At 52.7% G+C, this 60,948-nt stretch overlaps 4 protein-coding genes across 7 annotated transcripts; 1 reads left to right on the top strand and 3 right to left on the bottom strand.

Moving 5' to 3' along the window:
* The first annotated feature begins 2,117 nt into the window (after positions 1-2,117).
* Positions 2,118-11,699, top strand: SGCA (sarcoglycan alpha). 2 transcript variants are annotated; one of them, XM_027517809.1, is made up of 11 exons: positions 2,118-2,321; positions 2,815-2,873; positions 3,712-3,834; positions 3,939-4,093; positions 4,269-4,341; positions 4,672-4,870; positions 5,302-5,464; positions 6,427-6,635; positions 6,836-6,862; positions 11,068-11,260; positions 11,527-11,699. In XM_027517809.1, exons 2-10 carry the CDS (start codon positions 2,837-2,839, stop codon positions 11,246-11,248), a joined length of 1,167 nt encoding a protein of 388 aa, XP_027373610.1. In that variant the 5' UTR covers positions 2,118-2,321; positions 2,815-2,836; the 3' UTR covers positions 11,249-11,260; positions 11,527-11,699. The 2 variants fall into 2 exon arrangements, with proteins under 2 accessions (XP_027373610.1, XP_027373609.1); XM_027517808.1 differs by lacking the exon at positions 2,118-2,321 and having other exon boundaries at positions 2,367-2,873.
* Positions 7,443-16,478, bottom strand: LOC113877585 (spermatid-specific linker histone H1-like protein). 3 transcript variants are annotated; one of them, XR_003506771.1, is made up of 6 exons: positions 16,373-16,478; positions 15,525-15,668; positions 11,970-15,080; positions 11,683-11,843; positions 9,458-9,519; positions 8,080-8,206 (listed from the first exon to the last, which is right to left on the bottom strand). XR_003506771.1 is itself a non-coding variant. In XM_027517810.1 (2 exons), exon 2 carries the CDS (start codon positions 8,053-8,055, stop codon positions 7,528-7,530), a length of 528 nt encoding a protein of 175 aa, XP_027373611.1. In that variant the 5' UTR covers positions 8,056-9,519; positions 11,683-11,771; the 3' UTR covers positions 7,443-7,527. The 3 variants fall into 3 exon arrangements, 2 of the variants coding, with proteins under 2 accessions (XP_027373611.1, XP_027373612.1); XM_027517810.1 differs by lacking the exons at positions 11,970-15,080; positions 15,525-15,668; positions 16,373-16,478 and having other exon boundaries at positions 7,443-9,519; positions 11,683-11,771; XM_027517811.1 differs by lacking the exons at positions 11,683-11,843; positions 11,970-15,080; positions 15,525-15,668; positions 16,373-16,478 and having other exon boundaries at positions 7,443-8,206; positions 9,458-10,943.
* Positions 16,479-18,994: 2,516 nt separating this feature from the next.
* On the bottom strand, positions 18,995-36,982 carry COL1A1 (collagen type I alpha 1 chain). Its single transcript, XM_027519506.1, has 51 exons — positions 36,710-36,982; positions 35,027-35,221; positions 34,845-34,879; positions 34,699-34,734; positions 34,508-34,609; positions 33,598-33,666; positions 33,336-33,380; positions 33,132-33,185; positions 32,897-32,950; positions 32,338-32,391; positions 32,167-32,220; positions 31,781-31,834; positions 31,649-31,693; positions 31,479-31,532; positions 31,325-31,369; positions 31,104-31,157; positions 30,754-30,852; positions 30,623-30,667; positions 30,428-30,526; positions 30,246-30,299; positions 29,973-30,080; positions 29,841-29,894; positions 29,464-29,562; positions 29,211-29,264; positions 29,026-29,124; positions 28,367-28,420; positions 28,123-28,176; positions 27,965-28,018; positions 27,813-27,866; positions 27,332-27,376; positions 27,142-27,240; positions 26,767-26,874; positions 26,091-26,198; positions 25,828-25,881; positions 25,566-25,619; positions 25,238-25,345; positions 25,098-25,151; positions 24,926-24,979; positions 24,626-24,787; positions 24,429-24,536; positions 24,176-24,283; positions 24,018-24,071; positions 23,818-23,925; positions 23,219-23,272; positions 22,993-23,100; positions 22,604-22,657; positions 22,218-22,325; positions 21,498-21,780; positions 21,198-21,388; positions 20,666-20,908; positions 18,995-20,550 (listed from the first exon to the last, which is right to left on the bottom strand). Exons 1-51 carry the CDS (start codon positions 36,810-36,812, stop codon positions 20,404-20,406), a joined length of 4,392 nt encoding a protein of 1,463 aa, XP_027375307.1. The 5' UTR covers positions 36,813-36,982; the 3' UTR covers positions 18,995-20,403.
* A 17,881-nt stretch (positions 36,983-54,863) lies between these two features.
* Positions 54,864-55,253, bottom strand: LOC113878432 (histone H2B type 1-like). Its single transcript, XM_027519505.1, has one exon. The coding sequence runs from the start codon at positions 55,242-55,244 to the stop codon at positions 54,864-54,866; it is 381 nt and encodes a 126-aa protein (XP_027375306.1). The 5' UTR covers positions 55,245-55,253.
* Between the last annotated feature and the right edge of the window lie 5,695 nt (positions 55,254-60,948).

Genomic DNA, 60,948 nt, shown 5'->3' with positions numbered 1-60,948 from the left:
TTTTTTCTATATTCTGTCCTTTGGCAGTGATTTCCACCATTCTGCCCTCCAGGTCATTTATTTGTTCTTCTGCTTCAGTTATTCTGCTATTGATTCCTTCCAGTGTATTATTCATCTCTGCTTGTTTGTTCTTTCATCCTTCTAGGTCTTTGGTAAACATTTCTGGCATCTTCTCAATCTTTGCTTCCATTTTTTCCTGAGATCCTCGATCATCTCCTTTATCTTTATTTAGTCTGGATTGTTTTTCTGGAAGGTTGCCTATCTCCACTTCATTCAGTTGTTTTTCTGGAATTTATCTTGTCCCTTCATCTAGGACATAACTTTCTTCTTTTTAATTGAGATTAACTTTCTATAACATGGTTTGTTTTAGCTGCGGTGAGACTGTGCTTCTTCTTGTTTCTTCTGTCTGCCCTCTCATGGATGAGGCTGAGGCTTGTATAAGCTTCCTGATGGGAGGGACTAGCAGTGGGAAAAACTGCTCTGGTGGGCAGGGCCTTGCCCAGTAAAGTTTAATCCAATTATCTGCTGATGGGTAGGGTTGCAATCCCTCCCTGGTAGTTGCTTGGCCTGAGGTGACCTAGCTCTCCGGTCTGTGGGCTCTATGGTAGGGTTAATGGCAAACCCAGGAGGGTTTACGCCAAGAGGGACCGTCCAGTGCCCCCGTCCCTGTGGCGAGCCCCTGCCAGCCCACGCCTCCACAGGAGGCCCTCCAACACCAGCAGCTAGTTTTCCTTCCGTCTCTTGTGGGGTCGCTGCTCCTCTCCTCTGGGTCTTGGTGCGTGCAAGATTTTGTTTGTGCCTCCAAGACTGGAGTCTCTGTTTCCCTCAGTCCTCTGGAAGGCCTGTAATCGAATCCCACTGGCCCTCAAGGCCAGATTCCCTGGGGATTCCCAGTCCCTTAGTCGGATCCCCAGGCTGGGAAGCCTGATGTGGGGTTCAGAACCTTCACAGTATTGCAGGAACTTCTTTGGTATTATTGTTCTCCAATCTGTGGGTCACCCACCTGGCGGGTATGGGATTTGATTTGATCGTGATCGTGCCCTTCCTACCATCTTGCCGTGGCTTCTTCTTTGTCTTTGCATGTGAGTTATCTTCTTTTGGGTCCCAGCGTCCTCCTGTCAATGGTTGTTCAACAGCTAATTGCAATTTTGGTGCTCTTGCAGGAGGAGATGAGCGCACATCCTTCTACTCTGCCATCTTGAAGTGGATGCATGGCTATGTTTTTAAAAAGTCATAATCTTTCAAAAATTCCTCTTGAAAAATTGACAGAGGAAATTAATTGGGAAGTATATACATGAAATGAGATCGGCCATGGGTTGACCATGGTTGAAGCTTGGTGATAGATATAAGGAGGTTCATTATATTATTCTGGATACTTTAGTTTTATTTAAAATTTTCCAAAATAGTTTTAAAGATCTTGTGATCATCCTCACTACCCCTAGGCCTCAAAGGACAGAGGTGCTGAATATTATAGCAGCAGATTGCAATCTGGACAGCCCTGAGGTGGGGAAGTCCTCTGTGGGCCAGTGGAGACTTTCAGGGCACTTTCAGCTGGCTCCTGGCCCAGTCCCTGGTTCCCCTGGTTTTGGAAAAGAGAGAAGGATCAATAAGAAAGGCTGGCCTCAGTTAGCCTGGTGGCACTGGGTTCGGGCAATGCCACCTTAAGAAAACTGAGGGCTGGGACAACTTAAGACAATTGGGTGGCTCTAAAAATAGTAGGAGAAGCTGCAGCCAGGAAGGGAGGGAATCACATGTTGCCACTGAGGGGCTGAGGCCCGGGCAACTGGCCAGGTTCTGGCACCTCTGCCTGCTCCCCCAGAGCTCTCTGACTTTCTTCTGCTTCTTTTCTTTCTCTTGCCCTTCATCTCTGAGAAGGCAGAGAGGTGCCAGAGTGACTCTGAAACGTACCCTGCCCGGTCTGACAGCCTGAGTGGACGCTCATTTTGGAATCTGTGGCTATCCTGGGACAGGGGAACGGTCATGTGGGAGAGATGGACGGGACCAGGACTGGGTTAAGCTGCCCATGGGTCACCCCAGTCTGCAGGCCCACACCCTCCCCCTCAGGCTAACCCAGGGAAGATCCCAGATGTCCTTGCCTGGGGCATCTGCTTTCGGGTTCGGTGGCAACCCCCTCTGTCTCAAGGGCCAGAAAGAAACCTCACACATGTCCAGGGATGCAAAGATCATAAGATCCCATTCCACCCACAATGCTGTGTGGTTGGGTTGTGCACAGGGACAAAGGGAGCCCCGCTCAGCCTGGGGCAGGATGGAGGACAGAAAGGCTTCAGAGAGGAGGGGGTGCCTGTGCTGCGTCTTGAAAAGTAAGTGGAAGTTTGCTGGTAGGATGAGGGCAGAAAGGGAACTCAGGCAGAAGGAACAGTTTACACAGAGGGGTATAGACAGAGTGAGGTGGGGCGGAAGCCTGTGGTTGTATGTGTGTGTGTGTGTGTGTGTGTGTGTGTGTGTGTGGTGGGGGGTAGTGAAGACAGGCAAGGATTCTAGATAGCATGGCCAGGTACAGGCAGGGCCTGAAGCCCATCAGCTGCTGGGGAGCTCAGGGCAACGGTAGTCATTAGGGTTTTAAGAGGGGAATCAAGGCAGTTAGGTTGGTGATCTAGAAAACACACTCTGGGCTCTGGAAGGGGATGATTGGAGGGATCTTGTCATGTGAAGACCGGGTCCACCCCAGATTTAGCGCCTGCTCCGGGTGGGGATGGGGAGGGCCCTGTTGGCTGAAGCCGGGCCCAGCTGCTCTGGGACACCTGCCCGTGCCTTTCCCTGCCTCCTCCCCGCTCCTGTCTCTGTCACTCACAGGCAGGGCCAGGCTGGGGCAGCCATGGCAGCAGCGCTAATCTGGATCTCTCTCCTTGTGGGTAAGTTGGGGTCTTCTTCAGGGGAGAGGCCCAGGTTGAGGTAGTGAGAAGTTCCTCAGGGAAGGGGTTGGTTGTTGGGGTGAGGCAGGGGCCAGAAGGACTTTGGGGTATAAATTCTACAGTCAGTGGGGCTCTAGGAAACTGGGGCTGGGAGTTGAGGTGTCGGGGGGCGGAGCTGGGAACTCTGAGAGGGGGTGTCAGGCTGGGCCTTAACCACACAGGCCCGGAGCGCTGGGGCCCTTAATGAGCTGGCTGGGCTGGCTTCTTTCTGGGTCCAGGCTAAATTTGGCCCTGGGAAGGTGTGAGGGCTGCTGGGGCAGATCCTCTCTCTGCGCCTCCAGGCTCAGGCTTCCCTTTGCTCAGCTCCTAGTGGTCTCTGGTGTGGACCCTGTTCCCCCTGCATTTTAAGGGAGGCCCTAGAGTGGCTACCTGCCTCCTCCAAGGGGTCCTTCCCTCTCCCTCTCTTCTTCCCTTCCTCTCTAGCCTCCCAGATAGTCAGCTTGGAATTCTTTTCTGAGTGCCCTTACACACAAACGCCCCCCACACCCTTCTCAGCCAGACATTAATCCTCGCCCATTGTGACTCTCACTGGGCCTAAAATGAGGAGTGAGGGGCTTCCATGAATCCAAACCAAACTAAGGTCTGGGTCTCATCACTGATAGTGTATGGCACAGTCAGGGCCCCACCCGCCCTTCCTGGGAGCCAGCAAAGCTGTCCCTCTCCTCTCACACATTTCTCTGGTCTCTCAGGGCCACCAAGGAGTGGGTGGAAAGGGGACTTTATTCCCCGGCTGGGACTGAGACTGGGCCGTTGTGTTTGGGGTCGTGTTTCCCCACAGGTCTCCTGGAAGGGTTGGGGGGCACCGAGGCCCAGCAGACCACCCTGCACCCACTTGTGGGCCGCGTCTTTGTACACACCCTGGACCACGAAAGCTTCCTGCAGCGTCCTGAGCACGTCTTCTGTGAGAGGGGCCTGAGGGGCACTGGGGTGGGCTGGGGGGTGCCTGCCCCAGGGCTGGGGAAGGCTGCTGTCGTGTCTCCAATCCCCTCTCCTCCCTTCCGCCAGCTGTCTCAGCCCCCATCCCTATCACCTACCACGCCCACCTCCAGGGACACCCAGACCTGCCTCGGTGGCTCCGCTATACCCAGCGCAGCCCCTACCAGCCTGGCTTCCTCTATGGCACTGCCACCCCAGAAGATCGTGGACACCAGATCATTGAGGTACCAGCAGGGGCCCCAGCTGGCTGTGTTGCATGCAGCAGGGACCCGGAGTTCACTCATTTGCATGAATTTCGTGCCTCTAATGTGGTGCGCTCCTCAGTCTCCTCTCACCAGGCCCAGCTGCACCACGTTTCTCTCCCAACCCAACCTCTTAGCCCCCTACCCCATCCTCCAGGTCACAGCGTACAATCGGGACAGCTTCAACACTACGCAGCAGATGCTGGTGCTGTTGATTGGGGACCCAGAAGGTACCACAGCCCTGTCCCATCCCTACCCCACCATGCCAGTCTTGGGGGAATCTCCCCTGGAAGGGGTTGTAGAAGCAACTAGTGGGGGGCAGGACACCCTGAAAACACCGGAGTTGTGTTCTTGGCTGCTCTGCTGACAGGCGAGTCGTTGAGGCTGTGGGTGTCGGGGAAGGGTGTTTGAGGCCTGTGATATAGGCAGAAGAAGGTATTAGGCAGAAGGAAGGGAGCTGAAGGGTTATGGGGAGGAGCTTAGACGGGGGGAGGCTTGGGAAGGATCCATTCGGGGCTGGGGGCTGGGTACAGTCTGAGGCGCCCACCTGGTCCTCCCAGGCCCCCTGCTGCCATATCAGGCTGAGTTCCTGGTGCGCAGCCATGATGTGGAGGAAGTGCTGCCCTCAATACCTGCCAGCCGTTTCCTCACAGCCTTGGGGGGGCTCTGGGAGCCAGCGGAACTACAGCTGGTCAACATCACCTCTGCCTTGGACCGTGGGGGCCGAGTCCCCCTTCCTATTGAGGGCCGCAAGGAAGGGTAGGTATGCAGCCCAGGAGGGCTTCCTGGAGGAGGGAGCCACTTGCCTTTTGTCTAGGTGGTGGGCATAGAACATGGGTCTCCCTAACTTCCAAGTAGGGCTTTATCCATTGTCTTTCATGCTCACCATGCCCATCTTTACCTCCCAGCATCATGTCACACTGTCCACTTCCTTCTGGTCATTCCATCTTCCCCTTGCCCTTCCAGGGCCCAACCCCTAGTAACTCTGAACTTTGCACTTCCTGGTGTCCATTAGGACACGAAAAATTTATCCATTAAAAGATATCGCCGGGAGGACAAGGTCCCCAGAAGACTGGGGTGCTCTGTATACTCTCACCACAACCCCAGATCTCAGGGTGGCCATGACCCCCAAATCTCCAGTGCTCAGTGGCACCCTCAGTCATCTAACAGTGGTTTCTATCTGGGCCCAGGGTATACATCAAGGTGGGCTCTGCTTCACCCTTCTCCACCTGCCTGAAGATGGTGGTGTCCCCCGACAGCCACGCTCGCTGTGCCCAGGGCCAGCCTCCACTACTGTCCTGCTATGACACCTTGGCACCTCACTTCCGGGTTGACTGGTGCAATGTGTCTTTGGTGAGGAGGGCTCTGGGAGTGGGGGCGGGACAGGGTCCCCATCACGGTCTCCTCCATCCTCACCTTCCTAGCCCCTCTCTGTTACTCCAGTTATCTCTACTGTCTCCCTCTGTCTCCCTCTCTCTCTCTCTCTCTCTCTCTCTCTCTCTCTCTCTCTCACACACACACACACACACACGCACGCACGCACGCACGCACGCACACCACTGATGTTTTACCTTCTCCCACAAGAGGGCAATAGAGTCCATAATCCAGACAATGGGATCTCCAGCTTCTGGAGCCCCAGCTGTGCCCAACTCAACAGCTGCAACAGTCACTCCCAGGAATGGTGCCAAACTTCTTTCTCCACCTAGGGTTTCTGTGTGACAGCTCCGTTTCCTTTACTTTCCTCTAAGGTGTCACTTAGCAAATTATCTTGCAACATGGAATAGATAGCTCACCCCCATGTTATAAACCAAAGATGCTCACTTCTGCTCTTTGGGATATGGAGCTGAGGTGTCTAGGGTCCCTAGAGATCCTGTTCCCAGGGCTAGGAACCCTTCCTGTGGCTTGACCAATAGCGCAGCCGGAAACTGGTAATCAATATTCTTGAGCACTTGCTATGGATAAGGCACTATGCAATCCGTGTGTTTTATCCTTGCAACCACCTGGGAGACAGGTACCACTATTAGCATCCCAATTTTACAGATGGGGAAATCGAGGCACCTAGAGGTAAATCATCGCAACGCAGTTTTCTGAAACAGGATTCAAACCTGAGGACTTTAACACTGTATGGCTCTGCCTCTCCTAGAATTTTGTTCCTGGTTTCTAGACCAATGCTTGTCCTACTCGATCACATGAGCTGGGAGAGGCAAAGCAGGAGGAATCCCTGCATTTTCATGGAGTAGAACTCCTGCTCCGTGCCCTGGGGGTCTCTGTGTCTAGCCATCCACTCCTGGATCAACCCTCGGCTTCCTGAGCAGGTGGACAAGTCAGTGCCAGAGCCTGCAGACGAGGCACCTGCTCCAGGTGACGGGATCCTGGAGCACGACCCGTTCTTCTGCCCACCCACCGAGGCCACAAACCGAGACTTCCTGACCGACGCACTCGTCACCCTCCTGGTGCCCCTTCTGGTGGCCCTGCTGCTGACCCTGCTGCTGGCCTATGTTATGTGCTGCCGGCGGGAGGGACGGTGAGTATGGGGGCAGAGGGCAGGGAGGGCACCAAGGCCGGTGTTCACATTGTAGACTCCTTGTGGCACCTGTGCTGCCCGGGGACCCAGATCCCTCCAAGAGTGGACTCCTCAGCCAGGAAAAGAGCAGGGGCCCCTTGCATGGCCTGTACCAGGAGGTTTGTGGATAATAGCTAATCCCCTCCCTTGTGTTTCCACAGGCTGAAGAGAGACCTGGCCACCTCTGAGTGAGTAGGAGAAGTCTGGGGGCTGGGTGGGAGCCCCCCTGGACTATTAAGCTGGACCCTCCAACCTCCATGGGCAGCAGAAAAATCCCAGATAATGGGGTCACACTTAGTCTGTGCTCTCCAATCCTGGGCTGGCTGGGGGCTGGATCCCACCTATCCTGGCTTGGCTTTCTCATTTTCTGGTCTCTATGGAAGAGTCTAATGTGGGACAGGAGAGGGGATCTAGCCAGGTTTTAGGGATCTGCTGCCACCTTCGGAGAAAGGGTTTGGGAAGCAACTTACAAGGCTTCCAGTGTGTGCACCAGCACACACACACACACACACGTCACTGTGAGTTCAGACACTTAGGTTCCAGGCTCTGCTCTGCTGCATAAGTACTGTGATGGGCTCAGTTTCTTCACCTACAAGATAATGCGGTTGGACTAGCTAATATCTGGATGCTTTCAATTTCTCCAGCCCTTCCCAAATCTTAACCGCATTTGACCAGGTTTCCCCCACCCCTGGCCTTACCTTTCCTGTGTGCCCCCAGACCTCTTCCTCTCCCACTCCCTTGAACCCCAAAGATTCCAGGAGGCAGGTGTGAAATAAGTTAGGCTCCTTTTATTCTCACTGCTCTGAGCCTATGGTGGGCCTGGCACCCCTGCCTGCTTGCCCAACCTTCCTGATTAACTGCGGCGGCATTTGGCCGCCCTGCGAACCCCCTTGATGGGTCGCTTGTGCCCCGGTTTGGAGCCCACGAGCAACTGGCGCTGCACAGGCCGGCGCTGCCCACGCTGGCGCTGGCGCCGCTGCCGCCGTCTCTTGGCCTTGAGCTTAAACTTGGAGGCGTGATTCTTGCCCATGAGGAAGGAGCCTGTGGCCCCCTTGCCTGTCACCTGCTTGAGCATGCCCTTGTCCACCAGCCCCTGGAGCACTCGCTTGAAGCGCCAGGCATTGCGGGTCATGTTGTAGCCCCTGGTGGCAACAGCCTTCTTCAGGGCGGCCAGGGACACGCGGTTGCCTGCCCCCTTGTCTGCCACGAACCCCAGGATCACCTTGGATATGCTGGGCTTCCTGCGGGAATTGGGGCTGGTGCGGCGCCGAGTCTCGCTCTTGCCTGGGAGTCCAGAGGAGCTGGCCTGCCGGCCTGCCCCCAGGGCAGTGTTGGAGGCCAAGGGCCCAGATGGGGGTGGCAGCGAAGTGTCTTTCTGCATCTCTTCCTGGGGTGGGTGAAGGGAACTGGGTGCAAGGACCTCCAGGATGACGGCTAGAAGTCTCTCCTGGGTTGCTCCTCGGTGTGGGAGGTGCGCCCCAGTTCCTGGTTCCCTCAGAGGCTTCCTGTAGGGCTCTGGCCCAAGCCTTGCCCTGGGTGGCCAGAAAGAGGACCGAGGATGATCACCTACGCTGGCCTTGGCAGACTTGTGCCTGAGGTGCAGGGGGCGGTAAGCTTATCTCTGTAGTGACCTCAGGGGGACATTGTGAGGCCACCAGAATCCGGTGAGGTCACAGTGGACCCACTGTTTCCCCTAGGTGGGGCAGAGGGGAGATACCACAGAGTGTGGGCATCTGGCATGTCAGGTAGCCTGGGAAGAAGGGCTGTGGCTGAGTGAGTCAGGCGGATGGACCCATGTGGCGTGTATTGCTCACCAGCTGATTTTAGGGTCCCCAAGACCCCAGTTTTAAACCCACCATTTTGACCCCACCATCTGAATTCATTGGGTTGAAGAACACAAAACTTTTTAGAATCAGTATTATACCTACATTTTTGAATTTTTATGGGGAATAAATTTCCCAGTGTGAACAGAAATGTAATTCCTTGATCTATCTAACTCAATTTAATTCCTTGATCAACTTTTTTTAAGAGTAATAAGGATTTCCTTCTTTTCTGTTTTCATGTTTATTTAGTAGATTTTTTTCCCCTATTGGGAACAGTGATTTTCTATGTAAGTTTTGGATTTTCCTCCTCAATTTTTTTTGGCCTGTGCCAAATTTGACCAATTTTATCTTCTGCCATTGAGAATATTCTCTTCTGACCAGTTACTTTCCACCATGTCTAGCTTTCCTGGGTCAGTTTTCTAGCTCTGCTGAGGTCAGGAAAATATGCTTCCTCCATCAGTTTTGAGTCAATAACCAGTTGTACCATGTGTGTGTGTGATATTAGTCCTTGCTGGTGTGGATTTTGTGTTGATTTATTTCTACAAAGTCCAATTTTATTCATTTTTCTTTTTGCTTGTTTGAGGAAATTGAAATCATCCAAAATAGTGAATCTGCTGCCTGTTTTTTACCTGCATCAGATTTTATTGGTCAGAACATCCTCCAGCCCAACGACCCTCTCCTGTGAGCTGTGTGCCAGAGGCAGGGGCTCAAGGGGCTGTGTGTGTGTGTGTGTGTGTGTGTGTGTGTGTATGCCTGCCTGTTCATTTTTCTGCCCAAGTGCTGATGTGGAAAGATTGTGGGGGAGGGCGCTATGGCTCTGACTTCTGCTCCTTCTCTGGAAAACATGTCCCTGGACCATTTTTCCACCTGTGTGTGTTGCCAGAGTAATGAGACCCAGATGTGGGGCTAGGGGTGGGGAGGGGGCCATCGGCTGAGGCCTCCCCTACCCGAGATTATTACCTGCCTGGCTGCCTCCACTTCCACACTCTTCTTGCTCCCTTCCGGTCTCAGCCTCCCTTCGCCTGGGAATGGAAAATTGTGTTTTGGACAACTCTGCTTGCCAAATTCCAGACTCAATAGCTCATTTTGACCCTCCCCTCGCCTTCAGAGGGTGGCTCCACCTCCTTCCGCTGGCCAGAAAGTGCTTGGTTCTATTCTCCCTGGGGAGGAGACTGGCCCATTCAGCAGGAAGCTAGAAAATCTTTCCTTTAGTCTTTCTCAGACTCCAGCTGGAGTCTGTGTCCACTACTTGGGGATATAGATGGGAAACATTTCCCCCTCCCAGATCTGATCAGTAATCCAGCGGTAAGAAGGATGGCTTCCACCCTGCCTGCGGCCCCCACCCCTTTAAGAAAAGCAGTTCTTATTGTCTGTCTGACCCGGCAACCAGGGAGTCTGTGAAAAGCCCACAAGTGTGGGTGGGTTCATGCCAAAGGGCTTGGAAATGTCCTTCTACTGGAGGCCAAGTTCATCAGTGGACCTACTGTAATAATACCAGTGATAAAAATAGCAACAGAAGACTCCCTATAATAATAGCTATCTTTGGCTGCATCCTGACCCATACATGTAAATGTTTTTCTTACATTAATTCATTTAATTCATATAGCAGCTTTATTACAGTTGAGGAAATGGTGGCAGAGACGTCAAATAACTCACACAGGGTAACACAACCAGTAAGTAGGGGAACTCACATTCAGGCCCAAAGCAAGTCCTCATGCGTAACCACTGTGCTACCCTACTCAAAATGAATTAAAGTTGCTCCCGGACAGCAGAAAACAAGCCCGTGAGAATGTCAGACGACAAGGAGGCTCAGCCTTCCTAGAGGAAACTGGATCTAGAGCTCAGGAGGGCCTTGCTAATGGGTGTGGCGGTCAGTTCATTCAGCCCCTCCTAGGGTTTCCAGCCCGGTGAGGGTGGAGCCTGGTTCCGGCCTCAAGGAGACCAGGTCTCAGACACAGACAGGAAGTAAGACTTAGCATCTGAGCTAAGCAATGCTGGGGGCAGTGTGGGGCAGGGTGGGAGAGGGTCAAGGTTTGAGGATCCAAAACAAAAGCAGTCAAACTCCACCAGGAAAAGAACTTGGGCAAAAGCTAGGAAAAGGTGGAGGAGGTAGGTTTGCCAGACTAAAATGAGGATGATGGGGAAGGGAGAGAGCATTAGAAACGGAAACTGCTGGAAGGGACCCAGGGGACCATCAGAATATAGAAACCATATAGAGCCCAGCAAACAGTGGCCTCTGAAAATCCATGCCACTGTGGGCATCTAGTCATGTCTTAGTATCTCAGGAACTCTTACCATAGGCCAGGCAATTTTCTGAATGCCCAACCTGTATTTTCTCATTTAAACTCCATAACAATCCTAGGAAGTAGGTTCTTTTATTATCCTCATTTTACGGTTGAGGAAACTGAAGCACAGAGGGGTTAAGCAACGCGCAAAGGATACACAGGTTTGAACCCAGGATGTCTGCACCCAGAGCCTGTGCCTCAGTCACTGGATACTGAGCTTGCACGGAAGAACGTCCGGTTTATCCTCCTCCCCTCATCGTGTGTGTCTCCCTCCTGTGCCCCTAGCATCCAGATGGTCCACCACCGCACCATTCGTGGGAACACAGAGGAGCTGCGACAGATGGCATCTAGCCGAGAGGTGCCCAGGCCACTCTCTACCCTGCCTATGTTCAATGTGCACACAGGCGAGCGGCTGCCCCCGCAAGTGGACAGCGCTCAGGTGCCCCTCATACTCGACCAGCACTGAGGGCCAGCCCAGGTGGGTCCAGCTGGGCAGTGCCAGCCTCTTTCTGGGAATAATGCGGCTTCCATCTCAAGGCTGTCTCAGGGCGTTGGGGGATGGGAAGGGGCACACAAACCTGTCTGCCCCCCAGGGTAGCGGTGGGACGGTGGTTCGCAGTGCCAGCGGTGTGGCCCCAGTGCCAAGCATTCAGAGTCCAAGGGTCAGGGTGGGGAAAGCGGGAGAACTGGGGCCTGGTTCTCACAGACTCCCACTCTCTCTTCTCTTTGCTGCTCCCGTTCCAGCCCTGGCCTTGGCCTCCCTTCTCTCCCCACTCACAGAGCAGCCATGACCATGACCACATCCTTCTTCCCGACTCCAGTTCTTGGCCCTCTGGACCCCAAGCTTGGAGGATGGCGTGGGGCGAGGGTGTCTGGGATCAGAACCCCCAGAATAAATACCTGCCGCTCTGCTCGTCGATTGCTGTGCTTTTGTCTCCGAAGCCTCCTTCCCAGTCCTCACTGCTTCTGCTTCCCTTTCTGCCTTGTGGATGCCCTCAGAGGTAACCTGGGGCTGCCGCCTGACTTCAGGACTCTTCGCATTTTTACATTTCTCAAATTCTCTGTAAGTAAGAGGGAAGGACCTGCATATGCAGCCTTAATATTGATCCTCACATGAACCCAATAGTGAGGGACAATTGGATCATTATCCCCATTTAACAGACAAGGAGAGAGAGAGAGTGACTTACCCAAGGTCGCAGAGCAGGCAACTGGTGGAGCTTGGATTCAGATCTGTTGTGTTCACCTCTACCCTGCCTTTTGGAGGGCTGCGAGGTTCTGGAAGCAGGAGATCTGGGCTCTCACCCATTCAGATCCCCTGGAGGGAGGCCCCTTTGTAAGTCATAACCTAGATATGGAAAGGGGGTTAGGGTGCAGGACTCTTAATGCCCGGAATTAGTGACCCCTCTCGGTGGGCTCCTCAGGGACAGAGTCGAGGTCCACAGGACACTGCACAGCCTGGAGCCCTTGTTGAGCTTGATGTCACCAGTGTAGCTTGGTCCCCATGTGAGCCCTGGAGAGCATGGCTGACCAGGAAGCAGCCGCAGCTTGTTCTTCCCAGGTGGCTGTAAGCGAAGCAGGCCAGGTCCTCTCCTGCCCTGCCACCAGAGCCACAGCCAGTCTCCCCTTGGGAGAGCAGGCCAGAGACAGCCCCGGAGGGGACCCAGTTAAAGAGGGGGAAGGGGGGGGAAGGTCCTTTGGCTCAGGCCCCTGACCTTGGGGGCACCTCCGAGACAGTCCAGACAACGGGAAGCTCTGCCACTCTGAGACCTCTATACCCCTTTCTGAGGTCCTCACACTAGGCCTGGGCCCCATCTACTATCCTGGAGCTGATGCTCAATCACCCCTTCTCTGTGTGTGTGTGTGTGTGTGTGTGTATTGTATGTATGTGTGTATATATGTTATATGTGTGTGTGTGGTGTGTAGGGGGCAGGTGGGGGGGGCGCACCGGATTTTCCTCTCACCTGGAGGCGAGAGCCCAGCCTGGGGCTGAGGGGAAGCTGAACCAGCTGAGGCAGCCCCCGATGTAATAACGGTGCCCCAGGGCCACTGAGGAGGGCTGAGTTTCTGAACACCGCGTCCCACTTTTCAGAAATGTACAGGCAAAGGGGTCATGGGGGCCCCAAGTTGCTCCTGGACTCCCCTCTCCTTTCTCTCACTTTCCAGAATCCCCACCTTAAAAAAATATCCTGAGTTCATTCACTTCTCACAGCTTCCACGATGACTTTCCCAGGCCAGCTCCAGGATCTGGCTCCTGGACCCCCTCAGCAGCCTCCCTGTAGCCTCCCTGCCCCTTTTGTCTTACCTCCAGTACCAGTCAGGCCAGTTCTTTAAAAGGAAAAATCAAGGAGTTTTGCCCCTTTGCTGTCAACTCTCCATTGCCTTCTCGTGACAGCAAGGGGAAAACCCAACGTCTTGGCCAGGCTTAGAGACCCCATGTATGCCTCTGACCATATCATGCTAGCTCCCCATGCTTGCCCGCTCCAGCCACGCTGCCTCCTAACACACCCCTGTTTCGGTGCCCTCGCCCCTGTTCTTCCCTCTGTTGGGAGCCCCAGTCTCCTGTGTCCGCAGACCTTCCCCTTAGTGCACTCATTTTGGCCTCTGTGCAAATGACAGGTCTCTAGAGAGCCCTTTCCCCTGCTCAGAGAGCTCGCTCCACTCCTGGCTCCAGGTCCATAGGATGTGCCCTGTATGAGCACCTTCTTGGGGTCAGCTTTGGCCTTGGGGTAAACTTCAGGAGGGCAAGATTCTGTGCTCCCCCAGGGGCAGCGCCTGCACACAGCGGGCGCTCAGGAAAGTCAAGTGAAAGAATGTGTGAAGGGAAGCCACCAGGTCCAGCCGCTCAGAGTTCTTGAGTAGGTTGCTCCTCCTCTCTGGGCAAAGAGGGTGAGGTGAGCAAGGCTACTGCTAGAGCTTTTACCATTATCTTGTGGGTACCCCCCTTCCCTGCTGGCCACCCTACACCCATTGGTTAGTTAATCCCAGAAGCATCCGTGGAGGCAGGAAGAGGCCCCAAGCCTCCTGAATATATGTGCTCAATAAACTCAAGGGCTTTTTAGGTAACAACCCCCAATCACATGGACTCTGACTTTTCATTCACAAGTTCCTCCTTTCCCCGGGGCCCCTCATCTGGCTGAAACCTGGAGCTGCACAGAATCTGCTCAGATTGGAGCCTGCGGTTTGGGATGGTTCTTCCCTGCTCCCTGTCAGCTCTCCACCCCCATGAGGAGGAGGCCGCCCTCTCACCCTGGACCCACGCACTTTTCCTGTTCCGCCCAGATGGGAGAGTCTGAGACCAGCCCCATACTTCCCTCTGCCTTGGGATCTGGGTAGTGCCTCCCTCCCAGCTCAGCCATCAGGAGCACACGGGAGCCTGGCTGCTGGCCGAGGAGGAAGTGGCCCAGACACGACGGAGCGGGGGATAGCGTGACTGCGGAGGACAGCGAGCTGTGCCTGGACGCAGACGCACGTAAGCCCCACTGCCCTGGCACTCAGCACCCCTTTACATATGCTTGGAGGGGCAAGATTCCACCTGGCAGTCACACCTTAGGCCCTCCCCACCAAGGACAAATAACTGCTCCTCCCTGAGATTCCATCTCACTCCCTCCCTCATCTCCTCCAGCGTCATACCCACACTGCCCGCAGGACCCCATGTCTCCATCTTCATCCCAAACACAGCTCTCACGTATGACCTGACTCTAGATGGTTCCTCACCACCTCTCAAACTGGTGAGAGGACCCTCTGCCAGCCGTGAGGGCCCAGGAACCCCTAAGCTGGCCTCAGCCCCTGCGTGCACACTTCTTCCTTATTCTGGAGACATGTTCATATGTACACATGCATGCTCACATCTATGCCCATTTTATAGCGACTCCCTTGGTGTATCTGCTGCGATTTGGAGCCAGAGTGAGCAGGGTTCCAATCACGGTTCAATTTACTCACAGACATTAATCATAACTGTCCTGGGGGCTTTTGTGAGAGTTTGGGAGAACTAGGCAAGTGCCTGACATCTGGCAGCTCCCAAGAATGAAAACTTTATTACAAACAAGTACTCACATGATCACCCCAGAACCAGAGGTCTGTGAGGTCTCCTTGTCCCCTAAGAACCGAAAAGGCTCAATTTCCATTCTACTAAGAGTTCAAGCAGTGAATTGGGAAGGAGCCTGAAATTCACCTGCTCCTAGGCTCTGACCTGCTGTCCGTCCAATCCCGCTCTGTCTGCTAAGGCAGCTGCTGGCCACCTGTGGCCCCCGAACACTTGAAATGTGGCTTCCAAACTGAGATATGCTGCAGATGGACTCCTGAAATGATAATATTTGGGATATCCTGGGTTAAATAAAATATCTTATTAAAATTAACATTCTGTTTCTTTTTATATGTTTAATACGGCTGCTAGGAAATGAAAAAGTACACGTGTGGCTCACTTTTTACTTGTACTGGGCAGTGCTGGTTTCACGGTCCTACCTGTATCTCAAGTCCAGATTGACCCAAACCCAAACCAGAACTCAGCCACTTTCCAGAACACCTGCTCCCTCCAGGCCTCTGTGTGCATCAGTTTTCGGAAGCCTTGAGGAGAGGGAGCGGTTTGCCTCACAGCAGTGAAGTCACCTAGCATTGAATATGTGGTGGCGTTCTTGTTCTAAAATGTGCTCTGGTCTCCACCCTACCCTATCTTACTTTCCTCCACTGCTGTCTTATGCAGAGAAAATCCCAGTCTCTCCATCACCCTCGTGGCCCGGACTCACCTCCCTCCAGGCCTTGCCATGCACATCCCCTGCAAAGCACTGGATTCTCCGTGAGTGTAAGGGCCAGATCATCCTCCAAGACAAAAGCCTTCCTTCTTCCAGGGTTTTGCCTCCTGGTCCACAGACATCTCTCAGCTCTCACACCTGGAAGGGGATGCAGAGACACAGCTGCTGATCCTCAGCAGCCCTGGACTTCAGGATGGTGGCCTCCCTGCCCCCAGCTTCTTCTCACTCCCCCCATACTTCTCCCTGCTCTATCATCTCCCTGTCATCCTCATTACACAGACAAACTCTCCTATGCCTCAATCATGTCCATGCACACGTGCCCCATGTATGCAGAACCCCCCCACCCCCGCTGTCCCTCACACACCCACACTGGTGCAGGATCCCTTTGAACATCGAAGCATTTGGTTCTAGCTGAGTGCGTACTTTCTCATTCACCCAGGGATGACTGCGGGAGCCCACCTCACTCCCTCTCCTCCTGTGGGTCTTGCTTTCAGAGCCCCATACTTGCTCCAGAAGCCCCGCAATCAGCTCCACGTGGCCCTGTGGGTGCCTGGCCTGAGGGTCCCATGCTCAGCCGGGAAGCCCCTCTCAACATCACCCAGCTCTGTCTTAGAGGCACCTGGGGAACTCAGTGTTAAAAAGCCGGAAAGAAAAAGAGGGAAAATCTGCCACATTTTAGTTATAGAAAGTCCTGCCAGGAGATGGGTTCAAGCCACAAAAAGGCCCCAGGATTCTGAGAGAAAGCAAAAAGTGAAAAATCCAAAGGTAGCCTCCTCTTTCTAGAATCTTTGGTCTAGACTTGATTGAAAAATCAGTTGCAGGAACATGACCCATTCCCTTACCGAAAAGCAAAAGTGAGTCCATGGAGCAGCAGGCAGAAAGGGCCGAGGTGCCTCCACGTGTGCGGGCAGTGGGTCTCGGGGAGCGGCTCTGAACAGCTGTATTTAGGCAGCTGTGATGTCAGCAGAGAGGAGGGCTTGAATTTGGAATGTAATACAATGGCCCCTTTATCCCCCTCCCCTCCTGCCCGGCATACACACTGGAACCACAGTCTGGCTGTAACGCACGTGACACAGGCAGGACTTCACAGAGGGGCTCTGTCACCACCACAGCCCTGACCAGCGGCGGGTGTCACCTCGCATGCCCTCATGCATGCATATGCAGACTGCAAGCACACACACGTACCCACGTGTAGATCTGCGCACATGTAGTGAGAGGCATAGTCCCCCTGCTTCCGTAGAACTGTGTTGCTCAGCTCAGTAGCCGCAAGCCATAGGTAGCTATTAAAGTTAAATACAGTAAAATGAGAAGTGGAGTCCTTCGGCACACGTCCTCTTGTGAAGTGCTCCACACAGTGGCTAGCGGCTACCATATTGGTAGACAGAGAACGTGTTTCTCACGGCAGCAAGCCCAGGCCTAGAACCTCTCACTGCTAGTTGATCGCACGTGGATCTGCATGTGGTCTTCCTCTCACACTTGCTCACTCTTATTGGCAGTGATGCCCACACGCCACCCGCGCTCCTAAAAGGGCCACCTCTTGACCTCACCTTCTCTTTCTTTAGCCTCCCTGGCATCTATGCCCAGACCTGTGCCCAGCATTGCAGTACCTGGCCTCCAGCCTGCCTCGGCCAGCTCCACTTGACCTGGAGAGAATAACAGGGTGAGAACAGCACCGTACAACGGTGGCCAAAACGTCTGCTCTAAGGCTGAGCTGAATTCTGCAGACGTGGAGGGCTTTGGAAACTCAAGTCAAACTCTGCTTGAGTTGGGCAGGAGAATGAGGGGACAACAAGACATTTGAAATATAAGAAAGATTTGGAAGTTAAGAAGTGTGGTGCAACTGCTGGTGTGACAAGTGTGAGCAGGGGAGGAGACGGTGAGAATGAACAGGTGGGTAGTGATCAGGTAAAGCCTTGGATGCCAGGTTTGGGTTGATTCTGGATCCCCTGTGGGGGCAGATGGAGATGGGACCAAGATGGCCAAGGGCGCCAAGGAGCAGGAGGTCCAGGTGGATGGGCTGCTGAGGCTGGTGTCAGGCCTGCATCACCAGTTATGCACTGGATTGATCAGAGGATCATCTGGTAACTTGAGATAATTTGCATATTGAATAAACTTTTGTTCAAAGCCGCAATCTTTTGTCCTCTTGAGGCTAATTCTAGTACTCCACTATCCTGAAGGTGAGAGAAGTGCTAATGATGAATTATTAAAGGCCATAGTTAACCACCATGACTATTAATGACAGCCAAGGCGGACAATGGACTCTGAGGACTTGTCCACGTCTCTGTGGACCTGAAGGAGGGATGTGGGCCTTTCCTGCCCAAAGGTTTATGCCCTAAGACCTTGCACGGGGCAGGGTAGGGGGGTTTGTGGGATAGGGTAGCTTTAAACTTCTCCCCATCTCTAGGTCTCTGGGCGCCCGGTCTGCTTCAGAGTTCTAACTCCCTGGATCTGCTATGTCCCCACAAACTGCACACTGCTGTCCCTCTTCCCTGAGATTGGGGATCTGGCCAGATACCTTCCCTGTGGGGGCCTCAGGCTCTCAGGCCAGCAGGAGGGGCAGGCGGAGGGTGAGGGAAAGGGGAAGGAGGGGAAAAGAAGGAGGAAGAGGAAGCAAGAATTTTTAAAAATGAGAAGAACGGGCAGGAGGCAGGGGCTGGTCAAAATGAACTCCCCAGGCCAGGGGCCAAGTTCTAGGGACTTAGAAGGCTAAGGGAGATCTAGGACATGCCCACTGGTCAGGAAGGCCTATTGCCTTCTGGTAGCACCGGGAAAGGACCTGGACTGCAGCTCTCCAAGGCCCAGGGTTCTCCCTTTTCCTCCTGGGGAGCCCAGAAGAAGGAGCGGGAGGCACTCCTTCCTTTAGGTCTCCTCTGGCCCTGAGGGCAGCCTCAGCAACCCCTTCTCATTCAGTACTGCTGGATGTCCCCTTGGAGGAGCTCAGAGCGAGCAAGGAGGGAGAAGAGGCCAGGTGACTCTCTGCATTTGTCCAGAAAGACTCCCAGTTTCTCCTCCCTGCCCCACCTCCCTCCCACGACCATGGACCTCCCAGTGGCCACCTCCCTGCTGAGGAAGTGCTACCAAAGCCCCCAACCCTGCAGGATGCCCCCAGCAATGGAAGGGGGCAGAAAGAGTTAATGACACTGATGAGCATGGGCATGGGCCTGAGGTTTGGTCAGAGCAGGGCTGCACGGAGGTGTTTGCGTGTGGCTGCACAAAAGAGTTGCCTGTCTGGCACTGAAAGGGACAAGCGGGTATGGGAGACACACAAGGAAGATGGCAGGAGAAAACAGAAAGGGTACAGGCCTAGGAAAGGCAAGAGGGAGGGAGAGGGGCCGTCTAGGGTGCTAGAGGAGGAGGGGCAGGGAAGGGGCAGACACGGAAGGAGAAGAGCCCACCCACCTCCCTCCCCAGGTCTCCCCTCCCCCAGCTCCTAGGAAGGAAATTAGGAGGCCACTGCAGATAGATTTGGGTCATTTCCACATGCTTTATTCCAGCAATCAAAATAATTAAAAACATCTCAAATTATTATACACATACAAAATAGGTACAGAGTCTCTCGCTTCCTCCCACCCTTAGGGGGAAAAACTGCTTTGTGCTTTGGGAAATTGTGCTCTGAAACCCAGTGAGAGAGGATGCAGGACAGATTGAGAGAAAGGCCGTGAAAATGGGATGCAGCTCCAGAAGGGGAGAGGGTTTCAGAGGAGGGAGAGAGAGGTGGGGAGACAGAGGCAAGAGGCCTGAGGAGGCGAGAGGCGCCCAGGGGCATGAAGAGAGGGTGGAGAGTGAGTGACGCTGGAGGCGGCACTCTCTCCCACATTAAATAGCACCTTTAGAAAATTCACATGAGTCCCCATCCACAAGGAAAAAAAACAAAGAATAAAAAAAGACTTTGAACAAAAAGGAACATTTGCTGGCCTGAGGGGGGGGTGTGTTTCCACTTCCATAGCACCAGAGATTCCCTCCCCACCCCACCCCATCACAGAGATGTAGCACCTTTGATATAAAACGAGGACCCCCTTCCACACTGCCCCCCTCCCGCCCCCACGCAGTTGCCTCGGTGACACACAAAGGCAAGAACGAGGTAGTCTTTCAGCAATACAGTTACGCAAGGAGCAGAGCAGTCTCTCCCACCCAGCCAGGTCGCGCAGGGGGGATGTCGCGTTTCCCAAATCCGATGTTTCTGCTCTGTCTTGGCCCCTCCTGACTTTCCTCCAAACCTGGTGTTGAAGGGCCAGTGGTCCCCCTGGCATGCTCCCCTCAAAAAACAAAGAGGGAATGTTGCCGGGGCCACAGGGATGCCAGATGGTAAAGCTTCTTTGGCAGTCTGAGGACTCCAGGTCCCCCAGGGTTTGGAGGTTCTGGGTGAAGGAAGTGGGCTGGGAGTGTGGGGGCCACTTGGGTGTTTCAGCATTGCCTTTGATTGCTGGGCAGACAATGCATTGTTTCCTGTGTCTTTTGGGGAGACTTAGATTTGGGGACCAGTGGAGGGGAGGCCCTAAGAAGGCATGGAGAAAGGAGCAGAAAGGGCAGTGCTGGGGTGTCATAAGCCCAATGGGCAGAAAAGGACTTACCCCCACGTGGGTCTTCAAGCAAGTGGACCAAGCTTCCTTTTTTTAAAAAGTTATTTATTTATTCTTTTTTTTTTTTTGGTAAGGTTGAATGCACTTTTGGTTTTTGGTCATGTTCAGTTGGTCAAAGATAAAAACTAAGTTTGAGAGATGAATGCAAAGGAAAAAAATATTTTCCAAAGTCCATGTGAAATTGTCTCCCATTTTTTGGCTTTTCGGGGGTTTCAGTTTGGGTTGTTTGTCTGTTTCCAGAGTCAGGGGCAAGTGGGTTGGGTGGGAGGGAGCCAGGTTGGGGTGGAAGGAGTTTACAGGAAGCAGGCAGGGCCAACGTCGAAGCCGAATTCCTGGTCTGGGGCGCCAACGTCCAAGGGGGCCACATCGATGATGGGCAAGCGGGAGGTCTTGGTGGTTTTGTATTCGATCACTGTCTTGCCCCAGGCTCCGGTGTGACTCTGGGGTGAAGGGGAGACAGTGGGAGAGGGGCGTCACCAAGTGGCAGCGAGGGGGTGGGGGGACCGGGCCTGCCGGGAGAGCCAAAGGCCAGCACAGGGGCCCTGCTGGACTCACCGTGCAGCCATCGTAGGTGACGCTGTAGGTGAAGCGGCTGTTGCCCTCGGCCCGGATCTCGATCTCGTTGGAGCCCTGGAGGAGCAGGGCCTTCTTGAGGTTGCCAGTCTGCTGGTCCATGTAGGCCACGCTGTTCTTGCAGTGGTAGGTGATGTTCTGGGAGGCCTCGGTGGACATCAGGCGCAGGAAAGTCAGCTGGATGGCCACATCGGCAGGATCGGACCCCTGGCCGCCATACTCGAACTGTGGGAGTGGCAGAGCCAGGAGTGAATGGCTGTGTTTGAGCCCCCAGTCCTGGCCTCCCTCTCTGGAATCCTCCGAGGGCAACCCAGAGAACCCCACTTCCAGAGGTGGCAACCCCTGCCCCCCAGGCACCCTATGTCTGAGCCAGTATCAAGGTCCCCAGTCTCCTGTCTCCCAGCCCATCACACCTCGCAGAGGTCTGGTCCACCCAGGACCTACCCTCAGGCTCTTCTGAGCCCTGGGCCGACCCATGTCTGTTAAGACTGGCTACAAGGTCCAGCTCACGCACCTGGAATCCGCCGGTCATGCTCTCGCCGTACCAGACGTGCCTCTTTTCCTTGGGGTTCTTGCTGATATACCAGTTCTTCTGGGCCACGCTGGGCTGAGTGGGGTATACACAGGTCTCACCGGTTTCCATGTTGCAGAAGACCTTAATGGCATCCAGGTTGCAGCCTTGGTTGGGGTCAATCCAGTATTCTCCTGGGGTGGGGCAAAGTAAGATGGCATCAGGGGATGTATGGAATGATGGCCCCTCAGGGCTCAGCCCCATCACGGCAGGAGGGGGAAGCACAGCTGGGCCGGCCCTCACCGCTCTTCCAGTCAGAGTGGCACATCTTGAGGTCACGGCAGGTGCGGGCGGGGTTCTTGCGGCTGCCTTCAGGGCTCCGGATGTTCTCGATCTGCTGGCTCAGGCTCTTGAGGGTGGTGTCCACCTCGAGGTCACGGTCACGGACCACATTGGCATCATCAGCCCGGTAGTAGCGGCCACCATCGTGAGCCTTCTCTTGAGGTGGCTGGGGCAGGAAGCTCAAGTCGTAGCCGCCGCTGGGAGGACCTGGGGGACCAGGGGGTCCAGGAGGGCCGGGAGGACCCTGTGCAGAGAGGGAGGAGAGTGGGGATTACTGGGGCTCGGTGCTTTCAGGGCTGGGGGGCCATGGGCAGGAAGGGAGGAGAGCGGGGATTACTGGGGCTCGCTGCTTTCAGGGCTGGGGGGCCATGGGCAGGAAGGGAGGAGAGTGGGGATTACTGGGGCTCGCTGCTTTCAGGGCTGGGGGGCCATGGGCAGGAAGGGAGGAGAGCGGGGATTACTGGGGCTCGCTGCTTTCAGGGCTGGGGGGCCATGGGCAGGAAGGGAGGAGAGCGGGGATTACTGGGGCTCGCTGCTTTCAGGGCTGGGGGGCCATGGGCAGGAAGGGAGGAGAGCGGGGATTACTGGGGCTCGCTGCTTTCAGGGCTGGGGGGCCATGGGCAGGAAGGGAGGAGAGTGGGGATTACTGGGGCTCGCTGCTTTCAGGGCTGGGGGACTTACAGCAGGACCAGCATCACCAGTGCGACCTCGAGGCCCAGGGGGACCGATGGGGCCTGGGAGACCATTGAGTCCATCTTTGCCGGGAGAACCAGCAGAGCCAGGGGGACCCTGCAGGGAGGAAGCTGGTTGGAGAAACCCTTCCGGAAAGCAGGGGTCCACCCCAGCTCTGGCAGAGAAGCCCATCTCCCACTTTGCTTGGCTCAGACTCCCCAGCCTTCTTACGGCTTATTCCCACGGAAACTTTGTGGGAGGAAGTGGAGAGGGAGAGGCCAAAGGCCGCGTAAGGTTGTCCACAGACCCCATTCCTTTCTTTCCTCCCCTGCTCCAGACCCTTCTCCAGAGAAGCGAGGGGCCCAGGAAGAGCAGACAAACAGAAGATGACTCACGCGGGGACCAGCAGGACCAGAGGCTCCGGAAGGACCTTGCTCACCAGGAGAGCCCTGCAGGAGCGATGGGAAGGCAGTTCAGGCCAAGCGTAGGTCAGAGGCGGCCAGCAACAGCGCCCTGCCACCAACTGCGTCACGCTGGAAGCCTAGCCCCAGGGTGTCCATAGGCTGAGCCCCCTCCCACGATCCCGCTTTGTGCACTTCACCCTCCTGGAAACTACTTGGAAATGCCCACTGGTCTTCAGACCCCAGTTCCCACTAGCGAGAAGGACTGTCCAAAAAGGGAAACTAAGGAAAAGTGTCCTCCCCGTCACACAGCAGGGCTTGGGGAGATGACGAAAGAAGATGCAGTGTCAGCTAGGGGCTGGGGAGGGGCTGAGCATACTCACGGGAGGGCCGGGGGGACCCTGGAGACCAGAGAAGCCACGGTGACCCTTAATGCCTCTGTCGCCCTGTTCGCCTGTCTCACCCTTGTCACCACGGGGGCCTTGGGGTCCCTAGAAGAGCGAGGAGGACAGGCCGTCAGGTGAAAGTTCTGTTAGCACTGAGGGGGGTACAGTCCCCACCTGGACAAGGGTTCTGAGGATGATGTAAGGGCCAGAGCAGGGCACTTACAGCGGGGCCACGGGCACCAACGGGGCCAATGGGACCAGCAGGACCAGCAGGACCCTAGGGAGAGCAGAGAGAGCATTAGATCCTGGTCGGAGGAGCCCGGCTCAGGGCTGGAACAGCTTGAGCTACAGTTGAAATCTCCCCTTGGCTAAATCCCTTCACATCTGTTCCTACCATATCCATCCCTCCTGACTCCAGGTGAATCTTCAAGCAGACTCAGGCTTTGTGTAAGCTGAGTCGAGCACTTGGGAACAAACCCCCTTCCTTGGGGGAAACGGGGTACTGGCTGGGGAGGGGCCTTGAGGCTGTGCTGTGGCTCCATTTTTTTTTTCCCCTAATAAACATTCCAAACTGAGTTTGGAGCTGAGAAAAGTTTACAGCAGGGCCAAGCAAAGAGAATGGTGGTTGGGGGGGCGGTTCAGGTTCAAAAAATCCAAACTCCTATGGCTCAGTTTTTTCAGGGAGACCAAGGGCCAGACAGCTTGCAAGTCCTCCTCTCTTCCCCTGCCTAGGTGAAGTCAAGTGTCCACCTGCAGATCCCCCAGCAGGTCTGGAGAGTCCCTGGCCTGAGCAGAAGCAGCAAGCCAGGCCCAGCGACTTACGGTCTCACCACGATCACCGCTCTTGCCGGCAGGTCCGACAGGGCCGGGGGCACCGGGAGCGCCAGGAGCACCAGGAGGTCCAGCAGGGCCGGTCTCACCACGGTCACCCTGAGAGGAGAAAGGGAAACCCGGTGAGGCCCGGCTGAAGCGGCCCGGTGGGAGCGGCTGTGGGGCTGTGGTCCTGGGTGCAGCCGTCTCACCTTGGCGCCAGGAGAACCATCTCGTCCAGGGGATCCTTCAGCACCAGGAGCTCCCTGTGGGGGGCGGGGAGGTGAACATCAGCCAAGGAAAGGGAGCCTCAGGCCAAGGCCCAAATGGCCACAGTGAGGGCGCTGGCGTGGGGCTGGCAACCACGCACCTCACGTCCAGACTCGCCAGGGGGTCCAGCCAATCCAGGGGGGCCCATGGGACCAGGGGGGCCACGTTCACCACTTGCTCCAGAAGGACCTTGTTTGCCGGGTTCACCCTGAGGGAGAAGAAAGAGTCAGGCCAGAGATGGGGTGGGAGAGGGCCTGATGGTCCCCCACATTTGTCCTTGCTGACCCTACCACCCCCATCCTGCACCCTCCAAGTCCTGCAATGGTCCTGCCCCAAGGTGAGGGGGCACTCACAGAGGGGCCAGGAAGACCAGGGAAGCCTCTTTCTCCTCTCTGACCAGGCAGGCCGACCACACCACGCTGTCCAGCAATACCTTGAGGTCCAGGAGTGCCAGGAGCTCCCTGTGGTGGGGGCAGACGGGGGTGAGATGACTCCCAGTGGCCAGGGACGACGCCCCCCGACTCTGGACCCCTCTGGAGGGGGCACTTACAGCAGGTCCGTCAGCACCAGGGGCTCCTTTCTCACCAGCGGGGCCAGGGGGACCAGGGGGACCGACTTCACCGGGACGCCCAGCGGGGCCAGTCTCACCGCGGGGGCCTTTGCTGCCTTCTTTGCCAGCAGGGCCAGGAGGGCCAGGGGGTCCAGCATTTCCCTGGATGGGGAGAATTGCGACTGTCAGAGTCCAGCAGATTCTGGGGCATTCCTGAGGCCTCAGTCAGGCCCACCACACTCTTGACAGCCTATGTCCCACACCTTCCCAGACCAGTGGAGTCTCCACACGGACACTTACAGAGGGGCCGGGGGGACCGACTCGGCCAGCAGCACCTGGGAAACCAGTAGCACCCTGGAGAAGAGGACAAAGAAGCGATCAGAGGGAGAACAGCCCCTCACCTGGCCCAGCTGCCCCACCTCCGAATGCTGCCTGGGGGAAGCTTCAGTGGAGAGGCAGAGTGGGTACTCACAGGGGGACCAGCGCTGCCACGAGCACCTTTGGGTCCGGGAGCACCAACGTTACCCTGGAGGAGAACACAGAGGCATCAAGGCTGGGCCGATCCCGGGTCCAGCCTGCTGGCAGCTTGGGCCTAAACAGTGAGATACTCACAATGGGGCCGGGGGGTCCAGCGGGCCCAGCAGGGCCGGGGGGACCAGCGTCACCTTTAGCACCAGCATCACCAGGTTCGCCTTTAGCACCAGGTTGGCCATCAGCACCCTGGGGGAGGACGGAGCATGGTGAGTGGAGGAGAGGTCTGTGCTCACCCAGGAAGTCAGCCTAGAGGGCACCGGAACTCCAGGCAAGAAGACGCTTTCAATGGGAGGCAATCTCCCCTCCACCTGCCTCTAAACCCGGCCAACGCCTCTGTCCTCATCCAATCACCCAAGGCCCCAGGTCCTAGTCGGGGATGGAGGATAAACAGGATCTTGGTACTCACAGGGGGGCCAGCGAAGCCAGCAGGGCCGGGGGGACCAGGCTCACCACGGTCACCCTAGAAAAAAAGGAGGCGAGTGGAGAGAGGCCCTGATTCGGGGGAAGGCAGGTGGGGATGGACAGGAGGGTGGGGAAGAGGGCCTGAGGAGCACTGCCCAGGGACCAGAGCAAGCGGGAGCTAAGGTGAGAAGGGACAGGAAGAGGGCTGGGGGCAGCATGGAGAGAAGGGCCAGGTGCGGGCCCTTAACCAGGTCTTCTGTACTTACGGGGGCACCACGAGCTCCAGTGGGACCGGCTGGGCCACTAGGACCAGCTTCACCCTGAAAGGAAGGGACAAGAGGCTCAGGATCAGGGTGCCACACTGAATACTCCTGCCCGATGACCCCAGGAGAGTCCTCATCTCTCCTGGTCACCCCACCGTTGGGTGGCCAGGTTGGAGTGGCAAGAGCTGCCTCTGCAGCAGAGCCGTGCCCAGGCTCACGAGGGAAGCTCTGTGTTAGGGAAGAAGGTGAGAAGTGGGCCATCTCACCTTGTCACCAGGGGCACCAGCGGGGCCAGGAGGACCGATGGGACCAGTCAGACCACGGACGCCATCTTTGCCAGGAGCACCATCAGCACCTTTGGGACCAGCATCCCCCTAAAGACACAGGAAAGCCTGAGACTTCTGGCGTGGGGCAAGGAGGTGACCTTCAGCATCCTGCTTGTGTCTGGGACCCCTCCCCAGCTTATGTTTGCCCTGCCCCCACATGTGCAAAGAACACAAGATCTTTCAGGGGAAAGACGCCTTTGTGGGGATTCCCAGGAAAGACCTGGGTTCCATCCCTGGGTCAGAAAGATCCCCTGGAGAAGGAAATGGCAACCCACTCCAGTATTCTTGCCTGGGAAATCCCATGGATAGAGGACCCTGGTGAGCTACAGTCCAGGGGTTGGACAGAGTTGGACACGACTGAGCGACTAACACTTTAGGCTAAGAAGCTCCCAGATAAGGGATCCCTAGTCTAGGAGGCACCCACTACTGCTTGTCGCCATGGTAACACATGGGAAGGGAAGGGCCTGAACTATAGGTAGGTGATAACCAAGAGGCCAGAGAAGGAGGATTAAGAAGAGGAAAACACCCCAGGGAGCAGAAAGAAAGATGCTGAGGGATTCAAAGCAGAGAGAGATGGGAACTACACAAGGCTCGAGGGAGGGGGAGTTCAACTTACTCTGTCACCCTTAGGGCCTGGAAGACCAGCTGCACCTCGTTCACCAGGCATTCCTTGAAGGCCAGGGGCACCCTGGCTACCGGGGGCTCCAGGGGCACCAGCATCACCCTATGTGACAACCAATAAGGCTGGAGTGAGACTTGGGATCTCAGAACTAGGTCTAGGTCACAACTTTGAGCCTCCTCTTAGTTCCTCCCAGGCTTGGTCCTGAGGCCAAAGACAGGCACTAGGGCTCACAGCCCAGAACTTCAGGCTGCACACGGACCCTACCCTAGTCTTGTCCCTCCACCCCTCCCCAACATCTAGCTGGCTTTGGTCCCAGCCAGGCAGCCCCCACCACTGAAGGGTGAGACCCAGTCCCCGTGCTGCCCTTACCTTAGCACCATCGTTGCCAGGGGCACCATTGGCCCCACGGGGACCTGCAGGACCGGGCGGCCCTTGCACACCACGCTCGCCGGGGAAACCTCTCTCGCCCTGGAAGGGAAGGACAGGGTGTGTGATGGTGGCTCCAGAAACAGGCCCAGGTTCAGGGCATCTCTGTGATGCAGGAAGAGGCTCTACTTACTCTTGCTCCAGAGGGGCCGGGGGCACCAAGATCTCCAGGAACACCCTGAGGGGGAGCAAGGGAGAGACAGTGAGCAAAACCCACCTTGGCCCTCCCCACTAGAAAACATTCTTGCCCGCCTGGGAGCTAGCCCTTAGAGTCTGTGATTAGAGACCAATCCCTTCTGAGCACTGAACTGGGATTATCCTTCCTCAGGATGCATCACCTTTCCTGAACTTGAGGTTGAGGGAAAGCCAGAGTATTCCAGTAGCTCTAAAAAGAAGTCATCCAGACCCACAGCCATACAGCTCCCTCCTGATCCTAGCATGCAGGGGTGCAGCTCTGTGCTCCCCTCTGTGTGGCGCCCTTCACGATGGGAAGCCCTTCCTCAAGTCTAACCTTACTCCCTTTAGCTGGTGGCTATGTGCTTAGCTAGGAGGGCTGGACTCTCCCTCGGTATTGCCTGCACTCCCCATCTCTTCAGCCAGCTGGTACACCTTACCTGTTCACCAGGTTTGCCTGCTTCACCAGGAGGACCAGCAGGGCCGGGGAGACCCTGTAGGTGGGAAATGGGGGAGGGAAGAATGCGCTTAGAATCTGGAAGAAGTGTTCCTCACACCCTTCTCCCAATACCCTGACAGCGTGAGACCTCACCTGGAATCCAGGGGAGCCAGCAGGGCCTTGTTCGCCTCTCTCACCAGCGGGGCCCTGCATGGAGGGAATACTGTGGTCATGAGAAGGCCCAGGAGAAGGGGGCAGGGGGCTGGCCCACAGCGCCCCCCTCCCTAGGCCTCCCTGTCAGGGACACTCACAGCAGGTCCTGGGGGTCCCTGAGCTCCAGCTTCTCCGTCTTTGCCAGCAGGACCCTGGGGAAAGAGTAAAAAAGGGGTTAGAGTGGTGAGGTGGGTGGGCAGCTGAGGAAGACAGCACAGGTAAGGGGCCTGGAGCTGGGGGTCCTGATGCCCTAGGGATGGGCTGGAGCCTCATATCCCTTCTGCAGGATATAGGGATGGGACATGGGCGGGAAAGGGACGGGGAACAAAAGGAGATACTTACAACAGCGCCAGGGGGTCCAGGAACACCTCGCTCTCCAGCTTTTCCAGGCTCTCCCTGGGGAAAGAGAGGTAGGGTTGAGGCAGTTGAAGTGGGCAACCAGGCCTCCTGGGTCCCTCCTGTTTACTTTGAGTGGAATTTTTAAGGAGCTTTTTCATCTATCAGCTCTGGCCCCTGAGGAAGGCCTCTGTTGGCTTCGACTGCTCCATCTTTTGGCCTCTCCCTGAGCCCTGTCCTCCCAGACGACCTGCCCCTTAGGCTCCTCTCTCACCCACTTCCCTTTCTTCTCCCCATCGTATGCCTTCAGACACCTGAGCTCTGAAGGGCTTTTATTCCTTTGAAATCTCCTTTTGAGCCTCAAAGAACTCACCAAGATTTGGGGATGACTATCATGTAAAAGGCCCATCCTATCCCCAAGTGTGTGTGGGGTGAGGAGGGGGCAATAATACTTATTTCCAGGGATAGAGCAATGGTAGTGAAGCCAAGGAGAGGTCTCTCATTCTATGGAATAGGGAAACTGAGGCCCAGAGCGGGGCAGTAAGTGGCCTGAGGCCACATAGCAAGTCAGTGGCAGAGCTGGGCCCAGACCCTGGACTCTTCCCCCCACGCTTACCCTCACCTCAAGTGCGTATGTCCTTGTAACACACTCCCTGAATACTTACAGCAGCACCTTTAGGTCCAGGGAAACCCATCACGCCAGCCTGACCACGGGCACCGGGAGGGCCTGGAGGTCCAGGGCGGCCATCTTGACCGGCGGGACCCTGAGGATGGAAGGGACATGAGCAGAGGTGAGGACAGAGGGTGAGAGGTCAGGAGGCAGACAGGGGGCTGGAGGAGGGATACTTACAGGGGGGCCAGTTTTGCCATCAGGACCCGGGCTGCCAGGGCTTCCAGTCAGACCCTAAGGGGGAGGCAGACAGGTGTGAGTGGAGTGGAGGATACAGGTGGTGGGAGAGGGGCGGTAGGAAGGTGTAGGCCGGGTGGAGGACATTCCAGAAGGCAGATCTGTGATCCTGCTCCAGAGCCCACACAGGATGAGCAGGGTCCTGGGCCACTAACAGAGAACAATAAATTCGCTGGGCAGAATGCTGGACTCTCACCTTGGCACCGGGCAGACCAGCTTCACCGGGGCGACCAGCTTCACCAGGAGAACCTTTGGGGCCAGCAGGGCCAGGAGCACCGCGTTCACCAGCAGGACCCTGGTTGGGAGAGTCACAGCAACAATTAGGGTCTCAAGTCTGGGCCACTTCATCATGGGCTGCCGTCTTCCTCCTCCTGGGCCATGGGGCTGGGTGCTGTGAGGGGCACTGGTGGTGGTGGGACGGTCAAGGTGAGCTGAGCGTGACGAGGTCGGCAGCCCCAGTGTGGGCACTAAAAGACTGGGCGGTGGGGCTGGGAGGAGGCCGACTACATCCGGGAGACAGGGAATGTCCAGGGAGCAGCAGGGTCAGCCTCCCAGTCATGATGAGAGGTTTACCTTGGGACCAGCAACACCGTCGGCGCCAGGGAAACCACGGCTTCCAGGTCCACCCTGGGGGAGGAGAGGAGGTCAGTGAGCTCAGACACGTGGGCACCAGGTTGGCACTGGGGTGAAGAAGGGGGCACTTACACGCTCGCCAGGGGGTCCAGGCAGGCCAGCAGGTCCAGGTTCACCTCGGGCTCCTCGCTTTCCTTCTTCCCCAGCGGGGCCAGGGGGGCCTTGAATACCAGTGGGACCCTGGAGAGGGCAGAGAGGAGGGGGCAGCCTACAGTGAGGGGCTGTCCTGGTGCCAGTTTCAGAGTTGTCTTGAGGCTGGGTCTCCAGCACTGGGGGTTCCCTTTCCTCCCTGGACCACCCCCAGGGGCTTCTGGGGTAGACAGATGGAGCTGCGAAAGGACTTACGGGTTCTCCCTTGGCGCCAGTGTCTCCTTTGCTGCCAGGAGCACCAGGTTCACCCTGAGTAGGGGGGAGAAGATGAGTGGAGAATGGGCACAGTGCTCAGTTGGCCTGGCCCATCACGCTTCCCAGACAAGGGCCTCAGATCAGCATAGGAGGCGGGACAGAAGAGAGACAGCGGTACTTACGCTGTTACCCTTGGGGCCAGGGGGGCCGCTGGGGCCCTGGGGTCCAGAGGGGCCTCGGGCACCAGGGAAGCCAGGAGCACCAGCAATACCAGGAGCGCCCTGAGGGAGGCCAAACAAATTGAGCCCAGGACTGGAGGGCAAAGGCAGGTGGAAGGCGGGTACCGGGGGCGGCTCTGAGACCTGCAGGATACTTACATTGGCTCCTTTAGCACCAGGCTGTCCATCAGCACCAGGGTTGCCCTGTGCCACAGAGAGAGGTGGGTGAGTGAAAGGCAAGGACTCTGAGTTAGGGAGGAGCATGGGAGCACTGAGGAAGTGATACTTACAGCAGGGCCAGCAGCACCAGCAGGGCCAGGGGGGCCAGGCTCACCACGTACACCCTGGGGACCTTCAGAACCTCGGGGTCCTTGGGGACCACCTTCACCCTGGATTGGAAGAAAGGATATGCCAGAAGTCACCCTGGGAACCCAACCTCACCTCCAGATGGCAAGGGGTGAAGGGCCAGGACAGGAGACCAAGAGTCATGACTCTTAAGACCAGAGAAAAGACCCCCCAAGACAAAGATGCTGGGGACTCAGCTTCTCTCTTGATTCTGGGTCCTTCAGGTTTCGGGAGCAAAGAAATGCCCACCCCTTGGCCCATGGGAGCTCTGCTCATTGGAGGGTGGGGGTCTCACCTTAGCACCCACAGCACCAGGGAAACCAGGAGGACCAGCGGGGCCAGTGGGACCCTGTGAATAAAAGGGCAATGTCAGCAAGAAGGAAGATGGCAGCCGCAAGTCACAGCCTGGGACAGAAGAGGTCCTGGGGTTGAGACCTGGCCCTGATGTCAGCCACAAGAGCTGACACTGAGACGCCTCCCCAGTCCCAGGCACTGGAGTCTAGAGGCGGTACTCACAGGGGGCCCAGCAGCACCAGTCGCACCATCATTTCCTCGAGCACCCTGCAGAAGAGCAGAAGTCCCAGTTACATTCACTGAGCGCTGGTCAGTCCCTTTAGCTCCTAAGGAACGCTTTCCAGAGCTCTGGGTTCCCCAAAGGGCCAGTACTTACAGCAGGGCCAGGGGCTCCAGGGCGACCTCTCTCACCAGGCAGACCACGGGGGCCCTGAGAACAAAACCAAGAGGAGCCAAATGAGATGGAGAACACCCCCTTCTCCCCAAGCCCCCATCTTGCTCCTACACCCTGCTCCCTCCCTTCCTTCCAGAACTGGACACACTCACCATCTGACCAGGAGCTCCATTTTCACCGGGGCTACCAGGCTCGCCCTACAGAGCAGAGAATGGAGTGAGGAATCTGTTCTAGGTGGGACTGTGGAGGAGGGGAATGACCATGACCGTCACACAGCATCTTACCTTGGGGCCAGCAGGACCAGCATCTCCCTTGGCACCATCCAAACCACTGAAACCCTAAGATAGGAGGAAGGGCCAACATGAGACCCTGTGGAGACTGTGGACCACCCTGACACCCGCCCAGCCCAGAGAAGGAGCCTCAGGAGGTATCACATCTATCCCCCTGTGTTTAAGCTAGACTAAACCCCAACTGACCCAAGATCTCCCTCCCTCCCTTTATTGGGATTTCTTTCCCAACGAAGGGAAGTTCTCTTGGAAATTTACTCTCTGTCCCTTGGAACTTCTTATGTAGCTACCACCCAGCATGATGCATGCCAGGATCCTCTGGGGAAAGGACTAGAATATGACACTGGGACTTTGGGAACTTAGATGATACAAAGGAGACTCACTCTGTGTCCCTTCATTCCAGGGAGGCCAGCTGTTCCAGGCAATCCCCGAGCACCCTGGAGAGAAAAGAAAAAGACAAAGGCAGGGCCATTAGAAGACTCCACTGTGGACACAGCTCCCAAAGGAAGCCCCAGTGCAGCAAAGGCTGGAGGCAGCCACACCATCCTGCTCACCTGAGGTCCGGGAGGCCCGCGCTCACCAGGACGACCAGGCTTTCCAGCTTCGCCCTGAGAGAAAAAGAAAAGGCCATCATGCCCATGCCCCCAGAGTTGGAAACGTATGGGAGGCTTGGGTCTCCTTGGGATTGTTGAGGGTCAGGCTTCGGGACCTCAAATCCTATCTCAGTTTAAATGTACTGTGAAACACTCGCTTGGTGAATTTTGCCTCCCTCCAAAGAATTTCTATTTATTTCTGTCACCAGCATCTTAATCTCACTACGTGGAGTGAAAACCTGAGGTTACACCCAGGGAAGCCATTCATGTCAAGGATAGAGTTGGAGACTGCTTAAGGTGACTGAGGTGAGGGGAGGGACAGCCACGTCTGTTAGGAAGATGGGGAAACATCCCAGGAAGCTCCCTATTCAAGGGCAGTCCCATACGTCGGGAGAACATGTCCTTCTTTCTCTGGGTGTCACTCCCAAAGGTGGTGGAGGCACTAGGGTAGAGATTGCAGGAGCCTACCCATGGAGAGGCGGTGGGGGTCAGAGGGTATCTCCTCACCAGGGCTACTTACATCATCTCCGTTCTTGCCAGGGGGGCCAGGGGGACCACGGGGACCCATGGGACCCTAGAGGTGACAGGAAGAGAGGATGTTAGAATGACCAGGATAAGGAGAAAAGAAGGGGAAGGCTAGGATTGGAAGAAGGAAGTAACAAAGACTCCAGATGGTGGTCCTTCAATAGGAGAATCCATATATTTGTAGAGAGGGTGTATATTTGCATAGAGAATGCAAATCAGGGGCCACTTACTGAGGCTCCTGGCTCGCCAGGCTCACCAGGGGGGCCTTGGAAACCTTGGGGACCCTAGAGAACAAGGAGAGAGGGGTAGGGTTAGAAGGGCAGGTCCTTGCCAACATGTCCCCATCTCACCAAGAGATCTCTGAGTACTTTCCTTGCCCTCATGCCAATCCTCCCTCTAAAGCCCAAAGGAGTGTAGACATCCCGGATACTCACAGGTGCGCCAGGGGGGCCAGGGAGACCACGAGGACCAGAAGGACCCTATGGAAGGAAAAGAAAAAGAGGCCATAGTGAAGCCTCGGTAGTAAAGTTTATCTCCCATGGTTCCTGTTCGGCCCACCCAGCTGCCTCATGTTCTGTCTGGATTCTGAAGTCCCAAAGGTCATCTTGACCTCCCAAGTTATCTATGCCACCCTATGTGCCTTCACTGGCCCGTCTGCTCTTTTTCTGTCCTCTATGTTGTCTGCTGATGACTCACCATGGGACCAGGCACGGAAATTCCTGTTGATTTCTCATCATAGCCGTAAGACAACTGGGGAGCAAAGTTCTAGAAGAGAGAGTGCATGAGAAAACAGGTCAGGGCAGGGAGTTGAAAGGCAGAAGATATCACCAGTAATGGGACACAATGATATCACATTCTCTGTGCACCACAACAACACGACCCGTGGAACAGTCTTGCCCAAAACGTATCATTGGAATCTAATCAGGAAGACACATCCAACAAACCCAATTTAAGAGACAGTCTACAAAACAACTGGCTTTTGCAAAAAAACAGTTCAGTGTCATGAAAGAAAAGGGAAGTCTAAGGAATGTTCCAGGTGAAAGGAAACTAAAGAGACATGATAATTAAATGTAATTCATAACCCTGATTGGATCTTGAATCAGGGAGGAAAAAATGGTGTAAAGAACATTATGGAGAACATTGATGAAGTTTGAATATGGACTGCATATTAGATAATAGTATCATGTCAACGTTAAATTTCTAAAATGTACTCATTATGTAATGCTCATGTAAAAGAATGTTCTAGCTCTTAGAAAATACACACTAAAGTATTTAGGAGCAAAGGGACACAATACCAGCAAATTACTCTCAGACGGTTCAGAGAAACCCTCCCCCTCCCACCCCGATAATGTTACGTATACATAGAAACTGATAAAGCAAATGTGACAGATTGTGAACGATATATGAAAGTTCTTTGCATTATTCTTGCAACTCTTCTCCCCGTTTTCCCCTATAAGTTTGAAATTATTTCAAAATACAAAGTATGCCATCTGCCAAAACAAAATAAAACCCAGCAAAGGAAAACACCGGCGGGAGCGGGAGTGGGGGGTGGGGGCGCAGGGCTGGCTCCTAAGGCCTTCCACAGAAGCCTCGACTCTCCACTTACTCCTCCGAGGCCAGGGGGTCCGGGAGGTCCGGGGGGTCCAGGGGGTCCGGGAAGTCCAGGTTGTCCAGGGATGCCATCTCGGCCGGGGGGGCCGGCGGGTCCCTGAGGCGGGAAAGGGCAGGCCCGGTGAGCGCAGGCCGGGAGCCACGCCCACTTACCTCCCCCGACAGCCGCGAGAGGGCGCCGCTTACCCTTGGGCCTCGGGGGCCAGTGTCTCCTTTCGGTCCCTATGGGGTTGCAGGAGAAGAAACAAAAGCAACGGGGTTAGAGAAGAACCGTCAAGAGTCCTGGGGGGTGGGGTGTGGCGAGAGTCGACGGCAAAGGGGCAGAGGATTACCTCGACTCCGGTGGTTTCTTGGTCCGTGGGTGATTCTGGGGGGGTGGGGAGAGACGTGACTTAGAGGCAAGGTTTGCTCCACGTGCTCCCAGAGACAGAGGCCTCCCCTGATAGGGGCTAAGGAGCGTCCCCCCTTATATCCCTCAGCCCCCGCCCGCCCCGGCCCAGGCCCCGAGCTATACCCTGGCCTTCGGGGCAGACGGGGCAGCATTCGTCCGTGGGGACTTTGGCGTTAGGACAGTCCTTAAGTTCGTCGCAGATCACGTCATCGCACAGCACGTTGCCGTTGTCGCAGACACAGATCTGGCAGGGCACGGGTTTCCACACGTCTCGGTCATGGTACCTGAGGCCGTTCTGTACGCAGGTGACTGGTGGGACTGGGGCAAGACGGGGAGATGGGGGGCTGTCAGCGGCGCGCGAGTCCCCCACCTCGGGTCTCCAGGCATACCAACCCCATCGTCCCTTCCCTTCGGTCTTAGAGGCACATTTAGATTTTCCATTTCCCGCCTTTCCATTTTTTGTCCTTTTGTTTTTCCTTCCCCCAAATCCTTAAACGCTCATCTGCTCCTCATCAGAGCCAGTGACAGGGCCGAGGCGCCTGGCCAGGACAGCTATAACTCTTTCCAGTTCTCAGGAATTTAAACAAAGCTTTAGGCCAGGGTCGCTTCCAACTGTAACCTCAGCCCATTGGCGCTGAAGCCAAGTGAAATAAAAAGCCATTGGGTGGGGGTGGGGCTGGGGGATGGAGGAGTGGTAAGAGAGGAGCCCCATCCCGAGGGCAGGCTTGTGGGGCGTGACCTTGGTTGAAGACCTCAGAGGAAAATGGGAGGAGAGATGGGAGGTTCAACCCAGATTCCGCCCCATTCCCGGGGCAGGTGGGACGGCGTGGGCGGGGCTAAGAGGATGGGGTGGGGCTGATTGGCGTGGGATCCCGCCCAGAGACCTGAAATGTACGGTAAAAATAGGGTACGCCCTAACCTCCGGCGCCCAGACATCTCAAAAGGCCCCGCTCAGGGGCAACCCCCGTTTCTCAAAGCCAGCCAGTGCTCCGGGTCACTTCTTAGTCAAAGAACCAGAAAGTCCGCAACAGTAAGTGGTTAGTTAACCACGCCCACCGCATAATCTTCTACCCAGACGGCCACTAGGTGGCAGAGCAACACTAAGCAATTTCCCCAAACTAGCTATTTCTTTTAGAGACAGGGGCTATCTCATCTCCAGCTTTATTTTCCAGATCTAGAGGTGGGGTCCACACCCAGCAACAATCCCGGTCTTCCCGCTCCAACTCCTGCGCGGGGAAGCGCTGGATAAGGACGCGCACTGCCCAGTGTAGATCAGCAGAGGGCGCAAAGACCCTGCGTGGCCAAGTCCGCGCCAAAGTTTCTCATCATTCAACCCGCCCACTCTCTGCGCCCCCTCCCCCCTCAGTCCAAGACCTCCGCGGCCCCAGGAACACTGCTAGCCCGCAGAGAGGGCAAACAGTCTTTCCTGATGAATCATCCCATAGCCTTCCTGATCACTGTTACATCTTGGACTCCAATTTCCCAACTCAGCGCCTCCATCCCATCTTCGACGTACTTTCCCCCAAACCGGTGCCCAGACCCTATTTCTCCCTCTGTACTTCACAGTGCGCGCTCAGAACTCCTCCTGCGCCAATTCGTGCCGTGCAGCATCCTCCCCTCTTACTCCTGGGGGGCCTTCATCAACACCCCGTCGCAGAGAGGGCACCGAGGAAGAGCCCTCACCATCTTCCTTCCATCCCTGAGCCTCCGGAGCATCCCGAGTCTCAGTTTAAGTCGCAGACCCCCGGGACCGAGCGCAGGGCAGGAGAGCAAGCAGCCCTAGACTCCCAAGAGTTTGGGACTTACTGTCTTCTTCTTGGCCTTCTTCCTGGCCCTCCTCTTGGCCGTGCGTCAGGAGGGCGGTGGCCGCTAAGAGGAGCAGGAGCCGGAGGTCCACAAAGCTGAACATGTCTAGACCCTAGACATGTAGACTCTTTGCGGCTGGGGTGGGGGTTAGCGTCCGCTCATGCGTGGCCTCACACTCCGCGTGCCTCCTGCTCCGACCCCGAGGAGAAACTCCCGTCTGCTCCGACCACCGGCCCGGGCCCCTTTTATACCATCCTGATGGAGAGCGGGGAGGAACCCTGCCCCCGGGAGAGGGGGAGCCGGCTGCCCGTCCCCCAGCCAATCAGAGTTGCCTGGCCCGGCCCCCAATTTGGGAGTCGGAACCGAGAGGGGGAGGAGGAGGGAAGGAAAGGGAGTCCACCGCACATCTCCCCCCTTCGCAACTCTGCCTCCCCAGCCCCCCAGTTTAGTCTGGGCCAGAGATGCTGCCGCTGGGGTGCAGCTAGGTCCTCAACATACTGTCGGCTAAATAGTGGGTAGGGGCGCCTCTTCGGCTTTCTTTCTTGGACCCCCAGTCTCAGGGAGGGGACTGGAATTGGGGAGCTGGTTAGGGAAGCTTTCAAAGATGGAAGGACTCTTTGAGTGATTGGGAAAGGGTCCTGCTCGCCCTGCTTGTTCACCCTCCTGACATCCAGAGCAAGAGCTCAGGGATGGGTATGGAGAGGCAGCTGGGGACCACTTTAAAGCAGGAGAACCAGAGAATTTAAAAAGATGTGCCTGTTTAGGGGTGTCTTCTGGTGTGGCTGGGGTATGGAACTTAGGAATATTTGGGGAACAAGATAGATTCATTTATAGACGTTAAGAATCAGATCCTTAGGGTGGGTTTTTGTTTTGAGGATGTCAATTCTGCCATGCCTGAGGCTCCAGGATAGACTCAAATACTCTCCCCTAAACCCTAGCATGATTGAAAAAGATGGGGTGATGAGGGGTGCTGAGGCACTGAGTGAAAAATTTGAGTATGCGGTCTCGCCAGAAGGAAGCTTTGGTGTTGAGTGATGGGGCAGCAGGGTGGTGGTGGAAAACTGCCTCCCTAGGGGCAGTAAGTTTGCACGGAAGGGCCGTGGTCACTGGTGATTTAGAAAAGGGTCTTGTGTTAGGGTCTGTCGTGGCCATGGTCATGGCCTGTTTAGACACCCTTCTACCCAGCACAGTCAAACTGGAGAGAACTGTATTGAAGAGCACTTGACAAGAGAGAGGGTGTTCCTTCTGGAGGCTGCATAAAGCTCTGTCTCTGTCTGTACCTGGAATCAGCGTTGGGGACATATGAGAGAATTGGGGTGTCTGGGGGAAGACTTGCCTTGGAGGTCTGAGGTGGAATTACAGGTGAGTGACATTATTTTAGAGGACGTTTCTCTCTGCCTCACCTCTTTCCTGGAAACCCAGGGCATCACTCTTTGTCCCTGGAACCAGGAGAGAATCATCTACACTCTGAAAAGCGATGGAGACCCCAAGAACAACAGGCTATATTAGGAGATGACTCCAGAAGCTAGCGTCCTGCCTTCTCTATGTCCCAACCTCCCACCAGTACTCCACCCCAACCCCAATCTATCCAGGTTCCTGATCCTGCCGAAATCTGTGGGTCCAAGAGAAGTCAAAGAGGGTCGCTTTGCAGTGCCCGTCAACTCCAATCCCTCCCGTGCAGCTCCCCACCCCCATCACTCCAGAGCTGCAAACGTGGAAGCGGGGAGTCCCGCCTCCCCCAAACCATCCAAGATTCCATTGCCTCCCCCCTCCCCGCCCCTCTCCACGCCCTCCCCCAGCTGGTTTTGTGCAACGAAGGCAAAGGAAAAAAAAGACCAAGAGAACAGAAGGGGAGGGAGCCACGTCGGCTGGCCGGCTGGCCGTGGGCAGCCAGGATGAGCGGTGCGGGTGGGGCAGCAGAGGGAGACTGCAGGGGCTATAATTAAAGGGAAAATATAGAGTTTCCAGAGAGGCAGGGCTGGAGACAGCAATGGAGGGATGGGCCTTCATCAATTATCCCCACCATGTGGCAGCAACTTGTGGCCCAGGATCTGCCCCCATCGTGCCAGCTACTGCAGGGCAGGGCTGGGGGCTGAGGTGCTGAGATGGCAGTTCCTGCCCCCTCCAGCATGGCTCAGGGACAAGGAGCACCCCCTCCCTAACAGGAGAAACAAGGAATCCTGCCCCTCAGAGTAGTCACCCCTCTGGAGTGGTTGTTTGGGGCGGAGAGTTACAGGCTAGAAGTGAGGGTTGCTGTGACCTTCCACCTCCCTGCTTGCTGAGTTTTTGCAGCCAGAAGGACTCCTACCTACAGTTCCCTCCCCACTTGGTCCCTGTTTAGGCTGGCCCTCGACCACCTTACAGGAGAGATTAAGACTCAGAGATGTGGGTTGGGAGTTGCTACATCATGAGCCTGGAGTTCTGAAGAATATTTAGGGAACCTTGGGATTGAGGGGTGGGTTTTGTGAGTATGGCGTGTGACAGCCTCTGCTCCATCCCAGGGGCTGCAGGCAGAAGTTTCCCAAGCATCCTTTACACGTGGCAGAGCGCTGAGGCCCAGGGCCTCCTCTGCCACTTTTCAACTTGAAACGCTTGGCGGACGCCCAACCCGAAGATGTGTCTCTAATTTCTGCAGCATGACAATGAGAGGAAGAATGTGCTTGGGGTCTCCTCCCAGCCTGCCTGGGCCTCCTTGGCCAGAACTGAGGGCTTGAGACTTGGTGGGGGAGGAAAGAGGGAGGGAGCTGAGGCCGGAGAGGGGAGGAGACGCCACCTCATCTTTAGGAAACTCTGAAGCTCTGGCTTCTTGTGGAATGTAAGACTTTGTCTGGCATTTGGAGTTGGGGGGGGAGCAAAAGCCAAAATCTCCTCCCCCCGACCCCTTAGAAATGGTAAAGTCATCAGCAGTCAGGGAAAAAAATTCCTCAAGAAGAAAAACAGAAGGAAGAAAGTGCTGAGCTCTGAGTTCGCTCCCTTTCCAAATTTCCTCAAGTGCCCTTCCTCACTGTGCTTGCGCTCCCCACACCCCCTCCTCCCGAGGAGCCCCTCAAGCCCTGCTCTGCACTGCTGGTGGGGGTAAAAGAGCAAAAGCAGCCCGGGTGCTGGCGCACCTGGTGGGCAGGTTGGTCAGCCCTTTCCAGCTACCTGGTGCCCTGCTGAGGTTTTGTTGCCCTCCTCCCCCTGATCTGACCTTCCAGAATGCTCTTCTGCCCCAGACTGGTGATGAAGAGAGGGTCCCTGGCGAAGGGGTTGAGGATAGAGGAAGGGAAGAGGTCTTAGAGTGAGGCTGCAGGGAAGACCCTGGGCTCTGTGTGTTCCCACCATGGATTCCCATCATGTTCCCAGCAGGGTTCCTGTTGAGGATCCCTGCAGTCAGAGTCTGGGAACAGATCCCAGGAGTGGAGGAGTCTCTCTTCCTCCCTTTCTTCAGCATCATACTGTCTGGTTCCTTTGGTCCTTAGCAACCAGGCACAGCTCCGCTCTTTCCATGCCTCAGCCTCAACCCAAGTGCCTTGGTCCGAGATTTCCTTTCATCTCTTCATCTTTTCTAGGTTTAGAGGGAAGATGATGGATTACGTTTGTTCATGTTGAGTGTTAGGTACCTATGAGACATTCAGTCAGCTGCATGGAGGGAACTTCAGTATCTGAGTCTGGAATCCAGAGGAGAGACAAATGTGGGACTCCCGCCTCCACTGGGTGATGATGTGGAAGGAGTTGTTTCCAGAGAAAGTATGGAAGGAGGAGAGATGAAGGGCTTGGATGGAGCCTTGAAGATTCTCAGGGTTAAGGGTCGGGAAGGGGAGGAGGGGCATGCACGGGAGACACAACAGAAGTAGGAGAAGTAAGAGGGCGAGAAGGAAGATCAAGGGTGTCATGTATGCAGGGGGAAGATTGTTCTAGGAGAGTTATATGTTGCAGAGAGAATTAGTATGATAGGGAGTAAAATGGTCACTGGATTAAGCAGCATAGCAGTGATTGGTGCCCAAAGTGTGAGCTGTTTGGGTGGAGTGATGGGTGAAGAAGCCAGACTGGAGTGGGCTGAGGAGTGAGTGGGAGGCCAGGAAATGGGGTCAGAGTGCAGACAACTCAGAGGAGGAGTCTAGCTCTTAAGGGGAGGAGAGCATGTAAATGCTTCATCCTCCCACCTACCCTCCTTCTCTTTTTCTTTTTCTTACACCTCCACCCCACTCCTGTCTATCTTTTTGTCCCCAGCCTTCCCCTTCTTTCTTGTGGAACTCTGCTTCTTTCTCTGTCCTTCCTTCTCTGGCGCTCTTTTTCAGGGTGACTTTTTCGATCGTCCTCTTCTCAAATATCCACGTCCAGTTCTTGCCTTCATTTCACTTTCTTCTAGAGCGAGCCCTTGGTCCACAATCTTAAAGAGAAGGCTTGGTTTCTAGTCCTGCAGATCCTGTCACATTCTCTGGGAACCCCCAACCCCAGTCAAAGAAGGGGACTTTGGGGCAGGAACCAGGGAAGGAGCTGGGACAAGCTGGGAGAGAAGGGCTGGGGCATGGTCCTTTAGATGACTTTAGGACTCCCCAGCGGAGAAGGCAATGGCACCCCACTCCAGTACTCTTGCCTGGAAAATCCCATGGATGGAGGAGCCTGGTAGGCTGCCGTCCATGGGGTCTCACAGAGTTGGACACGACTGAAGCGACTTAGCAGCAGAAGCAGCAGCAGCAGGACTCCACAGACCCACTCCAGCCCTACCAGGTGCTGGCCAGGTCCCAATTGAGAATAATGTCCTAGATGGGGATGTTGTCAGGATTAAGGGCCACACTCCTAGTGTCCACTCTGGTGATTACAACTGAGGGGCCAAAGCCCACCTTTCCTCCTGAAGTGTAAGCTCCCCAGGCAGGGGCCTGTCAAGGTCATCATCAGATCACTGGCCCCATTCGCAGCATCTGAAGGCAGAGTTAATTCTTGTTAAGGGTTGAGTGAGTCAATCAAATGAATTGCTAGTTCCTCCTTCCTGGCTTGGTTCAATTCTGCCCTTGTTTTATCCTCACTTCTTTTCCATTTTCTATTCTTTTATCTTCCCCTACCCTTAACCTTTTCCCTTTTCATGTATTTGTTTTCCTTTTCTTAGTTCTTTTCTTTCCTTTTCTTTCTCTCCTCTGCTTCCATCCCACTGGCCCACCCCTCCATCCACACATTCCTTCTCTCTCTCTTTTTCTCTCATATTCTCTTCCAGCATCTCTGGTGCTCCACCCCTTCCTGAGGGGGTGGTGGCTGTCTCCCGCATGCGTGTACTCCACCAAAGGAGAGAGCTTCAGCAGTCTAGGAGAGAGAGGATCAAGGGAGGTTAAGACTTGCATCACAACCAGATGTCTAGTTGAAGTGTTTAGAGGTTGGATGCAAAGGTTTCTTTGAAGCTGGGATTTGTGGGAAGAGTGGGGGGAAGAGTGAAGGGGCAGCCTGTGTGAGCCAAGAGCACCTGTCCAGATCCTGATTTCTTTCTGTCACCCCCACTGTCATCTTCCCACAAGAAATCCTCAGCCACAGATAACTGGTGTCTTTCTTTGTGACATCAACCACCAGTTCTTCTTCCTGGCACACTTGTAATTCTGGAGTTCCCTGGGTGGGAAAGTGAGCAGGGGGTGAATTCTGGAGTTCCAGCGAGCAGGGGTAGTCTGCTCGACTGTGTCATCAGTGGGCAGAGCAACCCTTTGTTAGAGTCTGGTGTGGACACAGGAAGGATCTAGAATCATTCATTCAACATCCTTCTATGCCAGGCACTTTGCTGGGCACTGGGCACTCAGTGCCTGTCCTCATGGAGCTTACATCTGGTAGAGACAGACATGAATGAAATCACATAAATCAGCTTGTAGTTACAACTGTAAACGTTAGGAAGGAAATGAACACAGAGCTCTGAGTGGCAGGAATCCCAGGCAGGAGGGAGCATGGCAAGTTCTAGATGCTAACAGAATCCAGTGAAGGGCAGTGTGTCTGGAGCACAGGAAATAGAAGCAGGCCAAAGAAGCCACGTCAGCAGTTTCAGTCTTGTTCTTACAGCTTTGGACCCCAGGAGAGGGTCTGAAACAACAAAGGTCACAATTAGGTCTACATTTGTCAAAGATCACCATGGTTACTCAAGGGAACATGAAGGATGATTGTGGTAGAAAGTGGCTGCTGGAGGTGCCTAAGTGAGAGCTGATGAGAGTCTGGATCAGGTGGAAGTGGATGGAGACAGAGAAGGGAATGGATTCAAGAGGACTTTGGGAGGCAGAATTTAGAGAAATTGGGATTGGATTGGATGAGGGAGTGTGGTGGTGAAGAACAGGGATGACCAGAGAGACCAAATGGTATGGTACCCTGGAAGAGAGGAGGCTGGGCAGGGACCAAGTTTAGGGACGAAGATTCTGAGATCAGTGCTTACTGCAGACACTCTAGTCAATTCCATTCAGTGGATGGTTACTACAGACCTCCTGGTGCCAGCCTTGCATTGGAGAGAGTTCTGGAGGCAATGACATCTGCCTTCAGAGAATGCAGGGTCAGGAAGGGGAACAAAATAAATCCCCAAAATGTTTCTTACCCAAGGCAGCATTGGCTGTGTGATTTTGAGGAATGGGAGGAAAGGCATCGCTAAACCTGGGAAACCTCACACACACACACACACACACACAAACACACACACACATACACAGAGAGAGAGAGTGCCTTGGGCAGAGGAAATGTGAAAGAAAAGGCTGGAAAGATAGGCTGGGGCCAACTTCTAGAGCCTTGGAATTCAAGGAGAGAGATTCATAGTCAATTTGGTGGCCACAGAGAGCCAGTGACTGCTCTTGAGTAAGGTATGTTGATAAGCCTTTTGCCAAAGACTTGTCCAGAGAACTTATACCTTGATAGTAGGAAAACTCAGGTTAGAAGACTGGCACCCTTGAAAGGAGGAAGAGGTGCAAAGTAAGTTGGTGGGATCTGTGGATCTTGGGTCAACAGGAAAATAGGGCTTGGGGGCAGGCAAAGAGGTAGACCAGATGACCCCTCCAAAGTTGGTGTTCAACTTCTACTAGATTCAGAATCTTGTTTCAATGTGGAAATACCACAGAACAATAGACGTTCAGCTGGAAGATAACTTCTGCCCTGTCCTCCTTTTTTGCACAGAGGAGAAAACCAAGACCTAGAGAAGAGAAGTGACCTGCTTAAAGTCACACAGCTGAGATTCAGGATTAGAGGAAGGATCTCTGTTGTACTTCAAGATACTTGGTGGGGGTGGAGGGATGCTAAGGAGCTGGAGGGGCCAGAGAAGCAACTGGGGTTGAGGGAGGGTCAACATGTTACAGGGATCCTGCATAATACCTGCCCAGATCTGGGGGTGCAGGGTATGAGAGTTGCTCCCCAACTCTCCACTGAGTCGTGTGGCCAGAGGGGGAAGGGAGCCTGGTGGGCAGGGTGGAACTGCCACATGGAAGAAGTTTGATGTGAACCATCTGGCCTGGGCGGAGTGTGGGCTGCAGAGAGGGGAGGAGCAGGAGACGGGAAAGAGGCCATGGTGGGCGGGTAGATGGCGGGTTGGGCTGGGAGTGGCCCGGCCCAGAGGCCCCTACCTTCCAGACTGCTGCAGCCCAGATGCCTTCACAGCTACGGCCTGGCCCATCCAACCCGCTGACCTCATTCCCAGCTCCCCCCCCTTGCAGGCCCCCCCTCTGCCTGCCACGTAGACTGAAGGCTTTAGCTGCCTCTTCTTCTGGGGAGAGAAAAAGCAGGACACAGCAGAAGGGATACGAAAGCCTGGAACTCTGCCAGGTCAGGCAGAATTGGGGGAGCTGTTGTATTCCATGTGCCCCAGACCACTCTGGGCCTCAGTTTCCCCTCCCCAAACATGCGGCCAGTAAATGGAGGGGAGCACGACAGAGAAGCGAGTTGGAGTGGGCAAGAACCAAGGGATGTCACTGAAGCCATCCCCGGGCTTCCTTAGGACAGGAGGTGTCATCCTCAGATCCCAGGACAGGACAGAGTAGGACGTCTCCCTCTTCTCAAGGAAGAGGAGTTTCCTGAAGGCCGGGGGTGGTGGGCATTGTGCTCTGTTCTATGCAGCCTTCCTCGCTCCTGCTTGTGGGCAGTGGGATGGCACATTGTCTCCCCTCCCTCAGGCCCCTCTCAGTGACCTTTTCTTCGATCCTGGCTCCAGGCTGCAGCTTCCCTTGGGTTCTGCATTTTCTTTTTTCAAGTTTCTCCTTTTTAAATAAGTTTGTTTTTTTTAAATACTTTGGCCTTGCCACGTAGCATGTGGGATCTTAGTTCCCTGACCAGAGATGGAACCCATACCCTTGCATTGGAAGTGCGGAGTCTTAACCACTGGACCACCGGGAAAGTCCCTGGGCTCTGCCTCTTGACCTTCTGTCTTCCCCTGGCCTCCCTGCCCTCCTGGGTCCTGGGTCCTCTCTGGCTGCCCCAGCTGAACAGGAGCCTGTCCCACTACTGCCGCCTCTCCTCAAGGCGTTCCGGGCCTGTGAGTCATCATCGGGAATGTCTGCCCTGGCTGTCGTTTCCTCCGGGCTGTCGACCCTCTTTCCCCTCCTCCCCCAAATGAAGGGCAGAGGGAGCCCCTCCCAGGCCAGGGGCTCTGGAGGAGGGGGAGTGAGGCCCTGAACCCCTAGTGCTGTGAGGAGGGGCTTAAATGACTCCCCCAGACCCCACCTCACACATGACAGATAGAATGTCTTTGTCCTTTCTCTTGTTTCCCAGGTGGGGAAGCTGGGGAGGGTCAGGTAGGGGAAGGACTGCACTTCGTTGGGCTTAGGCTGCTCCCCTCCTCCGTTTCTGGGCTCAGCTTTGCCAAGCTGGGAACCCGCCCATGCCTCTTTCTGAAGGGCCCTCCCCGCATTCGAGGCTGGGTCTGGCCAGAGAGCGGAGAGAGAGACCGCTGCTGCAAGGATGACACGTCTCAAATGAGCTGGGGAGTCCACGTCTGCAGGAAAGGAGGAGGCTGGTGCCTGGACCCCTCCCACAGCGCCCCTGCACCCTGAGAGGCTGCCTCTGGCCCCTCCTCTTCTCCTCCTTCTGCGCAGCCCTGTCCTGCCACCTCTTCCTCTCCAGCCTGGGGATGGAGAGGAGCTGGGGTGGGGGGGGGGGGCGGGGGCGGGGCAGTGGGGAAGGGCTGGCGTTAGATAAGTTGCAGTTCCCTCCTCTCCAACCACTCTGTTGCCCCCACCTTCCCTCATCCCACTGTCAGCACTGGATTCGTTGTCAGGAGACCAGGGTCTAGGGCCTGACTTGCCTAGTGACTCAGGGCCATTCCCCGCCCCCCGCTTTCCACTCCTGAGCCTCAGTTTCCCAATTTGTAAAATAGGAGTCTGGACCAGAAAAGTCCCTGCTGGTGAAGTTGGTCTCTGATTCTCTCTCTTCCCAGTCACTCAGGCACTGATACACGCACTCACCTGTACCCCTGACTCACATTCTCTCTCTCACACACACCCACTCACAACTCAGGCATTCTCCCTTCTGCACGAGCCTGGCCCCCTATTCACTTGGGTGCTGCAGACCCCTGCATCTTCTAGGACAGCCACTTTCTTCCCTCACTCCCATCACACTGCCCCCGCCTTCCCACCCCTTTACATTCTCTGCTCCTGAGGTCATTGGCAGGGCAAGGGCAAGAAGGAGCAGTGGGATGTGAGAGTTGAACCTCAGACCTCCGACCCTGCCAAAGAGCACTCTCACCACCTCTCAGGTCCCTCGGCTGTTCTGAGTGTTCTGAGGTTCTGTGGAAAGGAGGATGGGGGGGCGGTTAGAGGAGGAGCGAAGCAGAGAGTGGCTCCTTCCCCTCCCCACCCCAACCCCGTCCCCAGCTGAGCTTTATTAACATTCACTTTCAAAAGCGTCTGTCCATCCTGGAGTGTCCCTGGAAGGGTGATTATTTTTGCAGCTTGCACTGGCCCGGTTGCCCCAGGCTGCACCCTTCTAGGAACTCCTGCCTGAGGGAGACTGGTCAGAGCTCAGAAAGGGCTGTTCCAGGGGATGAGCTATCTGTTGGCCAGAAGAGGCGTGGGAATTGTGAGGCAGAGCACACCCCTCAGACCCAGCCCTACTCTGTACCAGGCCATGCCATAAGCACATATTTGAACTAGCATTCTCCTCATAAAACCCTCCCAGGTGGGTACAATTATTGCCTCCAATTTCAGAAGAAGAAAGAGAAGCACAGAGAGGCTGAGTCAGTTGCCTGAAGCCACAAAGCTTGAAAGTGGCTGAGCTGGGATTCAGACTCAGGCAGCCTGGCTCCAGAGCTCACAAACTTAACCACTATTCTCCACAGGTCCAAGAGACCCATAGTGGATGCCAAGGGGTACTCTCCCCAGTGTGAAGAGTTTTTTTTTTTCACAAACACACACACTCCATCTGTGTACATGTAGACTAAAGATCATAGCATCCCATGGCTGGAAGTGGACCACTGGACCATCACAGCTGGAATGTACCCTATCAGTGCCATCTCCCTCCCTCTGGGGGGAACTGTTGAGCGGTGACCGCACTGCAGGGGTCATCCAATCTAATCCTCAAGGCAGCTCTGGGAGGTCAATCTTAATATCTCTGTTTTACAGATGGGAGAGCTGAGACCCAGAAGGATCAAGGCATCGCCCCAAACCCCCTCCTAGAGCTGAGAGGGAACCCAAGTGCTCCAACAGCTGAATCAGGCTTTTTTTTTTTATCACCCCCTGCCTGCCCCTGTTCAGTGCTATGTGGTAGATAGGGGCTATGTCCACTCTCACTCACCTTTCTTCCCAGAGAGCACCCTCCCCAGTGAGCTAGGACATGTGGATCTTGGTTCTGGTTTGCATCTGACATCTTGTGAGGAAAAATACTGAGGTGGTGCCAAAGCCTGGATGGGAGCTCAGAGGTAGGGAGATGCCAATGGAGTAGGCCAGAACCGGTGTGGGGGCAGAGGCTGGGTTGAGTGTGGGGGGCAGGGCTGAGGGTAGGGACACTGCTCTGTTTCTGCTCCACTTTGGTCTTCTGCTTCTATCTATTCTGTACTCTCTAGCTCAGATCTTCTCCTGGCATCTCTGGCTGATTTTCTCCATATCTGTCTCTCTCTATCCTTCTGTCTCCTGTCTCTCCCTCTCCCTTCACTGCTTGTCAGCTGCTCTCAGGCACTGTGGAGACAATGGATGGGGGACTTGGGCACCCACCATCAGAGTGGACATCTATGTCTCAGCTGGGCCCACTTCTGGGGGACCCATCAGCTCTGTCCCAGGACTCTTCCTACTGGCCTTCTCTCTGAAAAAGACCACAGTAGTCTTCTCCTCAAGCCTTCCTCCCAGGCTCTTCCTGTCCACTGTCCAAAGACCAGTCTCGATATCATATCTGCATGTCAGAGAGGAGACCTGCCTCCCCTTCATCCTGGGGCAGAAAGCTGTCCCTCCCATCAGAGTGTCTCTGATGTATATCTCCTTGTTCGGACTTACGGCTCCCTGAGGACAGGGACCATGTTTCTCCCTCAAGATTGGGGTTCCCTGAGGATATAACCTGGGTTTTCTTTATCAGTTGTTCATAGGTGTTGGAGGTTCCCAAGGAAGAAAGGATGGAATTATTTTACTCATAAATTTGAAATGCAAAATTGATTAAGATTTTTCACTGCAATCCCATTATGTTCTTAACTGTCACATTCTTCAGCATTGTGCATGATATAAGGTTTGAATTTGCTTGATCAATCTTGGCAGTTTGTCTCAGGTGATATATTTTTAGGATCCTTTATGGGTTTTTGGTTATGAATTTGTGATGTATAGTGTCCTCAACTCAAATAAGAAGTCAATGGTTCAGTGGAACTACAGGTAACTTTGTTCACTATTTTCCAAGTCTTTTAAAAATGTGTTATCATACTTTCATAATTTAAAAAATAAAAAGGAAAGGGGAAAAAAAGAGAAGTCAATGGTTCAAAAGTGGCTTATTAAAGCTGAAGAACAGTGATGAAAATAGTTACCCGAATACTACAACTGAGAACAGTGTTATAAAAGTAAATAGTGAACCAAATTCTGGTTCAAAAAAAAATGTAAATCTGTAAGAACTTGGACATGTATGATGATTTTGCATAAGCAGCTAAGAAAGAAAAGTGTAAATAGTGAGTATGATGTTGAATACTGACACTGGACTTCACTGGATTGGCTACGTGTCCCATCCTAATCCCCAGCGTGTTGTGTGTTATGAAACTTTGTCAAATAGTGGCATAAAGCCATCAAGGCTTTCACATCATTTTCAAACAAAGCACAGTGACCTTTCTGGTAAACCATTAGAGCCGTTTTCTTCTTCTTTTTTTTCCAGAACAAGTGTAAAATAAGCTTTCCAGGACAAAATTGATAGCTTTTTCCCCCCACTAAAGGCAGGAAGAAAAACAAAACTACGTAGGCAGCATTTAAAATTGCATTCCTTTTAGTAAAACACAGATACAAGTAACACTATCAAGAAGCTTGTAAAACAGCTGTGTTATTAATGCCACATTTTTCTCAGACAGCACTGCAGAACCAGCTTTTGACAAACTTCCTCCAACAAATAGCAGTGTTGGGCATCACACAGTATCAATGGCACGCATTATGAGAAAATAGTTTGGTTTGAATAAATCCCGCTATGTTATACTCTTCATTAAAATTGTAAATTTTTGCTCTTCTAAGTTTAGGTTTGAACTATCACAGGTAGTGAACATTTTGGCATCTCAGCAAGCTGTTTGAGGTCTCAGAACTGGTCTCAAGTAGCATAATCAAATGACTTGAAGAAACTGTTATATTTCATCTCTCTTTTCAAAAGAGCTATGACTAGTGTGTGAAGTTAATAAAAATCAATGATGTGCAGAGTCCAAGCACATTTAGCATATGTGTAGTTCATATTGATGTATCAGAGAAAAACATTTGATAACTTTTAATTTTATCACTTAACACCCACACTTCAGGAAAAAAGATTCCTTGCTTAAGTGATTGTCCTGTGAATCATGATAAACTCTGACAGCACTGCTTGGCAATTACTGCTGAGGGAGCACCAGGAAGGGCACTCCTCCAAGGATGAAAGAAGTTGTGCCTGAAAGCCAAGTCCTATCTATTTCCTGAACTTTCGCCAGCATTTTGGCAATGCCAGCTATTGCCCCCCAGTATTGCTTCCCCCTTCTCTCTCATAGTAACTGTATTCCCAAATTTTAGCTGGATTCATGACCATGCAGAATAAAAACTGCATTTCCCATCCTACCTTTCAGCTAGATGTGGTCATTTCACAATGTTCTAGCCAAAAGGGTATGAGCTGAAGTATGACTTTCAGGTCCTTATAGGGACTTGCCTTTCCACCCACTTTCCTCCAACTACTGTCTGGAATCTCACATCCTGGTGAGCCAGCTTCGAGCATGTGAATGAGGGCAAGACTTAAGTGTGGCAGAATGGCAAGACAGAAAGAGCCTGGGTTTCTGGACAAGCAAATGCAGAAGAACCACCTTCCTAGCACTGGACCACTTGTCTCTGGACTTTTAGATGGAAAAGAAAGAAATTGCTGTCTTGTTGGAGTTACTATTATTCTGGGTCTCTGTTCTACCCAATATAGAGTTGAGGGAAATACTGAAAACTGTGGCTATGATCCAGTCTCACTCACTGAGAATACTTCTCAGCATCCTATGCAAACACAAGGATTGCAAGTTCAAGAGCCTACTTTTCTACCACCCTGATATAGTCTAGCTGTGGAAGGAAAAAGTTCCCAGGAGGAGTTTTGAAAAGAATGATGAGATAAAACCATTTTTTACATCACTGATAATGCCACTCAAGACTACTACTACGATCTTAAGTATTCTGCTCAGATGGCACTATGTTCAATCTCTGTACTGCCCAGACATCACCAAATTATTATATTTACTGATGAGTATCAAGTTAACAATTTTTTAAAGCCAAACTGCAGTGTGACTGCTCCATTATGAGAGTTTAACTCTTTCTGAACACAGTGATTTTTGTTTCTGAGCAGGAGAAAAGAATTGGTGACATATTATTAAGGTTATTTAAAAACCACATCTAAATATTACATCAGAACTTAAAGAATTCTTTCCAGAGTCAAATTCAACCAAAGAGAGGATCATGGCTCCATTTGTCAATCTCTCTCTTTTTCAAGGTGAAACAGTCTTCTAATGTTTGGAAGCTTGACCTGCTTTCTTCTTCAGAAAGAAACAGCTCTGTGATTTCTGGATTTTTGTTTGGTCTGAATCCACAACCATCTGACATCCACCAAACATTTGCTGCCATTTCTAATGACCTATAATTGTGGTTTAGGATTTTCTAATTTAGTACAAATGAGGAGTAAGAAAGGAAACTGACAGGATGTGAAAACTCACGAGTCCTTATTGTCACACAGAGCATAGACACACTGGTGGACGTTTCGGACAGTGTCATGTCTCACTGATATGAAACATCTATCCTTCACGTTACTTTTGCAAAGTTACATTTTTTTATTACTTTAGAAATTCAGTGTACTTTTAACATTTGCTTAAACTTGGTGGTTGGTGTATGAGCTCCACACCCATTAAGGGATTGCTGATACTAAGAGTGTGAGAAACATTTTTCCCTACTGCCTAACATGGCTGCATTCCACAGCAGATAAAGAAATCCCTAAAGGGAATCCATGGTGGGGGGCGGGAGGCTAAGATCTGGCAGCCCTGCCTGCCCAGTGCAGGCCCATGTGCCAGCTAAACTGACCCTCCAGCACAGCCTCTCCCAGTGGGTCACAAGCTCCTGCTCACACTCTGTTCTGTCTGCTCCACGCTAAGTCCTAAGTCCGGTGTGGGAGGTATTCGTGTTCCCAGTGTAGGGACAGGATCTAGAAGCCCAGGGAATTTCTCTCCAAAGCCGCCAGCTTGTGAGGGAGGGTCTGGGACCAGAACCCAAGTCTTTTTATGTCCCCAGAAAGGCTCTTTCCCGAACAATTAAATGTCTGCCAAATAACCTACACTACAGAATAATAATGGCTACAGTTTACTCGGAACTTAGTGAATACCAGGCCCCTACTCTCACATTGCCTCAACCTTCACAGGGGCCAGGTGAAACACACCATATGACATGTATTAACTCCACTGTACAGATGAGAAAACTGAGTTTGGGAGAGCTGCAGTAACTTGCCTTCTGATGCATTGCTAGGAAGTGGCAACATCGGCTTCAAACTAAAATCCGACAGCCCCGGGGCTTTTAACCCCCATTGCAAACTGCCAACGCATTGGGCTCGGAGTTCTCCCCGCCCTAAAATCTCTGTCCACAGCCCGCATCGGAGCTGCTCTCTCTTCGCCTGCCTCGCCAGCTCTGCAGAGCCTCCCTCCCTACTCTTCTCCCTGCCACGTCCAACTGCTTCCCCTAGAGGCCAGAGTGGCCTTCCACACCGTGTCGGCGCCTTTCACCTGGCTTTGCCTCCGGCGCAGTGCCCCCTCGCCTGGGCAGGACCCGAGCCCCAAGCCGCCTTCCTGGGACCCAGGCCGGTGGGTGGGGCTTCGCCCGAATCCAGCCCAGCCAGCCCCGCCCCAGCTCCCACCCCCGCCCCCAACTCTTCCGGAGTGTGACCGTCCTGAGAGGATGTCCCCAGTCGCTCAGACACACACACCTCTGCCACTTGCCCGGCCGGTCACTGTCCTCTGTCACTTCCACAGGCTGATTTTCCTCGGAACCTCTACAATCCCGGACTTTCCCTGCCGGACCCCAGGCCCCCTTTCTCTCGAGCACATTTCTGAAACCAGCGCCCACCGCCCTCCAAGTCGCCCCCCTCCCCAACCCCTACTGGAGCCTCCGTCACCCTGCTGCCATTACAGGGCTTTGGGGGCGCTGAGGCACTTAGAGGTCTTGGTGCCAGCGCCCCTCTTCTGTCTAGAGCATCCTCCTCTCCACCATTTTCCGTCTACTCTTCCCTTTTGTGTCAGGATTCCTCATCCTGACAAGACTCACCTTGGGAACCTCGAGTTCCCCCATCAGGGGACCCACACTTCCCCTACCGGAGCCCAAGTCCAGCCCGGCTGGTCGTACTCTCCCATTGCACCCTGCAAGGGCGCCTTGGCCTGTCATCTTGGTCCTGGCTCCCAGCACAGGGCCTGGCCCAGAATGAGTGCTCAGTGAATATGCTACAAGTAAGAGGAGCTCTTGAGAGTTTGGGCTCTGGGCTCCGACTTCCAGTTCAAATCCTAACGGCTCCTTTTCCCAGCTGGGTGACCCTGGGCAACTTACTTTCCTTCTCTGTGCTTCAGTTCCCTCAGTTCTAAAATGGGGCTAATGACAGATTTTTTCGTGAGACTTTAAAGCTGTCCCTGGAATAAGGAATATTAGGTATTCATGTGATTACTATTAACTGTATTCATGTTGTTAGTCTACTGTTTCCTTTGTAAGGCTCTTCCACTCAACAGCAAACTCCTTATGTGTGGGAGGGGCCCTCTATTCCTGAGTCCCTGGAGCCCCATCCAAAGCATGACATCAGGCTGTCTTTGGATCTTCCCTGGGGATTGAGTGTTCTCTGTAAAGCCCCCCTACCCTGTCCCAACCAGCATCCTGACCCCTGACAGACTTCCCATCCCACTCTCCTCTCCTGAGCGCTCATGTGCCCCTGAAAGCCAGACCACCTCCTCATTCACTCAAGGGCAGTCCCAAAATCCAAAGGGAGAGATTCTGTCTTCCACCACACCCTCCAATCCCTTAGGCCCTTCTCAGAAATTTCAGAGCTCAGAGAGATCTGGACCTGGAGAGAGGAACCCTGTCCCCTAGTGGCTCTACCACTGAATAGTGTGACTTTGGGAGGGTTGCTTTCCCTTTCTGAGCCTTACTTTCCATATCTGTGAAATGGGAATAATCTCAGTCCTGCCTACCTCATAGAGTTGTCCTGATACTCAGTTGCACAAACTGGAGGCAGGGTGCTTTATAAACAGAGGCAGTGTGAAGAAATGCAAGGTGCAGTGACCATGGCATCGGAGGTGGGGATACAGGCATTTCTGGGCCTGCAGATGTTTCTGGTTAGGGCTGTGCCAAGGGTGTGACTACTGGGCTCTGAGTGGGGAGCAAGCTTTTATGAGGTGGGGTTGATTGGGGATAAGCCTAGTGACTACCGCTTGGTCATTGTGTCCATGCCACCTGCTCGCGCCACTTTTCCAAAAGTATCTTCAAGTTTCCCTGAGGGCACCAAGATTCCTACTGAATCCTGACACCCAGAGGCCCTGCCATGTCTGACTATCAGCTACAACTCTCTTCCCCTCCCCGCCCCGCCCCCACAAACTCCCATCCAGCTGAATTAGGAATTTCCTAACATTAGTCATGAATCTTTCAGTTGCAAGTGCCAACAACCAAACTCAAAGTGGCTTATGCAGAAAATTAAATATATTTGGGTTATTTAACCAAAAAGCCAAAGTACAGCTGAATCTGTGGGCTAAAATGTTATTAAAAAGACTCAGTTTCTCTGTCTCTTACTTTTGCTTTTCTTTGAAATGGATTCTCCCCCCTCTGGACAGTCTGGCTCCATGTAGTGGAGTCTCAGGCAGTTCCAGGTTTATTTTCTAAAAGCTAAGCAACCCCAAGAGAAAAACAGAACCTCTTTCACAATAGTTTCAGAAAAAAAAAAATCACAGTGTTGACCCATATTAAACTAACTTGAGTCTTTCCCTAAAGCAATGACTGTGGCCAAGAAGATGAAATGTGCTTGTTGACCTGGGCACATGCCCACACCAGTGAGACATAAACCAAGAGTTGGGAAGGGGCAGTTCCCGAAAATAAAATCTGGATGCTGTTTCTGAAGGGAGGAGGAATGAATGCTAGGCAAGGCAGAAACAATGGATGTCCAAAAATTCCACCCCTTAGCTAGTAGCGTATAGACACACACATACTCTTTCCATACACATAATATTGATAAGCTTTTTGTCACTGTTTTTTCTTCTTATTTGGAAATTATTTCAAATTTATGGAAAAGTTCCAAGAACAGTGCAAAGAAATTTTCTTTTCCTGAAGCATTTGAGGGTAAATTGCTGACACGATGTCCCCACCATCCATGAAAACTTTAGTTTAAATCCTACAATGACATTCTCCTAAATAATCACAAAGTGAAAGTGAAGTCGCTCAGTCGTGTCTGACTCTCAGCGACCCCATGCACTACAGCCCACCAGGTCCTCCGTCCATGGGATTTTCCAGGCAAGAGTACTGGAGTGGGGTGCCATTGCCTTCTCCGTTAACAGCAGCTAGGCATATTATATTTACTTGGAGCTGGTATACTTGGTGACAGCCTTAGTGCCCTCGGACACGGCGTGCTTGGCCAGCTCCCCAGGTAGCAGCAAGCGCAGGGCAGTCTGGATCTCCCTGGAGGTGATAGTCGAGCACTTGTTGTAATGCGCCAGGCGCGATGCCTCGCCACCGATGCGCTCGAAAATGTCATTGATGAAAGAGTTCATGATTCCCATGGCTTTGGACGAGAGGCCGGTGTCCAGATGGACTTGCTTCAGCTCCTTGTACATGTACACGGAGTAGCTCTCCTTGCGGCTGCGCTTGCGCTTCTTGCCGTCCTTCTTCTGGGCCTTGGTCACAGCTTTTTTAGAGCCCTTTTTAGGGGCAGGAGCAGACTTGGCCGGTTCAGGCATGTCTATAATGACAACACCCAACAACACAGAAAGATCTTGAAATCACAAAGGCACCATAAAAATTGCAGATGTATTACTATAATTTATTCATGTTTCATCATTTGTTCTAATAAAGTTAGTTGTAGCAAAAAAGCCCGGTTTAGTGTCAAGTGTTGCCATGCCTCATTAGTCTCGTTCAATTTGGAAGGAGACCATATTGAAAATAGTCCTTCCTTGGCGATCTTGACTTTGTAAATTTTGAAGTGTATGGGCCAGTGATTTTGTAGAGTATCTCTCAATTTGGGTTTGTCTGATGTTTCCTCACGATTAAATTCAAGGTATGCATTTTGGACAGGAAAATTACAGACGAGATGCTATATTCTCACTGTATCTTACCAGGTAATGCACAATTTTGATTTGTCCCATTACCGATTTTGTTAATTTTGATCTTTTAGTTAAGATAGTGTCTACCACATTTATCTACTGTAAAGGTACTTCTTTTCCCATTGTAATTAATGTTTTTGATGGAAGGTACTTTGTAAAGTACAGTGTAAAGTCCTATCCTTCATGCAACTTGGGCCTATGAATTTCAGCATCCATCAATATTGCTTGGATGAAATATCTCGTATTATGACAGTTGCCAAATGTTGATGAACTAATTCTATCATTCCTTTTGTCATTCTACTCGATGGAAAAACTTTGATTTTCTTTCTTTATAATCAATATTAAGATCATTATCTATTTTGGTGCTCAAATAGTCCAGATTCTGCAAGTGGGAGCTCTTACAATGCGCTTTCGATGCATATAGATGTACACTTCTGCTGAATATGTACTCAAGAGTGGAACTCAAGTTAGATAGATTATAGTGAGTGCATATGTTTAGCTTTAATAGTAAGTGATTGTACAAATTTACAGTATGAGAGTTCCAGTGGCCACATCATTGTCAACAGTTAGTATTGTCAGTCTTTTTAATTTTAGTCATTCTGGTGAATGTGTAGTGTTATATCATTGTGGTATTCATTTAAATTTCTCTAACTATGTTGAATACTTTTTTTCATGCACTTATTTTATATTTGTATATTTTCTTTTATGAAAAGCATGGGAAGTGTTTATACATATTTTAAAAATTGGATTGTCTTTTTCTCTTATTTTGTAGGATAATTTTAGTATATTCTGGATATAAGACCTCAGTCAGGTACATGCATTGAAGATATTTTTCCCTCTGTGGCTTTCCTTTTCACTCAGTGCTATCTTTCGATAAGTAAAGTCTTTAATTTTACTGAAGTACAATTTATTAATCGTTTCCTATGGCTAGTTATGTGAGTGTGTTGTTTAAGAACTCTTTGCCCCGGGACTTCCCCGGTGGTACTGTGGATAGGAATCGCCTGCCAATGCAGAGGACATTGGTTTGATCCCTGGACAGGAAGATCTGACACGCAGTGGAGCCACTAAGCCTGTCACAATCACCGAGCCCATGCTCTGGAGCCCATGAGCCGCAACTACTGAGCCTGTGCACCTGGAGCCTGTGCTCTGCAACAAGAGAAGCCACTGTACAGAGAAGCCTGTGCACCACAAGGAAGAGTAGCCCCTGCTTGCCACAAGTAGAGAAAGCCTGTGCAGCAATAAAGATCCGGCACAACCAAAAACGCAAATAAAATAAAAATTCTTTGCCTAATTTCAAGGTCACAAACTTATTTTCTTTTGTTATTCTCCATTGCTTTCTTCTAGAAGATTTCTTTTTCTTTTGCTGTTCACATAGAGTTTTTTAGATGCAGTTTTAACTTTTAACAAAGATGTCTATGTACATGATTTAAGAGGCAAAAAATTTACAAGGAGTGTAAAGAAAAGCAGCAGTCCTGTATCTCTCATACTTAATTTCCTGCACCCCAGAGCCAATGATTTTCAACTCAATCAGCTGATATTTTTGAGAGATTCTCCGTATCTCTAAATAACAAATTTTGTTGCCAGTTCTTGATTTTTCAGTTTTGGGTATTCTCTTTTGACTTCCTCATATGGAAGATGAGGATTTAATTCTTTTCAACTCCTCAGCTCTGTCATTCTGTCACACTTTCAGTCCCACTAATCCCTCAGTAGGTTAAATGTTAATTTCAGCTCAGTGTTTACCCTATTTTGATTATGCACCTGTTATTGGTGTCTGAGGTGTGTAATGTGCTATGGTCTTTTCTTTTTGTTCTCCTGGAGTTAATCTTATTCTGTTGTTGCTGAGGCTCATTTACTTTTCTAGGTAACGATCACTATTTCAACCCATTGTCCAAATTCCCTGTCAAGACAATCAGGCACATCAGATATTATGTCAGTTTCTGCTTCTTGACGCAATCTCTTCTGCAGACCTTTCACTTACCCTAACCCTGAGTAATTGTGTTCTAGCCCCAGTGAACAGCTCTTACTCTGGAATCGCTTTTCACCATCCACCTTTATCGTCATTCAGTCGCTTAGTCGTGTCTGACTCTTTGTGACCCCATGGACTGCAGGGTTCCCTGTCCTTCACAAACTTCCAGAGCTTGCTCAAACTCGTGTCCATTAAGTCAGTGATGCCATCCAACCATCTCATCCTCTGTTGTCCCCTTCTCCTCCTGCCTTCAATCTTTCCCAGCCTCAGGATCTTTTCCAATGAGTCAACTCTTTGCATCAGGTGGCCAAAGTATTGGAGCTTCAGTTTCAGCATCAGTCCTTCCTTCCAATGACTATTCAGGATTGTTTTCCTTTAGAATTGGCTGGTTTGATGTCCAAGGGACTCTCAGGAGTCTTCTCCAGCACCACAGTTCGAAGGCATCAGTTTTTCAGTGTGTGGCCTTTTTTATTGTCCAACTCTCACATCCACACATGACTATTGGAAAAACCATAGCTTTGATTATATGGTCCTTTGTTGGCAAAGTGATGTCTCTGCTTTTAATACACTGTCTAGGTTTGTCATAGCTTTTCTTCCAAGGAGCAAGTGTCTTTTAATTTCACCATCCACAGCGACTTTGGAGCCCAAGAAAAGAAAGTCTGTCGGTGTTTCCATTGTTTCCCCATCTATTTGCGATAAAGTGATGGGACCGGATGCCATGATCTTAGTTTTTTGAATGTTGAGTTTTAAGCCAGCTTTTTCACCCTCCTCTTTCACCTTCATCAAGAGGCTCTTTATTTCCTCTTCGCTTTCTGCCATAAGGGTGGTGTCATCTGTATATCTGAGGTTATTGATATTTCTTCTGGCAAGCTAGATTCCAGCTTGTGCTTCATTCATCCTGGCATTTCACATGATGTATTCTGCATATAAGTTAAATAAGCAGGGTGATGATATATAGCCTTAATGAACCCCTTTCCCAATTTTGAATCAGTCCATTGTTCCATGTCTGGTTCTAACTGTTGCTTCTTGACTTGCATACAGATTTCTCAGGAGGCAGGTAAGGTGGTCTGGTATTCCCATCTCTTTCAGAATTTTCCACAGTTTGTTGGGATCTATACAGTAAAAGGCTTTAGCATAGTCAATGAAGCAGAAGTAGGTGTTTTTCTGGAATTCTCTTGCTTTTTCTATGATCCAATGGATGTTGGCAATTTGATCGCTGATTCCTCTGCCTTTTCTAAATCCAGTTTGTACATCTAGAAGTTCTCAGTTCACATACTGTTGAAGCCTAGCTTGAAGCATTTTGAGTATTACTTTGCTGGCATGTGAAATAAGTGCAATTGTGTGGTAGTTTGAACATTCTTTAGCATTGCTCTTCTTTGTGATTGGAGTGAAAACTGACCTGTTCCAGTCCTGTGGCCACTGATGAGTTTTCCAAAATTGCTGGCATATTGAGTGCAGCACGTTAACAGCATCATCTTTCAAGATTTGAAATAGCTCAGCTGGAATTCCATCACTTCCACTAGCTTTGTTTGTAGTGATGCTTCCTAAGACCTACTTGACTTAACACTCCAGAATGTCTGGCTCTGCGTGAGTGACCAGTGGTTATCCAGTCATTAAGACCTTTCTTATATATTTCTTCAGTGTATTCTTGCCACTTCTTAATCACTTCTGCTTCTATTAGATCCTTACCATTTCTGTCCTTTATTGTGCCCTATTGAATGAAATATTCCCTTGATATCTCAAATTTTCTGGAAGAAATCTCTACTCTTCCCCATTCTATTGTTTTCCTCTATTTTTTTGCATTGTTCACTTAAGAAGCTTTTCTTACCTCTCTTTGCTATTCTCTGGAACTCTGTGTTCAGATGGATATTATTTCTTTTTCTCCTTTGTCTTTTGCTTCTCTTCTTTTCTCAGCTCTTTGTAAGTCCTCCTCAAACAACCATTTTACTTTTTGGATTTGTTTTTCTTGGGGATGCTTTTGATCACTGCCTCCTGTACAATGTTAAGAAGTTCCATCCATAGTTCTTCAGGCACTCTTGTCTATCAAATCTAATCCCTTGAATCTATTTGCACTTCTACTGTATAATCATAAGGGATTTGATTTAGGTCATACCTGAATGGCCTAGTTGTTTTTCCTAAGTACTTCAATTTAAGTCTGAATTTTGCAATAAGGAGTTCATAATCTGAGCCACAGTCAGCTGCCGGTCTTTTTTTTTTGCTATATAGAGCTTCTCCATCTTAGGCTGCAAAGAATACAATCAATCTGATTCTGGTACTGATCACCTGGTGATGTCCCTGTGTAGAGGCATCTCTTGTGCTGGTGGAAGAGGGTGTTTGCTACGACCAGCGCGTTCTCTTGGCAAAACTCTGTTAGCCGTTGTTCTGCTTCATTTTGTACTCCAAGGCCAAACTTGCCTGTGACTCCAGGTATCTCTTGACTTCTTACTTTTGCATTCCAGTCGCCTGTGATGAAAAGGACATCGTTTTGGGGTGTTAGTTCTAGAAGGTCTTGTAGGTCTTCATAGAGCTGTTCAGCTTCTTTGGCCTTAGTGGTTGGGGCATGGACTTGGATGACTGTGATACTGAATGGTTTGCCTTGAAAACAAACAGAGATCATTTTGTAATTTTTGAGACTGCACCCAAGTACTGCATTTCAGACTTTGTTGTTGACTATGAGGGCTACTGCATTTCTTCTAAGGGATTTTTGCCCACAGTAGTGGATATAATGGTCATCTGAATTAAATTTGCCCCTTCCTGTCCATTTTAGTTCACTGACTCCTAAAATGTTGATGCTTACTCTTGCCATCTCCTGTTTGAGTACTTTCAATTTACTTTGATTCAGGGACCTAACATTCCAGGTTCCTATGCAATATTGCTCTTTACAGTATCACACTTTACTTTCACCACCAGATACATCCACAGCTGGGCATTGTTTCTGCTTTGGCTCAGCCTCTTCAATCCTTCTGGCTATTTCTCCACTCTTCCTCAGTTGTGTATTGGCCACCTACTGACCTGGAGGGTTCATCTTTCAGTGTTTTTATATCTTTTTGCTTTTTCATCCTGTTCATGGGGTTCTCAAGGCAAGCATGCTGAAGTGATTTGCCATTCCCTCTCCAGGGACCACATTTTGTCAGAACACTTTGCTTCTTTCCTACATCTAATTCCCTCATTTCCCAAAGCCCTTGAATTCCTCTTTCTTGTTTTATTCTCTTGTTTCTTGGAGCATATCTTTCAATAAGTTCTTGAAAAGGTGGGCAAAATGGATATAATTTCTGAAAGTTTGAATATTGAAAATATGTTTAATTTATCCTCATACTTGACTGATAATTTTGCAGGGTATAGAATGCTAGGTGGCAAATGACTTTCCTTTAGAAT

This window comes from Bos indicus x Bos taurus, chromosome 19 (assembly GCF_003369695.1).
Source record: "Bos indicus x Bos taurus breed Angus x Brahman F1 hybrid chromosome 19, Bos_hybrid_MaternalHap_v2.0, whole genome shotgun sequence".
Lineage (NCBI taxonomy): Eukaryota > Metazoa > Chordata > Mammalia > Artiodactyla > Bovidae > Bos > Bos indicus x Bos taurus.
This window is presented reverse-complemented; position numbering and strand designations above follow the sequence as displayed.

Coding starts and splice junctions, on each gene's coding strand:
- SGCA (XM_027517808.1), top strand. CDS start 2,714: ATGGGGAGGGCCCTGTTGGCTGAAGCCGGGCCCAGCTGCTCTGGGACA. Junction 2,874..3,711: donor CTGGATCTCTCTCCTTGTGG/GTAAGTTGGGGT, acceptor GTTTCCCCACAG/GTCTCCTGGAAGGGTTGGGG. Junction 4,871..5,301: donor ATTGAGGGCCGCAAGGAAGG/GTAGGTATGCAG, acceptor ATCTGGGCCCAG/GGTATACATCAAGGTGGGCT.
- LOC113877585 (XM_027517810.1), bottom strand. CDS start 8,055: ATGCAGAAAGACACTTCGCTGCCACCCCCATCTGGGCCCTTGGCCTCC.
- COL1A1 (XM_027519506.1), bottom strand. CDS start 36,812: ATGTTCAGCTTTGTGGACCTCCGGCTCCTGCTCCTCTTAGCGGCCACC. Junction 25,620..25,827: donor CTGGAGCTCGTGGTGCCCCC/GTAAGTACAGAA, acceptor CTTTTTTTCTAG/GGTGACCGTGGTGAGCCTGG. Junction 24,788..24,925: donor TCGGTCCCCCCGGCCCCTCT/GTAAGTGTCCGT, acceptor CTCCCCATCCAG/GGAAATGCTGGACCCCCTGG.
- LOC113878432 (XM_027519505.1), bottom strand. CDS start 55,244: ATGCCTGAACCGGCCAAGTCTGCTCCTGCCCCTAAAAAGGGCTCTAAA.